This window comes from Macaca nemestrina, unplaced genomic scaffold, assembly GCF_043159975.1.
Source record: "Macaca nemestrina isolate mMacNem1 unplaced genomic scaffold, mMacNem.hap1 Scaffold_44, whole genome shotgun sequence".
NCBI classification, from domain to species: Eukaryota; Metazoa; Chordata; class Mammalia; order Primates; family Cercopithecidae; genus Macaca; species Macaca nemestrina.
Window position 1 is genome coordinate 846382 of NW_027257673.1, and position 60948 is coordinate 907329.

Sequence of the window (60948 nt, forward strand, 5' to 3'; positions counted from 1 at the left end):
ATGAAGCAAAAATATTACAAGAAACAAAACAATTATGATTCTAGCATGAGTGGCAGGCAAATAAAGACAGAATTTGCATGGGGAGATTCTGAATCATGAGCCATAATATTTTACAAAAATAAGTTCAATACAAATCAGAGAATACAGATTTGTTTTCAGAATCTGTGAAGTTGCTAGTTGTACTAGTCCACTTTTACATTGCTATAAAATACTACCTGAAACTGAGTAATTTATAAAGAAAAGAGGTTTAATTGACTCATAGTTCCGCAGGCTGTACAGAACACATGGCTGGGGAGGCCTCAGGAAACTTACAATCATGGCAGACGGCAAACGGGAAGGAGGCACAACTTACATGGCCAGAGGAGGAAAAAGAGAAAGACAAGGTGAGAGTGCCACACTCTTTTTAAAAAGATCTCATGAGAACTCACTCACTATCATGAGAACAGCAAGGTGAATGTAGGTCCCCATGATTCAATCACCTCCCTCCAGGTCTCTCCTCCAACACTTGGGATTACAATTCGACATGAGGTTTCGGTGGGGACACATGGCCAAATCACACTATTAGTTTTCTAGTAAATTACCAACCCTACAAAAATTGTTTTCTTTCAATATTCTTTTCTTTTCAAAATAGGTACACACACACGCACACGAACCCAATTACTTGCCTCATAATTCCCTTACATCTAAAGATTATCTTTAGAGTAAGGGCTTTGTACATTTAACTCTATGTAAATCAAAACTAAAAATCTGTATATGTTATATGTTTGTAGGGAAAAAGGACACATGTTCAAATAAAAATACAGGACAAAATTTTGTTAATAGTCATTCAGGACTCAAAAATATATAGATTTTATTTGAACTCCTACAAGTTTTCATTGTGATCATAATAATCATGTAATCCTTAAAAATTTAGTTGTACATTTTAAAAATAAGAAGTATAATTAGATTATTTGTAACACAAAGGGTACATGCTTGAGATAATAGCTATCTCCTTTACTCTAATGAGATCACTACACATGTAATGACTGTATCAAAATATTCCATATATGCTCATAAACATATACATCTACATACTCACAAAAATTAAACATAACTTTAAATAACTTTAAATAAAAATAAAATACAATCTATGGGAGCAAAGTTCTTTAAGTTATGTGTAAAGTCACTGGCAACAGGGATTACTGGATATGTCATTTCACTATGTTACCAAATAATATATTGTTACCATATTTTATATCCTTGAGTAAGAGGACAATTTAATGTTGGTGGCAAGATAACACTTCATTACATGCATTATAGTCTTAATACATTAAACACAATTTGAATTTAAAACAAATTAGGCTCACACATAATCTCAAAAAAAAGTGTTACAACACTAACTTCATTTTATTACATAAAACTGCAATTGGTAAAACTGTTTACTACAAACATTTAAAATGTTTCCTTTTCATTAAAATGCAGATGAATATTACTCTAAACATCCACCTCATGCATCTCTTACCAGGCTTAACTCAACCAAAAAGAACTTCTCCATTTATATTTTCATCAGAGATCTTGCATTTCACTGTCCTCACTCATCCATGGAATAATTTATGAATGATGCCCATCTAATACAAAAAAAAAAAAAAAACCCTCATAGCTCTGATGCAGCAACAGTTGTTGACTCAGTGCTATTACATGAACAACAGGTATCAAGGAAAAGCATGAAGGTATTTAAAATTTGAATTGGATCAAGATTTGCTTTTCAAAAAGTCTAAAATTCAATGGAGAATTCTACAGTTCGATGGAAAAAGGTACACTTTGAATGTAAATACACCTCTTCAACATTAATCTCCTTTTAAAATTACATAAAAACAATTTATGTAATAATTTTAGCTTTGTTTTCTTTTCTATATTCAACACTGATTCTGTCAAATGCCTAAATGCAGACATTTTGTCTGTCTGATTTCATCTAAGCTGTGGTTTTTAAACAAATGTGTTTCCACTAACAAACACTTTCTACCTCTGTTTCAGATTTTAGAAACACTTATTTTTAAACCAAATTTTAATTTTTGTGTCCAAAATAAGTTTTAAGGGCATCTGTTCTTTCATACGAAATAGGTTAGGCTGCCTATTTCTTACTCAGCTCACAGAATGGTTCTGCTTATGAAATTCTGCATGCTGCCTTTTAGTGAGTGAAGAGAGTTTGGGGTTGAACTTGTAAAGTCATCTTTCCCTCAAAGAAATGAAATAAAGCAAAGCAAATTCAGTGAAAGACAGTCTATATAGTTTCAGGAGTAAATCTATATGTGGCCTTGTCCAGCACTTAGATGGATATAAATGCATCAACTTCTTTTTAAAAAATGCACAATTTGCTTCCCCAAAACGTTGTTATTTGCCTTTTCAAGTTATTGACAAACATACATTTGATATGCTCTTATATGTTATAGTTATGTAACATATGAACTCAAGACTTTTTATTCTTTGTAATTAAATTCTGTTTTAAAACATCACAAAACAGGAAACAGCATTCAAATTAGATTTACTATATAAAGATACGGTTCAAATAGGACTACTGAGTTCGTTGAACACTAAAACTATGAAACAATTACTTTTTATATTAAAAAGACCATGGATATAACTTATGAAAATTCAAATGCAGGATAGTAATTTTTCTTTACTTTTTTAACCTAGCTGAATTTATGAAAGACTATTGCAGGTGTTTAACAAGAAAGAAAAGCTGTTTTATCTAATACTGTAAGTAGTTGTCATATTCTGGAAAATTTAATAATTTTAGAGTTAATATATCTCCACTCCTTGGTTAGGCAATAAAACAGCCTTTCACCATTGTGGAATGATGCCCTGGCTTAAAGTTTTAAAGTCTAAAGTTTAGCTCCACATCATGCTGCTTTTGAGAATTCTATGTGGAATTTGGTATTACAGAAACTGATTAGTTTGTCAGTTTGCAGATAGATTTAGCACAGTACTCTGGATAGACTGAGATGTTCTTTCACAATAGATGATCTGTAATACTGTAAGATGCTGATCTTTAGAATTGTTTAATCAGTTTTATTTTTGTACAGTATTAGTGACCTAAGTTATTTTGCTGTCCCGTTTTTATAAATCAAATGAAGTTATAAAAGAGGATTCCGACAGTAGGTATTTTGTACATATGTATATATGTTGTCCCAACAAAAATAATAAATGACAAAGAAAAAAATGTTCTTCCACATTCAATATATTTATAGTGTTTCTCTTGAATACAAGTTTTCTGATGTTTAATAAAGTTTTCGAAGCGTCTTCAGGGTTTTCCTCTGGCATAAAATATGTGTACAAAAATATCTGTGATCAAAGTGAGGTGATTACACCGTCTTTACAGTTTTAATATTTATCTTCAGAATCAACACTCTTGTTCACTTTAAAGGCTTATGTTTTCTAAAAAGTCTTAATTACATGTATAATGCTTTAATTAAGTATGAAGTATTTAAAGTTGAGTAGAATTTATACAGAAATGTTTTGCCATATTCTTTGTGTTTTTACAGTATTTCTGAACTATAATTGCTTTCAGATAGTATAAGCTGTGAGCACTGACTAAATATAATACCCCTTTCTTTGTATTGGTAGGGGCACTCTCCAGTATCAATGCTCCTATGTACAATGTACAGTAATATGTGACAAACATTTAAAGGCTTTGTAACATTCTTCACATTTTTAGGGTTTCTCTCCATTATGATTTATATTTAGAAGCGTTTGAGTTCTGGATAAAACTCTGTCACATTTTTCAGGTTTCTAGACTTTCTCTCAAGTATGAAGTATCTTATGATTAGAAAGGCTTGAACAAGATGTAAAGGCTTTGCCACATTCTTCACATTTGTAAGATATCCTTCCAGTATGAATTCTCTTATGCTTTAGAAGGCTGGAGGCCCAGTTAAAGATTTTGTCACATTCTTTACATTTGTAGGGTCTCTCTCCAGTATGAATTCTCTTATGATCAGTAACAGATGAGTGACACTTAAAGGCTTTCCCACATTCTTCACATTTGTAGGGTTTCTCTACAGTATGAACTTTCTTATGTCCATTAAGGACTGAGGCCTGTTTAAAGGCTTTGCCACACCCTTTACAAATGTAAAGTTTCTCTCCAGTATGAATTCTCTTATGTCTAGTAAGGATTGAGAACCGTTTAAAGGCTTTGCCACAATCCTCACATTTGTAGGGTTTCTCTCCAGTATGAATTATCTTATGTTTTGTCAGGTCTGAGGTGGACTTAAATGCTTTGCTACATTCATCACATTTGTAGGGTTTCCCTCCACAATGAATTCTCTTATGTTTACTAAGGGTTGAGCGATACTTAAAGGCTTTCCCACATTCTCCACATTTGTAGGCTTTCTCTCCAGTATGAGTTTTCTTATGTGCATTAAGGTTTGAGGAGTATTTAAAGGCTTTGCCACATTCATCACAATTATAGGGTTTCTCTCCAGTATGAGTCCTCATATGTCTAGTAAGGCATGAGACCCACATAAAGGCTTTGCCACATTCTTCACATTTGTAGGGTTTCTCTCCAGTATGAATTTTCTTATGTCCACTAAGGTATGAGACCTCTTTAAAGGCTTTGCCACATTCTTTACAAATGTAAGGTTTCTCTCCAGTATGAATTCTCTTATGGCGACTAAAAGTTGAGAACCATTTAAAGGCTTTGCCACAATCCTCACATTTGTAGGGCTTCTCTCCAGTATGAATTCTCTTATGTTTTGTCAGGACTGAGATGCACTTAAAGGCTTTGTCACACTCGTCACATTTGTAGGGTGACTCTCCAGTATGAATTCTCTTGTGTATAATAAGGTTTGCAGACTGTAAAAAGCCTTTGCCACATTCATCACATTTGTGGGGTTTCTCTCCAGTATGAATTCTCTCATGTTTAACAAGGTTTGAGGGCCAGTTAAAGGCTTTGCCATATTCTTCACATTTGTAGGGACTCTCTCTAGTGTGGATTCTCTGATGTTGAGTTAGGAGTGAGAACATGTGAAAAAATTTGCCACATGCTTTACATCTGAAAGGTTTCTCTCCAGTATGTCTTATCTTATGTCTATTTAAATCTGACAATTTACTAAAGACTTTCACACATTTATTACATTGAAATATTTTACTATGTGTAGTTGACAAAGATTGGTTAAGTCTGTTATAACATCCTTTCTGCACCTTACTTACACTTCTACAGCCTTTCCTACATTGTAAATTCCCATGTCCACATATTCTGTATCTTCTCAGTAGTGCTTCTCGCAATGAATATTTTGGGCCTTTCTCTGGCCAAAGCTCTTCGGTGTATTGAGAATACATAGCTGCAAAACATAAAAATAATAAATTACCCCAAAACTAGACTTTGATAAATATACTATATAACTCTAACATATAAAATTGTATCAAGTACGTTAGCAAGATGGCAAAACAAAATACCATAGGCCCTAATAGCTTCATAGACATATATATGTAACAACAACATACTGACTAAAATGCCTATTTGGGAACTCTATAAATGAGTTAAGTGTTTCCAGGCCCCCAGCTGAGGACAATGCAAAAAGCCACATAAAAGGGGAAGGAGTTTGTTACATTTACCCAAGGCACCCTTTCCTCCTTTGCAATACAGCATGGTGCCTTTAGGAGTAAACTGCCAACTCCTGGCCACTTCCTCAAAAGAGAAAGATGATTTTCACAAACGTATGCTTACTTCTGGCTTAGATGTTTCAAAAGATGGGTTTTGGTCTCCTGTGAAACAGGCTACTGAAAAGAATGGTGGGATAAACCTGAAAGACAGCTTGGGTATGCTGTGATCAGTGGTAAATGATTGTTACAGCAACAGAGAGACTGCACTACTACAGACGGTTCAAATGTGTAGGAAATGATTACAGCCTTTTAAGAAGAAACACGGAATTTAACTGAAAAATAATCACACCATTCCAGACATATCCTAACCACAGATTTGAGAGGCTCTCAGAATGTCTAGCACAGACAATAGGTTTCAGACTGTCAGGATGAAACCACATTATAAAGATTGTGACATGTAGCTTTTTTTTTATTGTTAAAAAAAAAAATCAACCAAGGAATACAATGTGTACAAAATATCAGGATAACGTGGTCCAATAAAAAAATTAAAAATTACAGAAAGCAACCATAAAACATGGAGATGTATAAAATAATTTTAAAAATTCAAAATAAACTGAATAATGCTCAAAAATCAGGGAAATGAGATTATCAACAAAAGTTAAAATAGCAAAGAAACAAATTGTGGAGGTGAAAATTACAAGAAGAAATAATGACTGGGAAATTCTCAAATTTAAGAAAAAGGGATGTAAAAAAATCAAGCTCAACAAACTCCAACTAGAGTACACACAAAGAAATTCATAACAAGACACATATACAAGAGAAGATTTTAAAAGTCAGACAAGCTGAGACTATTGAGAGCAAGTGAAAAGTGATGTGTCATTTGTAAGTGTGCTCCTATGACCATTGAATTTATCCATGAAAACCTTGCAGACCAGAAGGGAATTGTGACATATGGTCAAACTGCTGACAAAAAAGCTTTCAAGCAATGCTAACATAACTTTCAAAACTTTTCTACCAAATGAAAAATATAATAACCTTCCTATAAAACCAAATGCTGCAAAGTATATCAGCGCTATACTTGCCTCATAAGAACTAATGAAAGGAATCACTTTCATTTAAAAAAATGATGCTAGAAAACAACACATAATTACATAAAAACATATAATTATCTAGAAAATACGTGCACGTACACAAAAATAAAATTCTGTAGCATTAGCATAATGATGTTGTAAACCGTTTTAATCTCTAAAATTTTAAAGATAAAAGCATAAAAATAATCATAAATATCTGTCAGTGTGTATTTAACATAAGATAAAATTGATATCTGTAACATAAAGTTGAGGACAAATATAATAAGGAAAAAATTTTGCACACAACTCAAGTTATGTTTTTACCAGATTAAAATATTGTTGTATCTTTGAGTTTTATATAATCACCAAGGGGTCCACAGAGAAAATGCCTATATAAATACACAAAAGAAAATAATAAAGCAGTGAAAGCATATCAACATGAATATCAAAAAGACAAAAAGGAAAACAGAAAGAGAGAAGAAAAAGCTAAAGAAACCAAAACAATAAAATGGCAATAGTAAGTACTTCCTTTTCATAAATCTGTTGAAATAGTAATTAAATAAAGTTCCAAATCAAAAGGCATACACCAAATGAAAAGGTTTATGAAAATTATTTAGAGGCCTGGCATGATGGCTCACATCTATAAACCCAGCACTTTGGGAAGCTGAGGCAGGCGGATCACGAGGTCAAGAGATTGATCCCATCCTGGCCAACATGGTGAAACCCCATCTCTATGAAAAATACAAAAATTAGCTGCGTGTGGTGGTGCGTGTCCTAGTCCCAGCTATTAGGGAGGCTGAGGCAGAAAAATTGCTTGAATCCGGAAGGCAGAACTTGCAGTGAGCCAACATCGTGCCACTGTACTCCAGCTTGGTGACAGAGTGAGACTCCATCTCAAAATAATAATAATAATAATAATAATAATAATTCAGAAGCCAAAACCAATTTTGTTTGTCTACAAGAGTCACTTTATATCTAATGGTGAAAAGTGACTAAAACTGGCAGGATGGAAGTAGTTATCCTCTGTAAATATTGACCAAATGAGATCAGGAGAGGTCAAGATTATATTACATGAAATATACCTTAAGTCAAAAATTATCATATTTTATAAAATATACTTTAGGTTAAAAGTCACAAGAGACAAAAAAGGACATTAAACAATAAGAAAGGGGTTCATTCACTGGGAACCTATGACAAATGTATGTATACATGTATTCGTGTACAGGGGGTTGGGTGTGTGTCTGTCTCACATGGTTACATATAAAGCAAATATTAACAGAATTGAAGCAATAGATAGGTAAAAGAATATTTCAATATCTCACTTTCAGTAATGAATAATAAAATATGAATAAAAATTGATAGGAGGGCAGAGGACTCCAGAGCAGATGAAGAAAAGTATGCCTTACGGAGTAGAGAAATCATACCTCAATGACATCAGGTTACATGCCCTTCTCAACAGCTCATAAAAATTATCTTGAACAGAGCACTTGTTAGGCCACAAAAGAAGTCAAAAGTTTTTTTTTTAATTGAAATTTTACAGATGTATAACCAAAATGGACTGAAAGTGTAAGTCAATAACTGGAAGAAAAGTGAAAAATTCACAAATACACGGAAACACTCGCTTAAGCATTCTCTTCTTCAAAAGTTGGTATAATTAATATTGTGAAAATGCCCACACTGCCCAATGTGATCTACAGGTTCAATGCAATTCCTTCTAAAATTCTAATTTCATTTTTGCAGAAATAGAGACAGCAACCAAAAAGTCATATAGAATTTCAAGGCACAGTGAAGTGACCAACCATCTTTAAAAGCAGGAACTGTGTTGGCGGTATCACAGTTCTTGATTTCAAAAGACATTATAAAGCTATAGTAATTAAAACAGTTTAGTATGGGCATAAAGGTGAATGAATAACTAGACCAATAAAATATAATACAGCACAAATATAAACTGTCACATATACAGTCACATGAAGTGTTATTAATGAATGCCAATAGATGAGAGCAACCCAAAGTTCCCTCAGCAAATGAATAGATAAATATAATATAGAATATAAAAATAATGGGATATTACTCAGTTTTCAAAAAGTAGAAAATATTCTAACAGCTATAACAAAGATACATCTTGACAGCATTATGCAAAAGGAAATAAGACCACCACAAATAGACAGAGACTGTATTAATTCATTTATATGAGGTATCTAAAGGACTTAAACACAGAGAAAGCAGTAGTATTTGTAGAGGACCAGGCAGTGGGGGAAATTGGTAGCACTTTAACGTGTATTGCGATTTAGTTTTGCAAGACGAAAACATTCTAGAGATATGTTGCATAACAATATGAATATACTTGGCATGATTAACTGAATGCTTAAAAATATTTCAGATTGTAAATTTCAAGTTATGTGTTTTTGATAATTAAAAATAAATAATAATACCTAAAGGAGATACAGAGCTATGATGCTTTTTAAAAATTATCTTCAAATCACAGGTGTTTCTCCCACACAAAAATAATGTAAGTTGACCAATAGATATTGAAATTAAGATAATTTCTATGATTACTCATCTGAGCAGCATAAAACAACCACTGAAAACCAAACAACAGAATATAAAAGTCATAGACACTACAGGGGGAATATTTACACAAGCAAATAAACACAGAGATAATTATATTGGGAACAGACATATGGCTGACTCATATTTGACTTTTGCCCCACACTGTCTTAAAAGTGTAGAGCTGAATATTGCCTTACAAAATGACAATATAAAATGGCCGGACACAATGGCTCATGCCTATAATCCCAGCACTTTGGGAGGCCTAGATGGGAGGATCCCCTGAGGTCAGAAGTTCAAGACCAGCCTGGCCAAAGTGGTGAAACGCCATCTCTACTAAAAATATAAAAATTGGCCAGGTGTCGTGACTCATGCCTGTAATCCTAGCACTTTGGGAGGCCAAGGCAGGCTGATCATCTGAAGTCATGTGTTCGAGACCAACCTGACCAACCCTGTCTCTACAAAAAATACAAAATTAGCCAGGTGTGGTGGCAGGTGCCTGTAATCCCAGCTACACAGGAGGCTGAGGCAGGAGAATCACTTAAATCCGGGAGGCGGAGGTTGTGGTGAGCTGAGATCACACCATTGCATGCTAGACGGGGCAACAAGAGTGAAACTCCTTCTCAAAAAGAAAAAAAAAAAAAATTAGCCGGGCACAGTGGTGCACACCTGAAATACCAGCTCCTTGGGAAAATGAGGCAGGAGAATCACTTGAACCCAGGAGGCAGATTTTGCAGTGAGCTGAGATCACATCAAAGCACTGCAGCCTGGGTGACAGAGTGAGACTCCATCTCAAAAAAAATTATAAAATAAAAACTAAAAGAATTACCTGATGTCAAGAAGCATACTGTAAAACACAAAACACAGAAATACAAAATTTCAAAACAAAATTAAAACATGAAATTTGAAACTTATCAGATACCAGCAAGTAGAAAAATACATTCATGAAAAAACTCCTAGAAGGGTAACATAGGAAAAAAAAAAATACAAAGGTTATTTGAAGAAGAAAGGGGCCAAGAGTTTCTCGTATTTGAATGTGATGAAAATAAAAACACTATCAACCAAGAATACTTGATCTAGAAAGTTACTTCAAAAATAAGGGAAAAATAAAGACTTTCCAAAATAAACAAAATGTAAGGGTGTTCATCACTGCTAGTACACTCCCACAAGAAATGCAAAACTGCGCCACAACTAGCAGCTCATGCCTATAATCCCAGAAATTTGGAAGGACAATATAGGAGGATTGCTTGAGGCCAGGAGTTCATGACCAGTCTGGGCAACATAATGAGACCTTGCCTTTAAAAAATGCGAGAAAGAATCCACTATGTTGAAAATCAAAGTAATGCCACACAATATCATAAATCCATATTCAAAATATAAAGCTCTTCATTAAATGTAAATATATAAACAGATATAGAATTGTTTACTATCGTAATGATGGTGCATAAAACTAAAATTCTGCTATAGAGTTTGAAAAAATATATAAATTTGTATAAATCTGTTACTAGATATACAATAAAAAATAACTTGTGAATTTAATAACAAACTAAAGGATGTAAAGAGCTACAGTTTTCATATTTGATTGAAGTTGTTATGAGATCAAAATACATTGTTATAACATTAAGATGTTTTATGTAATCTCCATTATTCAAGGTGCTTGCAAAGAAAATATTCATAGAAAGTATGCAAAATAAAATGAGAAAATAATCAAAACATGTCACTAAAAAACAACAGAACAAAAATGAAGGCAGTCAAACAGGAGATGAGGGAAAACCTATCTACAAGAAAAAGAGAAAACAGTAAGAACCAAAATAGTAGTAGTACATTCATTTCTTTAAGAAATTGTTTCAATGAAAACAGTGTAAACTACTTAAAGAAATACAATGGCTAAACAAACAATATTATAAAATACACAATCTACAAGAGACTCACTTTAAACAGTCAAACAGGCTGGAAGCAGAATTTTAAAAATCCATGCAAATAGTAACCATGAATGGGTCATGTGGTCATAATTATATTAGAGAAAACACACTTTAAGTCAAAAACCAGAACGAGAGGCAAAGACTGATATTATATAATGGTAAAATAAGTCTACTTACTAGGAATTTGTAACTGTTATAACTATCTATATGTATATGTAACTATAAAATCAGGCTCCCAAATATATGAAGCAAATATTGACAGATATGAAGAAAGAAATGTACAACAACATAGTAACTGCAGACACCAAGATCCCATTTTCAGTAATGAATAGAAAAACCAGAATAGAAAGTATAAAACTAAACACACTGTACAACATACTCTTGCTCAAGGGTCAAATAATTTAATTTTGTTAACATGTCAGTATAACCCACAGTGGTGAACAAATTCAAAATAATCTCTATCAAAATCCCAATGTTACATTGTTTTGTAGAAATTTATTTTAAAATTTATTTTAAAATTTGATCAGAAAATATAACTAAAGGAGAGAAATGCTGATCAGGTAGAAGATAAACAAAAGCATTCTCTTTTCAGTACATTTCTTCCATATTCCATTTCTTTGTCTGATAGGAAAGCCTATTTCTTTACCTCTCAAAATACCCTGTCTTTGTGTGTGAAAAGCCTATGTTTCAAGTAATGTCACCAAGGAGATAGTTTTATCAGGGAATAAAATAAACACCTTTTAGTGGTACTTCCCAAAACTTGACTTCTAATCTTGTATTGTCCACTCTGTATTCTTTATGACATAAATGTGTCTTCATTTTCTCTACTTTTCTGACTCTTCCTATAAGTGATTCTGAACATCAAAGGTATTTTTCTAAGTTCCTTCTTAAATTCTCTGAAAGTTTAAAATCCATTCATTATTTTCTTACGTTTGAGTATTTCAATGATTGTTTTGCTAACATAAATTACTATGTTTCTTAAGTTTTATTTGCCCTTGTTAAACATAATTTAAATCTATAAAAACAAAAAGGAAAAGTAATAGTCCTCACCAGTTCGTACTGCCTCACTCTTGGCCTAGTTTTGTCATTTATATTAGCCACGTCTGAAAAGATTTGTGTTTGCAACACTTTATAGATTTAAGTCCCAGGTCTGCCACTTGTTTTCTGTGATGATAGTGCCCATCACATATGGTTGCCTTATACATTAAAGTGATAAAACATGGCAAGAACAGAGTAGGCATTTACTACAATAGACTACTCTACTGTGTGAGGTTACTCCAATCATAGACAATAGTTTTAATTGAAGAGTCTCAACTTGTAAGGTAAATAAATAAATGAGAAATAAAAAAAAAGAAGATAAACAAAAGAAAACCTGGATAACATTACAGATTCTATTAGTCCATTTTACATTACTATGAATGAATACTTGAGATGGAGTAATTTATAAAGAGGTTTATTTGACTCATGGTTCTGCAGTCTATAAAAGAAGCATGGTGACAGCATCTGCTTTTGGTGAGGGTCTCAGTAACCTTAGAATCATGACAGAAGGCAAAGGAGGACCAAACATTTCACATGGTGAAAGAGGGAGCATGTGCAAGGCAGATGTGCCGAACGCCCTTAAACAACTAGCTCTCGTGGGAACTAAAAGAGTGAGAACTCACTCATCACCAAGGGGATGGTGCCAGTTCATTCATGAGGGATTCTCTCCCATGACCCGAACACCTCACACCAGACCCCACCTCTAACACTGGGGATCACATTTCAACCAAGATATGGAGAGGACAAACATCCAAACCTTACCATAGACCAATTAGACGTAACAGACATGTACGGAACTCTCCAGTCAAAAACAACAGAATACACCATATTCTTCATTCTGGTAAGACACATAACAAGTCTTATTAAACTTAGGAAGACCAAAATCATACAATGTATGTCTTCTGACCAAAATGGAATGAAACTACAAGAATGAAGCTACAAGAAGAAAAGCAATGTGCTACTGAAACAAAGACAGATAAATGATGCTGAAAACTGAATATCTACACTGAAAAACTTAAGTTGGATTCTTTCCTTGTACCATATACAAAAGAAGTTTTTAACAAAATAGCTAAACTTCAAAATATATAAATAATATAACTCTTAGAAGAAAAAACAGGGGTAAGATATGACATTGGTCTTGGTACTGATTTCTTGGATATGACATCAAATTCATGAGCAACACAGAACAGAAAAATTGAATTACATTATACTTCAAAATTTCTGCACATCGAAGGAAACATTTGGTGGAGTAACAATGTCACTTAAGAAATGGGTGAAAATATTTGCAAACCACATGTGATGGGAGTTAATATGTAGCATAAATAATTCTTAAAAATCAACAAAAGTTGAATAACTTGATTTAAAAATAGACAAAAGACTGAACTGACATTTCTCCAAAAATACATAAAAATGGCAAAAAGCATTTGAAAGGACGCTTAAAATTACTAATTTGTAGATAAATGCAACAAAATCACCTCACAACCATTAGACTGGCCATTACAACTTTAAAAAGAAATATCAAGTTTGTTGAGGATGTGAAGAAATTAAAACCCATGTGAAAAAAATGTAGCTAAAAAATATTATGAATACTCCTCAAAATATTAAAAAGGAAAGCATCCTATAATCCAGCAATCCCACTTCTGAATCTACATCCAAAATATTCAACACCTGACCTGGAAAACATTTGAATATCCATGTTTGTTGTATCATTATTCACAAAAACCAAAAGGCAGAAACAATCTTTATGTCCCTGGACAAACACATTTTTAAAAGTGCTGTATACACACAAGGGAATATTATTAAAGGATATCTTGTCACATTTCAAAATAAACTTTGAAAATATTCTGTCAACTGAAATAAGCCAGTAACAGAGTCATTATACTATCTGATTTCACTTATATGAGATATCTTTAGTAGTCAAACTCAGAAACAGAAAGTGGAAGGGTGTTTGTCCAGGGCTGGAGAGAGGGTAAAATGGGCAGCTGTTACTTAACGTGTATTGAGTTTTAGTTTTGCAAGATGTAAAAGTTCTAGAGGCCTTTTGCATAACAATATAGTTATCATGACTGAAATTTACACTTTTTAAAGACTGGGTCTCAATCTGTTGCCTGGGTTAGAGTGCAGTGATGTGACCACAGCTTACTGCCATCTCCAACTCTCAGGCTCAAGTGATCCTCCCACCTCAGCCTCCCAGGTATCTGAAATTAGAAGCACATGCCACCATACCCAGCTAAGTTTTCTAATTTGTTGTAGATATCGGGTCTCCATATGTTGCTCAGGCTGGTCTCACACTCGTGGGTTCAAGCAATGCTCCTTCCTCAGCCTCCCAAAGTGCTAGGATTACAGGCATGAGCCACCATACCTGGCCATAAAGTGTACACTTAAAAACAATTAAAATGGTAAATTTTATGTTTTGTATTTTCATGACAATTAAACTTTTTTCAAAGGATAACTAAAAAGTCATACAGAAATAAAACTTTCCAAAAATTACCTTCAAATCACAAAAGTGTTTCTCTTGTACAAAAAAAAATATTCATTAAACACATGGTGAAAATAAGTGAAAAATAATTTAAATGACTACCAGTCACCTGGACAGGATAAGTCAACCAAGAAAACAAATATAGTAGATAAGCCATAACAAAACTAGAGTCATATTTATAGGTAAAATCACATACATATAACTTAACTATGATAGACATATGGCTGATTCATCTTTTAATTAAACCCCATACTGACATAAAATGTACATTCGAAGTTGCACATTGTCTAAAATTGTAACACATAAATGAAACAAAAAAACAGTAAACTGATGTCAAAATTCTATACAAAAAATGAAATTTCAAAATTTAGTAAGATAAATATTTACCCATAAAATGTGAAATGCAACATTGATGTACCATTTAAAAAGTATTTGTCCAAATAACTAAAATTATCAACCATGTGCACTCATGGAAAGCAGGTATTTTAAATCATTGATATGGAGTGTATGGCAGTAAAATTTCATAGAAACTGCACTATACCATAAATAAAAGGTTCTAATAAAAATATTTTAATGAGTAAGCATTTAAAAGACATGAAAGGTAATTTTTAGTATGTTTTAATATATTGATGCTATTCTTACACAAAATAATACTGTTGTAATTTAACCTTTAGAAGCATATAATAGTGTTACATTTCTAAATAGAAAAAACTATATATGTTTTGTAAAATAAAGTGAGAGTCACTGATATATAAAATAAGTATTTGGAAATAAATCATATTATCATTTAGATGTAGACTGAAGAAAGTGGGTGGAAATCCTATGATTCCTTTTTGCCTGCAGTAAAAATTTTACAAGTGACTGGTAAATATGAGGTGCCTACTGATTATCTGATATGCTTCAGACATCACATGTAAATTCTGGCATATTGTTCTGAATGTCTGAATATAAAATTACAACTCTGAAATAGAAAATAGAAACAAAGCATACAAGAAACTTACATCAGTACACTGTTAGAATAGATGGTGCCTGGCTTCTGTATGATCCCATAGCCACAAAAAAAGTGTAGGTTATCCCTGATAAAAGTGTCTTTATGAGAGAGTGAGCATGGCTCACACCTGTAATCACAACTAAATGATACAGGAAGGTTGCTTCAGGCCAGAAGTTCCACATCAGCCTGGAAATATAGCAAGGTCCCATGTCAAAAAGCGTACCTTTAAGAAACATTTGGGATCCAGGGTGGAAGTTGTGAAACCCTGCTAAAGCTCGAGATTGAGAAGCATCCATTGTAGAAGGCAGGCCTTCATTCAGGTGGCAAACTAGACGACTCCTGGTTTTGGCTACACAGCAAGAAATGGTCTACCCAACTCGATCCCACTGAGAATACTGAACAGACTCTATAACCATTTGAAACTCAGGCACAGTCTGGGAATCGTCCTGTCTGTCCAGAGACCTTGGAAGAGACACCCAAGGCCTGCAGACCTTGGCCTTTACTGTGGTCCCTGAAACAGTTCAGTGACTCAGTTCTAGCTTCCTTTGTCACAGCTCATGGCCAGTCCTGTCCATTTAGCAAGCCACACAGTGACCTGGAAAAACCCGCCCAGGTGCTCACTGGGAGCCACACACTCATCCACACCCTGATAATAAGACCCACCATATATAGACTTAACTACAGACATCTGTCCTTGTTTCTGCCCTATGGACCCAAGTTCTGAAGGAAATCCAGTCTGCCCAGGAATAAGACAGGGATCACAATCACCCAAGACCCTGGTAACAAGACAACCGAAGGCAGACCCAGCAGCCTTGTGACCCAGCTACAACTCCTATTCACTACAAACCCTGAGGGCATCCCATCCCCTGGGGGAACCAACAAGAGAAGATCTTTACCTCTTGGAACCAGATTATAAAAACTTGAAAAGGTGTTTACTTCTTCAGATTCACAGGCACCAATGCAAGGCCACATTGTACCCACCATCAATGCTTTTATTTTAACATAGCACTGAAAGTATGTGACAAAATTTGTCAAGTAAAATTATTTGAAAAGTTATTCAAGTTGAAGACAAGAAAAAATGTTGCTGTTTGTAGATGACATGATGCTATATACAGAAAACTATAAACAGTAAGCCAAAATCTGTCTAAGCTAATAAATGCACTCCATATATTAGTAAAATATAAAATTAACATACAAATATCAGTTATGGTTTCATGCACGAACATCAAACTACCTGATTTAAAAAAGCAGAAAACAATCTCATTTAAAATAACATTAAAGTGATAAATTTCTAAGGAACAAATCTAACCAAGGAGGTAAAAGATCTTTATACTGAAAGATCTAGGTATTGATGAAAGAAACTGAAGAAGATACAAGAAACGTAAATTTATCCCACATTTATAGATTGGAAGAATAAATATTGTTAAAGTACCATATTATCCAAAGTCATCTATAGATTCAGTGAAGTCCCTATCACAATTCCAGTGGCTTTTTGCACAGTAATACAAAATACAATCCTAAAATGTATATGAAAGTACAATAGATCTGAATAGCCAGAGTAATCTTGAGGAAAAAATACAAAGCAAAGAGACATCATACTTTATGATTTCAAACTATATTTAAAGACTACACTAAGAAAAATGGGATGATAAGCATGGAAAAAAATGGACACAAAAACCAACAGAACAGAATAGAGAGCCCGGAAATAAACCCATGCATATAAGGTCAACCCTAAACAAGTGCACCAAAAACACACAGTGAAAAATGTATAGTGTCTTCAGTACTCAGATCTGGGGAAACTGGATACCCACAAGCAAAACATTAAAATTAGATTCTTTTTCTTACACCATATGAAAAATTACCTTGATTGAAGACTTAAATACAAGACATGAATCCTGAAAACTCCTAAAAAATAGGAAGAAATCTTGATAGTCCTAGCAATATATTCTTTTTGCCTCAACACCAAAAGTACAGCAGCAAAAAGAGATATAAACAAGCTGAATTGCATCAAACTATAAAGCTTTTGCACAGAAAATAGAATAAAATAAATTTATGAAATGGGAGAAAATACTTGCAAACTATACATGTAAGAGAATAATATATGAAAAATAAGGAACTAAGCAAATCCAAAGCCAAAACAATAATAAAAATAACCCAATTGAAAAATAGGCAAAAGGCTGAATTCATATTTTAAAATGAAGACACAAATGGCCAACAAATATATGAAAAGTTACAAAACATCACCAATCATCAGGCAACTGCAAATCAAAACCATGATGAGCTATCACCTCACATCTGTTAGGATGGAATAGAGTTGTATAGATATATCCATCTCTATATGAGCTATATACATATACACACATACACACACATCTTTACATATATATGTAAATAAATATAACGATTATTGATAAGAATGTGAAAAAAAAATTCTATACACTCCTGGAGAGTTTTAAATTGGTAGAGTCAATATAAAAACCAATATGAATGTTATCTGAAAAACAGAAGTGTCAGGCAATCTAGCAATCCCACTTTTGGGTATATAATCAAAAGAAACAAAGCAAATATTTCCAAGAAACATTTGCACTCCCAAGTTCACTGCATTATTCACAATTTCAAATATATAAAAAACCCTACATGTTTGTGAATGCCAAATGGATAAAGTAATTATGGACCAAATAGACAATAGAATATTATTCAGCCATAAAACATAATGGAATCTTGCCATTTCAACAACATGGATGAACCTGAAGGACATTGTACTACATGAAATAAGAAATGCACATTAAGAGAAATACTGCTTGTTTTCACTTATACAAGAAATATGAAAAGGCTGAACTTATAAACTCAGAGTCCAGTGTTAGTTGCCAGGGACTGGAGGTGAGGAAAATGAAGGATACAAACTTTCAGTTATAAGATGAATAAGTTTTAAGGATATAATACATAGCTTCAAGACTACTGTTAACAATGTTTTGTATGCTTAAAATTTGCTAAGGCAGTAAACAGGTGTTCTCACTACAAAAAAAGGTACTAAGAGTAGACATGTCTGTTAATGTGATCGTACTAATTATTTCACAGGGTATACACATAGCAAGTCATTACATTATACACAAAAAATATGTAGTTATACAAAAGTAATTTGTAAAAAATCCGCAATATATATGCACATACATATATACACAGGCACATGAATGACACAGTCCAGGTAAGCTTCATATTAAACAAGATAAAATTATAAAATAATAGTTATTAAAAATAAGGTCACAAATGGGACTTTAATATGTGCTCAGCAACGTTGTAAGCTCCCTAATGGCATAGTATATTTGAGCAATGTACAGAGTAGATAAATTAAACTATCTTACAGTTAAGGAATTAGGGCATGTAGACCTTAAATGACCAACTCAGTTCATACTAAAAAAAGTGAAGTAAAATCATATTAGATTTTTTTTTTAGTTTGGGCATATGCTTAGTATTCTGATGAAATTACCGAGTATGAATTTCTATAGAAACACATTTGAAACCTCATAGGTGAAGAAAATTTTAAAGCAGAAAACTCATAACACCTGTCCCTGGTGTTCCTGGAATTTCTGAAACAAATCCCAATATCACCACTACTCTCACAAATTTCAGCCATGATTCAAAAGGGGAACTTAAAAATGGCTTGCCATGGTTTCTAAAAATATATATTTGTGTGTCCCTAAAGGCAACAGAAAAGCAGTCAGATCATGCAGTCCCTCATATGCCATGAAAAGGACTTTGCCTCTCAATGTAAACGTGAAGGAGGATCACTAAAGGGAAAGTAGAATCCATACAGCATTTAAGGGCATGAGACAGAAGATGCCCCTTTATGAGAGAAAGAGAAAGAAACCCAGGCTTCTCACAAACTATTTCCATTGAAAGGCAGGCCTCCCAAATCACATTTTAAGGTCTGGCTTCCTCATTGACCTTGGACCTCTCATCTGTCATCTGCTGTGCCATCTGCTTCATTCACTCTCACTTACCTGGGTGTTTTGCTACTGTCTCATGTCTCTTCACATTCCAAGGCTCTTTCCTTTCTTCCAGACAGGTGATCAGCTCTGGCTTAGAGACAGCAATACCTGTTTTATTTTAAAAAGTAATTGTTGCTGTGATTTTCCAATTATCAACCTAGTACTATCTTTAGTAGGGAAAAGAAGACATAATAGAAGTCTAGAAAATCCCCAAATACTGTTTCATGACAGAACCTCCAGAATATTTAGGACACATTTTAAATTTCTGGGTCTTTAGCTCCACTACCCATTATTACTGAATCAAAAATTAGTGGGGGCAATAGGATTTTCAGGTGTGGGCAACAATATTTTAAGCCACCAAACTTCTGGAATTACCACTTATCTATAATTAAAAACACAGATCAGCTCAGGAAAGGGGAAAGTTCAGGTAAAAATAGAACATCTTCAAGAATTTCTTTTCTACAACAACGAATCTCCAAGATGGTCCTGAAAGAAGGAATCTAAAATATATTCATGGAAAGCAGAAACTACAAAAAACATTCTACAAAGGACGGAAATGAAACCCTTGTGGTATATTAGGAAAAATTTATTGAAATTATCCTCAGCCAGGGAGACCAGGTTTCTGTAGTTCTCTAACATCACATTCCTATACAAATCCTGCTGAGCAGTGTCCAGACATTGCCACTCCTCCACAGAGAATTCTATGGCCACATCCCTGAATGTCAACAGTCTCTGAAAAAAACAAACACAAAAAAATGTACACAAACACATGTTGATCAAGTGGCCATAGGCATAATTCTTAATTTGACTCAAGATGAAAAGAGTGAAGAGGACTGATTGCGACTTGTATGATTGCCTAGAGTCACCTAATAAAATACTTTTCAACACAGAAATATTATCTCCTGGAGGAAAGAGGATGGAATAAGATCTCTAACACCAGTGTATCAGCGTATGCTTTTCCGTATAATAAAATATAACATTAAGAGCATGAACACAGACATACATTTTTGAGGACTATATTTACATCGTACAGAGTAAGTTGTATGTATTTTTCAGATGAAAAAGTCATGGCTAAATAGAGGGTACTGCTCAAATTTTAATATGCACAACAATAAACTGAAGATCTGATTATGCAGATTTTGTTTCAGGAGATCTGGGATAAAGCCTGAGTTTCTGAATTTCTAACAAGCTCACCAGTGATGCTAACGTTTCTGGCCTACAAAGAATGTTGTGTTAAACACCCAGTCAGTGGCAGAGCCTGGGCTTATCCCAGTTTTTCTGACAGGTAAACAATGAGATCCTTCATTTTTCAAAGAAAGATACTTGTAAAGAGAATCAAAGAAGACAGGGGAGCTTCCAAATTAAATGTGATGGTTTATGCACATCAGCTGGTAAGTGCCCCCAAGGTACTAAATAATAAAGGGAAAGGCAATTAATTCTATAGCAGAAAAATCTGTCAGAGATCTCTTTCTCCAAGTGAATGAAATTAACACCAACTATAACAGGACAAGTTTTTATTGTGTGCTGAGGCAGAGGACACATCACCACTGCTGTGATACTGACCCCCCCCAAAAGGTAAGCTATAATCTCAATCTAATCATCAAAAGACGTCGAGTATATGAAAAGTCCAAGCAACAGATAGCTCCCGTGTTCTGTAATCTCTAATAGTGTATTTAAATAGTCTTTACTTAGCATCCTAGAGAGCAAGTATCTCCAACTTATTTTTCTTAGAACTTTCTGAATTAATCTGGGCAATAAATGCCATTCTGTTCAAATGTGTATTTTCTTAATCCTCTTCTGCACAGAGCTGATGAGAAACACAGATGGAACCTAAACAGTACATGTTCTCCTTCTTCACTAATATACAAGGACTCCAGCACTTCCCCAATAGGAATCTTGATTATCCACACCTTCTCATGTTCAACAGCCATAAAGGGAACATTTTAAATATTACAGGTCATAAATTCATGGTGAGAATTCTGCATGGCTTGTAAGAAGGCGAGATAAAGAGAATGTGGAGAAGGCTCTGGTATATAGCAAAGAAACTTTCCAGAAGCCCCTGACTATTAGAAGAAAAGAGAAAAAAAATAGATGAAACAAATTCATTAAGGAGGAACAGCACAAATAGAGGAGTAAAGGTTTGCTAGTTCTAAACACATGGAATTCCAGGAAGCAGAGTGGACGCAGCTCAATCTAAGACACATTCACCAGAGAACAAGCCATTTCTTCTTCTTCTTCTTCCTCTGGGATTCTCTCACAGGTTTCTTCGGAAAACTCACACCTGAATCTTGAGACTATGACTTTAAAAGCATCAGCACAATCCACTCACCTGCTGTCACCACAACAGGCAGAAGGACCTAGATGTTCAGAAAAAGCCCACCCCTTCTGTCTTTTATAACACATGAGATTTGAGAACAACGAGGTCCTCCTCAAATATCAAAATGTCAGTTTCTCTTTTCTTGCCCTCAGGTGTCTTCACCTAGCACAGATGCCAGAAATTTCTGCTGCAGCAATGGGAATATGTGCTGCACTGACTTGACCCTACCAAACCCAAGGAGAGCAGGCCCTGTGACCTCTTTCTGGAGCAAAACTTGAAATCAACTCTCATGATGTATCTTGAAACCCTTGTGCTTGACCCTGGCCTCACCTCACAATTACATGAGGCATTTAATTAAAACAACATGGATGCTTCCACCCAGACCAAAAGACAGCCTCTGAGGGAGGGCACAAGGCAAGAGGTTTCTTCAAACTGGCCGTGTGATCCTAATTAGAAGCTTGGGCTGAGAACCACTTTGCCAAGCCTTGTCTTTCCAGCTTCACTGTGCATATAAATCATTTGGTAATCTTAGCCCCACCATACGTGATGTGATTCTGCAGGTTTTGAAAGGGTCTATGAACGGTCCCCTGTCAATGCTGATGTTGTTCCCCCTGGACCTATTAGCAACACTCAGCTGAAGAAAGAGTAGGCACAGCACAGAGACCTTTATACCCAGCACTGTTGTCACAAGTACATATGATCCAAATGAAGACAACAAATCTCCATCGTGAAAGATCACATTCTTTGATGGCATTTTAAGGTTCACAGATGGAGGCAAAAACAGCAATGTCTGAGCCAGTCTGCATTTGGAAAATAACACGTACAGATTCACTAATGCAATGTTTATTAAGCAGATGATATGTGCTCAGAAGTATGTTAAGGAGCACTGTTCTGGGAATCTCACATTATGTGACTTAATCCTCATAATAGCCTGGGAGTTAGGTACTAAGTGTTCAATAATTCCCAGGATTTAGATGAAGGAACCAGCATTTTAATTTCTTCTTCTGTTTCTTCATCATTGATTTTGAAAGAAAATATATAGAATGAAAGATAAATATAGACCATAGGAATATAGAAAGGAAGGGTAAAGTGTAGTTCAGAGAGATTTCTCATTGTTATGTTTGTGTTTACTTTCTTGTGACTTGTGGAGCAATTACTGGATCTGCAGAAATAGAACATAGGTTGCTGGGTAGGATGTCTCTACAAGCCCTGGCTTCAATGAAAAAGAAAGAAATTAAGGCTCCAAAATATACAGTAAATTGATTCCATTTATCTACTTTTGAGTTTCAGGAAACTTTGAGCACAAGTTCTGGAGAGGCAGCAGGAGCCACCACCCAAAAGGAGAGATTCCAGAACAAGATGAGGCCCAGAAGAGGGTGAATCTGGACAGGGCTGGGGCAAGGAGAGGGTCCTATGTAGAATTATGTTCTCAAAGCTCCTGGGGTATTTCCAGTTCTCTTTCCTAAGCCTAAGAGTTTGTGTAATTTTAATCTATTTTAGCTACCTCTTTGTCTATTTTATAACATATAATACCAAGAAATTTAACCAAAGCCCTTAGGGTTCTCTAGGACAATTTTATTAAAAGCTAAATATGTGTTCTTAGCAAGGTAAAAACACTAGAAATAGCAACAACAACCATCACAACTCTTCTGTGTATGAATAGCCCTTCAGGTGGTGACATCAGAAGTCACAACAGCATAAGGGATGTGGTGCCAATGAAGCCCAAGTCCCCTGCACACCTCCCTTCATTGTACTGACCACATGGTGCTGAATTCTACCATTTATCTGGTTGCTCCAGACTGAAAGTTCCTAGATGGTAGGGACCATAACTGCTTCACCTATTTTTCTCATGGCATATGAGGTGGAGGCAATTGGTTTATCAGTTTGAGTCTCCAGACCTCCTCCTTGTTTTTCACCCAAATACCAAGAAACTGGAGAAACTCTCCTCCGGATACCAACCAAGGAGCTTCCTTCCATGAGGAGAGAAACAAACACTGGGTGCCTCATTTATCTTACTCTGGGATGGAACCAGAATTAGACACTCTTGTCAGCCTGGTCCGAGTCTGCACAGAACATCCTCAAATGTCTCACAGACACACAGGTCATTGTGAGACGGTTCCTAGTGACCCTGGGATTACGGCCACATGGTGATTCAGACAAGAGAGACTTAACCTGACTCTAAATAGAAAATCGAATTGTCCTGGTGGAGCTCCAGAACTTGGATCCAGATGTGGTATCACCCATCCTAATTGGCTAGTTCTTAGGAAAGAGGAAGGACAAGAATACTGTACTCTAGTATCACATTTTACAGGTAGATGTAGTTGTGGTCATAGCTCTAATTATTATATGGCATTGACCTCTTACTGCTAAGATGTGATGGAAAAAAAGAGTCAAACTCTGGAAAACATTTGAATAGATTTACTCTGAGCAAAATTAGAGTGACCATGGCCCACGACACAGCCCTCAGGAGACCTGGAGAACATGTGCCCAAGGTTGTCTTGGTGAAGCTTGGTTTTGCATATTTTGGAGAGACATGAGACATTAATCAAATACATATAAGCTATACATTGGGCCAGCCCATAAGCACAGGAGAACTCAAAACTGGAGCTTTCATGTTACAGGTAGATTTAACAGTTTTCTGATTGGCAATTGGTTGAAAGAGTTATTATCAATATAAAGGAATGTCTGGGTTGTGATAAGGGGTTGTGCAGACCACAGATTTATAATGCAGATGAAGCCTCCAGGTCACAGGCTTCAAAACTAATAGAGTATAAATGTTTCTTATCAGACTAAAGGTCTGTGTTGATGTTAACTTTGGTTGGCTTTTCCCAAATTCCAAAGGGAAGGGGTCATAACGAAGCATGTCTAACCCCCAATTCCTGTCATAGCCTGAGCTAATCTTTCACGTTCACTTTGGAATGCCCTGGCCAAGAGGAAGGGTCCATTCAGATGGTTGGGAAGGCCTCAGAATTTTAATTTTGGTTTAACGATGCTTGTTTATACTGACAGATTCTGCCATCAGATTCTATATACATGAGAAGCCCCTCGCTTATCTGCAGCAAGTCACTGGACAAGATCTGGAAAGCTCAAAGGGACACATTCTGAAAGGGGGACTTTAAGATGTCAATGTTGACCTCACTATGAAGAAAATGTCTCCTGTGGGTTTTCTGTACATTCTCAATCTTTAGTCTAGCCCTGTTTTGTAAATCCCAGATGGTGGCCAGTTCTTACGTGCAGGTTCTAGGTGGGATCCACCTGTCTCTGCATTCTTGGGTGTTACAGCAAGCAGAGTAAAACCAAAGGAGAGATCCACTCAAAGAGACTGCACCCTCTAAATAGTATGTTGACTGAAAAGGAAAAAAGCAGCCAGGCGTGGTGGCTCACACCTATAATCCTAGCACTTTGGGAGGCAGAGGCAGGCAGATCATGAGGTCAGGAGATCGAGACCATCCTGACTAACACGGTGAAACCCCATCTCTACTAAAAATACAAAAAATTAACCAGGCATGGTGGCACACGCCTGTAGTCCCAGCTACTCAGGAGGCTGAGGCAAGAGAATCACTTGAACCTGGGAGGCAGAGGTTGCAGTGAGCCAAGATGGTGCCACTGCACTCCAGCCTGGGCATCAGAGCAAAACTCCACCTCAAAAAGAAAAAAAAAGGAGAGAGAGAGAGAGAGAGAGAGAGAGAGAGAGAGAGAGAGAGAGAGAGAGAAAGGAAGGAAGGAAGGAAGAAAGGAGGAAAGGAAAAAAGGAGGAAAGAAGAAAAGGAGGAAAGGAGGAAAGGAAGAAAGGAAGAAAGAAAAGAAGAAAAAACTGAGGCAACATTCATAGAAGTAGAGTTTTGGGTCAAGCTTGAGGATTGCAACCTGGGAGCATAGATTCAAGCTGCCCTCAATACACACTTCAATTAGCAGCAGTTACAAGTGGATTTGTAAAGGCAAAACTAAAGGACAAGTAGTGGGCTGATACAGAGTTGTTTGTGAGGAATTCTTACTGATTTACAGAAATAACATTACTGATTGGCTATATATTGTTAAGCTATCGGGTGTGGGGTGTAGTGTCCAGTGTGGGATTATTAGGTTAATGTACAGCTAGGTGTGGCAATAGCAACCAGTTTCAAGAGATGAATGCATAGCTCAAGGCTGTACGACATGATTGTGGCCTCATCTTAGCATCTCTCTGGGCCTAAAATTTGAATTCCTCAAATAAAAGTTTTTCTCTTTTCTCAAATCTCAAGGTCTGGAATCAGAATTCAGAGCATAGTTTTAGGTCTTGGGTAGAAAAGCAGCAGGTGTTACTTGCACATGTGTGGACATTTGGACAAGAAGAGGAAGGAGAAAGTTGAGATTTTTCTCATATCTACTCAATGCACATGGGTTATCCTGACTGTTTCTGGGCCCTGTGGTCTCTGGATCAGTTTCAGGTCTGATGATACTGGGGTCACTGAAAGAGGTGGAATGGTTGATCACTGCCCTGTGGAGTTTGTAGAAATATGGTCTAAAAACTCTCTAGAAGTGACTTTAGAGGACTATAGATCCCAAATAGGCAGAGACACCATTCTGCCTGCGTACTGTGGGGGCAGCATGCACTTTGTAGCACAGTTGTGGATTGGCTGGAAGCCTGACAGGGAAAGGCCCCTCCAGGGAGAAGTATGGTGGGAACTTTATATGTTTATATCATGTCTGGCTATTCTGGACAGTGTTTGGAGAATATAATTAAAAGCAAAATTGGGGAAACCCCAGAAAATCTCCACAATAATAGAACAGAAAAAAAGCTATTGTATCACACAGTTAAACTGGAATGTGACCGGCTCATTGCCAGGCAATCTGCTTAGGAGAGTGCAAAAATAGAAACAAGGTCACCATCATTAGTCCACAAGTGGAGGACCTGACAGCACCATTTGTCATACATAGTTCACCCTAAATTTACCTGGTAATGGGGGGTGGGTATCTGTGTATGCTAGTTGGCCATATTCAAAAAATAATAAACTTCATCATTATGACAGGAAGTAGTTTTGCAACTTGTAGCCTGATGCCTGCAGAAGGTAGCCTCCCACTCTGCTACAGGTGCTATTGAACAGTTTGCTATCTTCTTGGCTATTTACACATCAAAGCAATGGGTCCCTACTCTGTGAGCGCTGGCCTGCAGTACTCCTGCTTGCCCGCTCCTGGCAGCCTGTGTCCTCTCTTGACCTCTATTATCTGCCACTGAGGCACAGCCCACAGCCCACAGCAGGCAGCCCATATCCCATGTGAACCCCATCTGTCACAGCTGCACCCCAGTGCTACATCATATAGTGGGGTCCCTGAGCTGCAGGAGAAGAGGCTGAAGGGCTGCTGGGCAGAATTATATTTTCTCAATAATGGAAACAGAAGAGTTTCAGCCTCGGTTTCTGTTTATACGGCTGACAAAGGAAAAAACTGCTGGATTCCCAGCATGAGTCTGGATAGAGCAGCTCCAAGGGTTGTCACTGTGACAGTCCACCTCTTAAAGGCACCAAGAGACACTAAGAGGTCTTCTGAAAAAGATACCCAAAGGATTGGAGAGAAAAACAGCTCTCAGTCTGAGGAAGATTGTATTGAGAAAAGAAAGAAGTTGAAAGCATCTTAAAAAAAAACTTAGGTTAGATATGAGATTAGTCACGTTGGCCAGAAAATATTCCCTGAAGCAGTTCCCCTTTAAACACCCCAAGTGCACAGCTGCTCTCAGCATGAGAAACTAGTGTTATGAACAAAGGGAAATTATTCTCAGCAGAATGTCTTAAAGTTTTTCTTCCATCTATGCTGATCTCTCATCTGCTGGCCATTGGATTGGGCATCTACATTGAAACACATCTGACAACCCCCACCAGCACTTTCTGATGAAGAACTGGAAGCCGACTTTGTTCATCTAGATGAGTAGATCTGAGCTTGCAACAATGCCAGCTGACGAGCTGTTATGATCCGTGGGTGGCTGCATCACCTGTGTCTATTTGTTCTGTAATAGCTGCATTCCTACTTTAGTAAAATAGAAGAATAGACTCCAAAATCTTGCTGACATATAATTATACCTATGGGATCAATTAAGCAGTATGTCAGACTAATATCTACTGTAACAATGAGGTAGTGAATTTTCTTTAGACAATAGATATAAATAACTATAAATATTTAACAGACTAGTCTTAATCTATGCTGTATTTTCTAAAATTATCTGTAACCTTAAGTTAAAATGCTTTATATTTCAAAACAATAAGCAATAATGATATTAAAATTACTATAATTTTAATATCAGGGGTTTGTCCAAAATAAATATTGTGACCTTATATTCACACTATTGTATGAAATACTATTTAATTTACATGGGTGCAGTTGTCTACTAAAGACTACACAAAACTGTGCAAACTGATCTTCTGTAATAAACAGAAACAAAGGTACAGCTATGCATTCCACTGTTCGATTCATACACTAAACTCTTCTTGCTTTTGCAATGTAAGTACTACAGTCTCCAAATACTAAGTCATCACCTTAGATGATCAGTTTTCTGTCAAAGGAAAGATACTCAGTGGCTTTTACTCTTCATCACTCTGTATTGCTGAATTTAATCCTATTCTTTGTGCTCAAGTTTTGTGTGCTTTTAAAATGAGTTTATCCTAAACAAATCCATGTCTACTTTAAAAGATAGAAAATAGAAAAATAAAAATAAAATGAGCTTTGCCAAATCAGAAATAGAACAAAGCCATGGTTCTCAGGTCCTAAAGAAAATCCTGAGTCAAAAAAGAATGACAAAAGGTTGATTTAGCTGTTAAAATAATTTTCATATATTTAAAAAAGCAGAAAAAATACATATAAATGCTCTAAGAAAAGGAAAAAGAACAAAATCTCTTCCCTTACTTTCAAAGATTAATCCTCTTATTTCTGACTCGCATTTTCACCTTCAGTGGCCAGGTCTAGGGACATGGCTCCTGGATATCTGAAATTTGGTAGGCACTGGATTCAGGTATATAAGGGGTGGTCCTGGGTACACAGTATACGCATGAAAGATGGTTTGTGAGAGGGGAAGCAGAAGAGAGAAAGATGCTATCAGAAATCCACAGGTTGCGGAGAGTGCAAGGAAGGTGGAAAGACTGGTTTGTGCTATACACAGTGGCCCACGTGGGACTATATTCTGATTTACTCCTGTGTCCATGTGGTGGATGACATTATAATTGGGTTGTCCAGAACTCCAGTTTGGCAGAGCTAATCAGTTGCTGCTACAAATTTGGTGTCAGGGTGGAGATGTACCGGGAGTCCTCTAAGTACTTTTGTGGGTTTCTGGCAAGAAACTTAAGGAGCAAAAGTGCCATAGTACAATTCCTGAGGATGGGGCCTAGGCCTGGGAGAAGTGTGGCCACAGGAATGCGTAGTGGGTATGTTCCCTAGTGGGTGGGAATCATGCGACTGCAGCTGTGAGAGGAGAGGGCTTGTTATCAGCACTCCTTTCCTCTAAGTTCTCAGTCCCCTCTCTCCCTGGTAAGAGACCCACAAACACAGGGTAATGTGCAGTGTGAAAGGCTGTGTGCAGGAGAGCAGAGCTGACCTTCCCTGGACACCTGGAGTCTCAAACCCAGGCCCCTGTGATGCTCCTCTAACACCAAATCTATGGAGTTTGCTGAACACTAAGCAATTCCCCAACACCAGCTGGGTGCCAAAATTTCAATTCTGACAATATCTAGAGTCAGCACAGGCCCCACAAGTTCAGGGCTCAGTTCCACACCATCGCCCTTACTGTAGATGCCAGTCACAAGCCCCGGGGCCCTGTCTATACATCTGAGCTACTGCCTCTAAACTGACAACTCCCATAATCCCCTTTCAAGTTCAGTAATTTGACAGAACTTCTCACAGAACTCAGAAAAACACTGCCCTTAATATTTACCAGTTTATGTTAACAGATTCGACTCGGGAAGAGATAAATGGAAGAGATGTATAGGACAAAGAAAAGTGGTGGGGAAAGACTCGACTCCTAGGTAATCCTGGTTAATAACTATGATTAATGACATTCCCATCCTTTGTGTCCTCCAGGAACAGCTTAATAAAAAGAAACACAACACTCTTCCAGTTATGACTTAGATGATGCTCCCTTTTTGCCTATCATATAGCCACACACACGCACTCTGAAAATTTCCATCTTTCTCTCATGAAGAATAGGCTGAACAATTTTGTCTTCAGTGGTCAAAACAAAATACTTCTTCTTCTTCTTTTTTTTTTTTTTGAGATGGAGTCTCACTCTGTCATCCCGCCTGAGTACAGTGGAACAATGTCAGCTCACTGCAACCTCCATCTCCAGGTTTCAAGCAATTCTCCTGCCTCAGCCTCCTGAATAGCTGGGATTAGAGGCATGTGCCACTCCACCTGGCTAATTTTTGTACTTTTAGTAGAGACGGGGTTTCACCATGTTGGCCATGCTGGTCTCAAACTCCTGACCTCAGGTGATCCATCCCTCAGACTCCGAAAGTGTTGGGATTATAGGCGTAACCATTGCACCTGGCCCAAAACAAAATACTTCTTATATAAACATTGCTTAAGTTCCTCTCCCTCTCCCAGGTCCCTGAACTTTGTCCTGTCCTTAGTCTGAGTCAACATACAACCTCGGTGTATGTACCTCCAAAGAACACCCTGACTTTAGGGTGAAACATTCTCTGATCTGGAATCTGTTTTGTCATCCTCCGTTCTGACCTCCTCCAATCTTCATTCTAATCTTGTCTGTTCCTCCCTATGAAAGAAAGCCCTTGTCTGCCTAACTTTTGGGATCTGCAAAGATCTTATACTTGGCACTTCCCCCTGTTGCAATACTCCTTTGAAACTAACTTCTTCCCTAAATCCGACTTTGTTTTGTTTGGCAAACTCTAGAAACAGCCCTAGGAAAATAACAATTCCATCCTCAGAACGACCCTTTCAATCCCCTTCCACTCTAAACCCAACTGCATCTGCCTGTGGATACCTACTTTTCCAGAGCTCTGTAGCTTCTCTCAGTTTAAAACCTTCTTCCATGGTTGGAGTGACCAGACTGGGACACCTGCAGGGGCGACTCCCCAGGAGGAATTAACTGGGCCTCCAGTGAACTCCTTTTGCAGACTCAATATTGGCCTTAGCTTGGGATCACTGGGCTCAGGCTTCAACTTCCCAGTTAGGGTTACTCACTTAGTTTTAAATGAGAAAACACCAGTCTTTGAAAAATTCAGCAATATTTCTCAAACACAGTGTTTATATGTAAGGGAAGGACATTTTAATGTGCTTACATTTCATACCTCAACAAGAAAAGCAGAAGCACTTATCCCTTTCAGACAATAAACACACAATTTTTCCACAACAACTCATTTAGTAAACAATTTGTTACACAAGAACACTTTTAGGGGGTGTCAAGTCCATCTCATAAAATTCAGCATTAAACTCAGAAATCAAGATAACAGACATGGGACAGAGCTATCTACTGTCACAAATTCACCCTGCAAAAAGAGGAACTGATGTTTTCATGAATCTATGCAATTCACCAATTAACCTACCACATTTTCTTATGGAAAGGTATTCAAGTCATACAGTCTTAGTGGAAGACATTTTCACTATTCTTTTCCTTGATACCGTTCCCACAGCTAAGCCCTGGGATTCTATTTGAAATCACCGCCTAAACAAGAACAGACTGAGAAACTTCCTACACTCTCTCTGGAAAAGAAAAAAGGTAAATGCAATATTTTTAACAATTGGAATTCCTGACTAGATATCTAATTTTTTCTCAAATCCACCTCTTTCATGCCCTTTGTAAATGTTGTCTTATCTTTCTAGTTCTACCGATAAAACAAATTTACAGTTTAAAAACTGAAGTTTAAATAAGTGAGCAAATTCTTTCAAGGTGGCAACACCAGGTAGTGGCAGTGTTGAGTGCAACACAGACATGTGTGACTCATATGAGGTCAAGCCATCCAGTAACAGAGATCCTCCCATCCTGCTCACTAAAATGCTCAGTGACCACCCTCCCAGGGCACGCGGCACTGTGCACCAGTGGGTGAATGACTCAGGTGCATTTTACTTTGCAGGTTCTTGCACCATCTCTTTCGGATGGGTTTTCCTTGTCCTTTGAGATACTTTTTTTTTTTTCCTTTCAGAAATCTGAGAGAATCCAGAGGGCAGGAATCATTTTTCTCTTTTCTCCTCAAAATCAGCATCTGATTGGCTGACCAACAAAATATGTCTCAAGAAACGGAAGCTGGGTAAAGTGAAGACAAACTAAATGTCCCAAGGGGTTAGCTTTTTAGAGGCACCATATATATGCCAGGAGACTCCTCTCAGTTCCAGGGCCTCCACTTGCTCCCTGGAGAGACTGCACTCCATACCTCTCAGGTTGTTCTCTGTGAGGAAATAACCCCGGGGCTGATACGCATTACGCACTCCGGCAGACACAGCCATGATGAGTATCTTAGGCCATCTCCAGATAGTACTGAAGCCCAGAATCAGGAAAAGACAGGAGGTGGCTAAGGACACATCAACTTGTAAAGTTTCTAAAGAGAAACCTCAAGCCAAAGACATTCTGAGAAGAAGTCTGTGCTTATGGAAAATAAAAGGAAGAGAGGCACAGAGATTTTTTCAGAGCAGTATCAGGGAATTGTTCTCTGCTTTCCTATGAAAAGTTTACAGAGAACAAATATCTTATAAAGTGCCATCCAATGCTTTGTGAAAAAATAATTACAATATTGTGTCTGAGATGTACAATAAAGGACAAATAGTTGATAATCTTATGAATTATGGAGGGAAAATTAGCATTTGGGCATGTCAGAAGGAACTGGAAATTTAGGTGTTTTTGTTTTTTTTTCCTTTTTTTCCTTTTTCCTTTTTTTTCTTTTTTTGAGACACAGTTTCACACTGTCGCCCTGGCTGGGTGCAGTGGCGTGATCTCAGGTCACTGCAACCTCCGCCTTCCAGGTTCAAGCGATTTTCCTGCCTCAGCCTCCCGAGTAGCTGGGATTACATGTGCCCGCCACCACACCCGGCTATTTTTTTTTGTATTTGTAGTAGAGACGGGGGTTTCACTATGTTGGCCACGCTGGTATCCAATGCCTGACCTCGTGATCCACCCGCCTCAGCTTCCCAAAAGTGCTGGAATTACAGGTATGAGCCACTGCACCCGACCGGAAATTTAGTATTTTACTGCAATCCAGAGTTAGACTGGGGGAACAGGGGGTTGGACTTGATACCCTGCTTGAGACACAGCCTGTGTGGTGGTGTGGCTTCTTTTCTCACAGAGGAGCCCTGAAAAGATACAAGCCTCTTCTGTGATGGGGGCCTCCTGCTCTCCTGCAGGAGGATGAGCTCCCTGCGGCTTTTGTCCGCGGCTGCAGTGTGTTTGTCTTGATCAATGAAAAGAGGCCGCACCGGATAGGGATGAGATTTCAACTGCTCCGGGAGTCACGCATCTCCTCACGTGGTCCAGGCCTTCACAAACCCAAAGTGGAACCGCCGCGAAAACGCTTGACGAGCGGACACATGACCCAGGCACAGACGCGGAGGGAGGCTCACCAAAGACAGGCGACAGGCAAGAAATCGCTTTTGTGCGCACAGGGCACTTTCCTCCAAACACACAATCACACACACACACACACACACACACACACACACACACACACCAGCCGACAGAGAGAGGGCAAGGAACTCACAGAGCGTGAGAGACAGGCAGAGAAGCGAAAATGGGAGACACACAAACACATACACACACAGAGAGAGCCCTACAGCAGTGGCGCGGAAACAAACACCCCCAGGCAGCCGCTGACGGTAGGGGGTTCGGCTCTCGACCAGAACGACCTTCGGTTGAGAGAGCAGCCCACGGGCCTGCAGGCCGAGCCGTCCTCGAGATCACGGGGGCACGACTTCTGGGGAGACTCACCCGAACAGCGTCCGGGCGGGCCTGAGGCGGGGATGCGGCGCTGCTTCCCCCGGACCCCGCCTGTGCTTTCAACGTCCTGGTCAGCCCTTTGCCACGACTCCTGGCATCCGGAGAACGTCCTGTCCACCCCGTGGAGAGGTCAGGCTGGAGCCCCGGAGCCCCGCCAGCCAAGCACTGCCACGGAGGGCTCCTGTTTGCCAGGCCTCAGGGAGCGGTTTCTCTGACAACCGTGGGAACCACTGTGACGCGGGCACCCGCTCGCCACTCGCGCATGCGCATTGGCTGGGCCGCCCCGCGCTCCGCTGCCGGCAGTCAGGCTGCGTCCCCTTTAAAGGACGGTGACCGCTGGGCTCCAGGGGCTCTCCTGCTGCCGCCTTGCCAGCGGCTGCATCCGGGGTTCAGTAGGGGGCCGCGTGGGAGAGGCGGCCGCGGGCGGCCTCCCAGGATCAAACCCCCAGGGGTCCCGTCTTCAGGACCTCCTTGAGCCGATTTCCACCGGGGGAGCGGCAGCTTCAGGGCGCCTGCAGGGGTCATCTCTTGACCCCCCATCAGATCCCATTCTGGACCCCTCCGAGTGAGAATGGATGGGCTGAGCACATCGACTGAGGCAGGCAGGGCCTGGCTGCAGCCCACAATCATCCCATGGGCCTCAAGGCGTGGAGTCAGCTGCAAGTTCACTGACCCGTGAGCCCTCTGCCTCCCTCCTTTCAAAGAGCGGTGACCTGCCGTGATTCTCAAGGGCCTGGGGCTCCTTCAGGCTGATCCCGCTTCCCAGGACACGTGTCAACAGGTCCGGGGGCCAATCCGAGGTGGAGCCAACGCGTGGCACCGGCGTAGCCTAGAGCAGATGGTGTGTCACGGAGGGCCCACGGGGCGATGCCGAAGGAGACAATGGTGTCCAGGCGTTTGCCCGGTGGAAGGGGGGCACAGGTGACCTTTCCATGAATGCCAGGGAAAATCAAAGAACGCCTGGGATCTAGCAGCGGGCCAAAAGTTTCCGGGGGCCAGTCCACCCGGGAGCAGAGGGGAGTCTCCTTCTCAGGAATGAGACTGGGTGTGCAGAGGAAATGCGACAGCACCTGTCCCAGAAGACAAGGACCTGTCTTTCAAAGGAGGAGGGAGGCAGAGGGCTCAGATGCGGCCGTGAACTTTCAGTGGACAGCAGGCCTTCAGGCCTGTGGGATGATTGTGGGCTGCAGCGAGACCCTGCCTGCCTCAGGAGATGTGCTCAGCCCATGCTTTCTCACCCGGAGTGTCCATTATCGGATCCCAAGCGGAGTCCTGAGTCCCCAGCAGGGGCCCTGAAGCTCCCCCTCCCCCGCTGGAAATCGGGGCAAACCCAAGCAGGTTTGCAGAGAGAAACAATCATGACAGGGATCTCCAGGACGTGTCTCCCTGATTGACTGGGAAGTGATCCTTCTGGAAGACATCCAGCCAGACCAGGAAGCACGTAAGCCCCGGAGAAACAGGGGATACACAGCCAGAGGGAGGACGGAGCAGAGGCCAGAGCCCAGGCCGGGTACAGCACCGTGCCACTGCCACGGGCTGAAGGAGAGGGGTGCCAAACGGGTGGCTTGTCCAGTGAGGCCAGCGTTCCAGTGACTGGGATTGTGGCCATCTCCCATTCCTGGCTTCCTCTTTCAGCCTGTGTCGTGGTGGGGCTTCTTTTCTCACAGAGGAGCCCTGAAAAGATACAAGCCTCTTCTGTGATGGGGGCCTCCTGCTCTCCTGCAGGAGGATGAGCTCCCTGCGGCTTTTGTCCGCGGCTGCAGTGCGTTTGTCTTGATCAATGAAAAGAGGCCGCACCGGATGGGGATGAGATTTCAACTGCTCCGGGAGTCACGCATCTCCTCACGTGGTCCAGGCCTTCACAAACCCAAAGTGGAACCGCCGCGAAAACGCTTGACAAGCGGACACATGACCCAGGCACAGAAGCGGAGGGAGGCTCACCAAAGACAGGCGACAGGCAAGAAATCGCTTTTGTGCGCACAGGGCACTTTCCTCCAAACACACAATCTCACACACACACACACACACACACACACACACACCCCAGCGGACAGAGAGAGGGCAAGAAACTCACAGAGCGTGAGAGACAGGCAGAGAAGCGAAAATGGGAGACACACAAACACATACACACACAGAGAGAGCCCTACAGCAGTGGCGCGGAAACAAACACCCCCAGGCAGCCGCTGACGGTAGGGGGCTCGGCTCTCGACCAGAACGACCTTCGGTTGAGAGAGCAGCCCACGGGCCTGCAGGCCGAGCCGTCCTCGAGATCACGGGGGCACGACTTCTGGGGAGACTCACCCGAACAGCGTCCGGGCGGGCCTGAGGCTGGGATGGGGCGCTGCTTCCCCCGGACCCCGCCTGTGCTTTCAACGTCCTGGTCAGCCCTTTGCCACGACTCCTGGCATCCGGAGAACGTCCTGTCCACCCCGTGGAGAGGTCAGGCTGGAGCCCCGGAGCCCCGCCAGCCAAGCACTGCCACGGAGGGCTCCTGTTTGCCAGGCCTCAGGGAGCGGTTTCTCTGACAACCGTGGGAACCACTGTGACGCGGGCACCCGCTCGCCACTCGCGCATGCGCATTGGCTGGGCCGCCCCGCGCTCCGCTGCCGGCAGTCAGGCTGCGTCCCCTTTAAAGGACGGTGACCGCTGGGTTCCAGGGGCTCTCCTGCTGCCGCCTTGCCAGCGGCTGCATCCGGGGTTCAGTAGGGGGCCGCGTGGGAGAGGCGGCCGCGGGCGGCCTCCCAGGATCAAACCCCCAGGGATCCGGTCTTCAGACCCCCTTGAGCCGATTTCCACCGGGGGAGCGGCAGCTTCAGGGCGCCTGCAGGGGTCATCTCTTGACCCCCCATCAGATCCCATTCTGGACCCCTCCGAGTGAGAATGGATGGGCTGAGCACATCGACTGAGGCAGGCAGGGCCTGGCTGCAGCCCACAATCATCCCATGGGCCTCAAGGCGTGGAGTCAGCTGCAAGTTCACTGACCCGTGAGCCCTCTGCCTCCCTCCTTTCAAAGAGCGGTGACCTGCCGTGATTCTCATGGGCCTGGGGCTCCTTCAGGCTGATCCCGCTTCCCAGGACACGTGTCAACAGGTCCGGGGGCCAGTCCGAGGTGGAGCCAACGCGTGGCACCGGCGTAGCCTAGAGCAGATGGTGTGAACGTGTGTCACGGAGGGCCCACGGGGCGATGCCGAAGGAGACAATGGTGTCCAGGCGTTTGCCCGGTGGAAGGGGGGCACAGGTGACCTTTCCATGAATGCCAAGGAAAATCAAAGAACGCCTGGGATCTAGCAGCGGGCCAAAAGCTTCAGGGGGCCAGTCCACCCAGGAGCAGAGGGGAGTCTCCTTCTCAGGAATGAGACTGGGTGTGCAGAGGAAATGCGACAGCACCTGTCCCAGAAGACAAGGACCTGTCTTTCAAAGGAGGAGGGAGGCAGAGGGCTCAGATGCGGCCGTGAACTTTCAGTGGACAGCAGGCCTTGAGGCCTGTGGGATGATTGTGGGCTGCAGCGAGACCCTGCCTGCCTCAGGAGATGTGCTCAGCCCATGCTTTCTCACCCGGAGTGTCCATTATCGGATCCGAAGCGGAGTCCTGAGTCCCCAGCAGGGGCCCTGAAGCTCCCCCTCCCCCGCTGGAAATCGGGACAAACCCAAGCAGGTTTGCAGAGAGAAACAATCATGACAGGGATCATCTCCAGGACGTGTCTCCCTGATGGACTGGGAAGTGATCCTTCTGGAAGACATCCAGCCAGACCAGGAAGCACGTAAGCCCCGGAGAAACAGGGGATACACAGCCAGAGGGAGGACGGAGCAGAGGCCAGGGCTCAGGCCGGTTACAGCCCCGTGCCACTGCCACGGGCTGAAGGAGAGGGGTGCCAAACGGGTGGCTTGTCCAGTGAGGCCAGCGTTCCAGTGACTGGGATTGTGGCCATCTCCCATTCCTGGCTTCCTCTTTCAGCCTGTGTCGTGGTGGGGCTTCTTTTCTCACAGAGGAGCCCTGAAAAGATACAAGCCTCTTCTGTGATGGGGGCCTCCTGCTCTCCTGCAGGAGGATGAGCTCCCTGCGGCTTTTGTCCGCGGCTGCAGTGTGTTTGTCTTGATCAATGAAAAGAGGCCGCACCGGATGGGGATGAGATTTCAACTGCTCCGGGGGTCACACATCTCCTCACGTGGTCCAGGTCTTCAGAAACCCAAAGTGGATCCGCAGGGAAAACGCTTGACAAGCGGACACATGACCCAGGCATAGACGCGGAGGGAGGCTTACCAAAGACAGGCGACAGGCAAGAAATCGCTTTTGGGCGCACAGGGCACTTTCCTCCAAACACACAATCTCACACACACACACACACACACACACACACACACACACACACACACAAACACCAGCCGACAGAGAGAGGGCAAGAAACTCACAGAGTGAGAGACAGAGAGAGAAGCGAAACACACCCAAACACATACACACACAGAGAGAGTCATACAGCAGTGGCGCGGAAACAAACAGCCCCAGGCAGCCGCTGAAGCTACGGGGTTCGGCTCTGGAGCAGAACGACCTTCGGTTGAGAGAGCAGCCCACGGGCCTGCAGGCCGAGCCGTCCTCGAGATCACGGGGGCACGACTTCTGGGGAGACTCACCCGAACAGCGTCCGGGCGGGCCTGAGGCGGGGATGCCGCGCTGCTTCCCCCGGACCCCGCCTGTGCTTTCAACGTCCTGGTCAGCCCTTTGCCACGACTCCTGGCATCCGGAGAACGTCCTGTCCACCCCGTGGAGAGGTTAGGCTGGAGTCTCGGAGCCCCTCCACCCAAGCACTGCCACGGAGGGCTCCTGTTTGCCAGGCCTCCGGGAGCGGTTTCTCTGACAACCGTGGGAACCACTGTGAGGCGGGCACCTGTTCACCATTCGCGCATGCCCATTGGTTGCCCCCCCACCCCCCGCGCTCTGCTGCAGGCAGTCTGGCTGCCACTCGTGTAAACGACCTTGAGCCCTGGTCGCAAGGGGCTGTCCTGCTGTCGCCTTGCCAGCGGCTGCATCCTGGGTTCAGTAGGGGGCCGCGTGGAGAGTTGGCTGCGGACGGCCTCCGAGGATCAAACCCCCAGGGGTCCTGACTTCAGGATGTCCTTGAGCCGATTTCCACCTTGGGAGCTGTAGCTTCAACGCGCCTGCTGTGGTCATCTTATGACACCCCATCAGATCCGATTCTGGAACCCTCCGAATGAGAATGGATGATCTGAGCACATCTACTGGGGCAGTCTTGGCCTTGTTGCAGTCTAGAATAATCACATGAGTTCCAAGGGTTGTTGTCAGCTGAAAGTTCACTGACCTGTGAGCCTTCTGGCTCCCTCCTTTGAAAGAGCAGTGGGCTGTCGCGATTATAGAGGGCCTGGGGCTCCTGTAAACTCTTCCAGCTTTCCACACATGTGTAAAGAGGTCCAGGGGCGATTCCGAAGTGGCGCCAATGTGACCACATGTGACACTGGCTTCCCCTGGAGCTGATGGAAACCATTGAAGAACTCCTGGAAACATTGCCTAAGGCATATGTGGAGGGGTGCAAATCAGGTGACTTGTCCTGAGAGGCTTGTGTGCCTTTGACAGGCACCTTTTCGATTCCCGTTCTCAGCTTTTTCTTCAAGATTGTTGCATGGTGTGTCTTCATTTCTCTGAGAAGAGACTCGAGGGGATAGAACCATCTCCTTTCACCTGGGTCTCCTCCCCTCCTGCAGGACAATGTGCTCTTTGAGGCTTTTCTTTTTTTGGCTGGTGTGTAGTCATCTTCATCATGGAAAAGAGGCTGCTCAGGATCGGGATGAAATTTCAATTTCCCTGAGACGGACGCATCTGCTCACATTATCGAGGCCTTCACAAAGCCAGAGTGGAACTGCCACGGAAATGATTGACAACCGGCACATGACCCAGCCTGGGACACAGAAAGAGGCTCACCAAAGACCGGCCTTCCTGCAAGAAGTTGCTTTGTAGCGCACTGCACACATTCATCTCAACACACAGGCACACACACACAGAGACAAAGAAAGCGAGAGAAACAGACAGTGAGAGGCAGAGAGAGAGGAGAGGAGACACACGCACACAGACATACAGCAGTGGCAGAGAAACACTCACCCCCAGACAATCCCTGAGGCTGAGGGTTCTGCTCTTGGGGAGCACGACCCTTAGGTGAGAGAGCAGCCCACGGGCACACAGGCAGACCTGTCTCGAGATCACAGGGGCACGGCTTTTGGGGGGCTCACCTGAACACCGTCCGGGAGGCCTGAGGCTGGGATTCCGCTCTGCTTTCCCTGTACTCTGCCTGCTGTTTCGGCATCCTGGTCAGCCCTCGGTGTAGCGTGGTGTCCTGAAACTGTTTTTTCGACCCCCTGGATTGGTCAGGCTGGTGCCTCGACACTGAGGCACTGCCTCGGAGGGGTCCTGCTTTGTTAAGGCTCACGGAGTTGTCCTCAGGCAACCGCTGGAGTCACTGTGACAGGAGAACAGGGTAGCGCCACGCGCATGCGCATTGCCCAGGCCGACTCCTTTGCTCTTCCAGTTCCCGCTGCGGCCCCTTTAAACAGGTTCATTGACGCCTGGGCAAGGGCTTCTGTGGCAGTCCTGTTGGCGGCTGGAGCGCGGATATGGTAGGGGTTGTTGTGAGAGTGGGGGCTTCGGGGCCTCCAGGAGCAGACCCCCGGGACTCTTGTTCTCAGGACCTACTTGAGCCGACATCTACCAGTGGAGGGGGAGTTTCGGGGCACCAGCTGGGGTCTCCTGACTCACAGGCTGGTGTGCATTGTGATCATAGCTCACTGCAGCCTCAATCTCCCAGGCTTAAGCGATTTTCTTGCCTCAGCCTCCCAGGTACCTGGAAGTACAGGCATGTGCCCCCACTCTCAACTACTTTTCTTCAAAAACATTTTTGTGCGAATGGGGACTTACTATGTTGCCTGGGTCATGTCAAACTCCTGGGCTCAAGCCGTCCTCTCCCGTTGGCCTCCCCAAGTGCTGAGATTACAGGTGTGAGCTTCCACATGCAGGTAAATTCTTACATCTTAAATCCCTACCTCCTGCAATAAGCTGATGTTAGGCCCACTTATTTTATAACCTTTTGCTATTGATGTCCCTTTTTTTCCCTGGACACAGGGATTAGCAACCTACTCTCCACCAAATTTCAAATCATTAGGAGCATTATGCTGTGTCCCAGGAGAGGCTGAGGCTTCAAGGACATGCTGCTGTAACCTAGGCCTGCTGAGGAGTACAATTCATCTTGTTTTTCTGTGTCCTTTAACAACCTTCCTGAGCTCCTCAAAGTCAGTCCATCCTGCCACAACTGGGAAGAATCAAGAAACTCTCCAAGAAAATGTTTATCAACCTGCCTGCTGTCAAGTAGAAGACAGGTCTACTGACTATATCTGGCATCGCCGCTCATGACAGTGAGCGCCCCCACCGTGTTTGCTGTTCCCTGCCTGTTCCACCTGAACTTTCCCAACTGCTCAGTGAGTTTTTATTGTTTATTTTATTTTTATTTTTTTTGAGACAGAGTCTCACTCTGTCACCCAGGATGGAGTGCAGTGGTGCAATCTCACCTCACTGCAATCTCCGCCTCCCGGGTTCACGCCATTCTCCTGCCTCAGCCTCCTGAGTAGCTGGGACTAGAGGCACCCGCCACCATGCCCGGCTAATGTTTTGTATTTTTAGTAGAGACCGGGTTTCACCTTGTTACCCAGGATGGTCTTGATCTCCTGACCTCGTGATCCGCCTGCCTTGGCCTCCCAAAGTGCTGGGATTACAGGTATGAGCCACAGCGCCTGGCCTGCTCAGTGAGTCTTGACAGTGGGGTAAAGGGGACTCACTCTCAAAGGCCAAGGCTGACCCTCCTTGAATACAATGCCATGACCTAGTTATTGTCACTGTGGTTTTGTCTTCAGGGCCAAAAAACACAATAAGAATTTGTTCCTTTAATTTTCCTATTGATACACAAAATACTTAAATGCTTCTACATAGATCTGCTCTTGTGCGCCACAGAGCACTAAGGGAAAGTCCCCATAATAAAAGTGCCTTTCAGCTGAGCTACTACGCGTAACAGTTAAGCAGCTAATTAACCAGCTATTAACCTGGGTGTGATACCTGGTCCAACTTCACAGTCTGTACCTTCCCCTTGTAACAGTATGGATAAATACAGATATAACTGGCAATCGACACAGTTGTGTGCCAAGCAATCAATGAATCTGCATGATTAAAAACCAGCATTGAACCACACCCTGGGTACCTTAAAAATCAACCCTGCACTCATAGACTGTAATTCCACTTTGCTTCTGGATGGCAGTTACAATTGGATAGGAAATACCTAGTTTGCAGGAGGCATTAATACTTACGTTGTTGCAGAAACTAAACCCTTAAAATAATGTATCCTGGACTTTCTGACCTGGATACTAACAAATAGTGAAAAACATGTATCTAAGAATACACTTGGAACAGAAATGTGAAAAACCAAAAGTAAGAGATATTATGAAGCATCAAATATAAAGTGACCCAGTGTAAAGAGACAACAAAGAAAATTGTAGAAGAAAATGACAAGAGGCATTATGCCTTAATGAGTTTGTGTTATTATATAAGAAAATACAAAAGGCTGGGTAATTTCTGAAGAACAAAAATGTATTTCTCACAGTTCCATAGGCTGGAAGTCCAACATCAAGGTACCAGTAGGATTGGTATCTGGTGAGGGCCTGGTCTCTACATCCAAGATGGCACCTTGTGCACTGTATCTTCAGGAGGGGATGCAATGTGCCCTCACATGGCAGAAGGCAGAAGGCCAAAACAGAGGAAGCCCACTTCCTCCAGTCCTTGTGTAAGGACCCTAAACCCATTTATGGAGACTCTTCCTTCATGCCTGAATCACTACCTAAAGGCCCTATTCCTAATCCTGTGACATTGGTGATTAATTTTAGGGGGACACATTCAGAACATAGCACCCTATATTCAATTTCTTAAAAATTATTTTGCTGTTTTGCTTTTCTGTTTTTCAAATGGCTTAAAGTGCATAAAATTTGATTAATCACAATCCTTGGCTCATAGCATAGCTTGGCTCCTATTTAATCCTTGTCTGTGCCTAGACATCTATGTAAATGTATTTGAATATATTTGAATTATATGGTAATCACTTGTGAACTCACAACACAACCAAGAACTAAGGTCCTGATCCTAACATCTGTTCCTCCTCTGTCCTTTTTCCTGATTTACACCCTTCAGCCCCAGGGTAACTACAACCCTGAATTTATGTTTAAGATTCCCTTCCTTTAAAAAACTATTGTTTTATTGCATATATATGATTGCCCTAAATGACATATTATTTAGTTTTTTAAGAGTATAATTTATTTACTCATTCTCCCATTAATTTATCCATTTTCTTATTAATGAGCATTTGGCTTATTTCCAGATTGTTGCTATTATGGATGGTATTACATGAGCATTTCTTTTCTTTTCTTTTTTTTTTTTTTACTACTTCTGTTACATGTGCAGGAGAGTTTCTCCAGGGCCTATGGTAGAAGAATTACTTTGCCATAACATATGAGTGTGCTCATCTTTATAAAATAATCTAAATTGTTTTCCAAGGTGGTTGTTCTAATTTAAACTCTCACCTTCTGTATAAGTTCGAGACGATCTTGTTGATCCACAGTGTCTCCATATTTGGTGATATGGTTTGGCTGTGTCCCCACCCAAATCTCAGCTTGAATTCTATCTCTCAGAATTCCCACATGTTGTGGGAGGGACCCAGGGTGAGGTAATTGAATCACGGAGGCCAGTCTTTCCTGTAGTATTCTTGTGATAGTGAGTAAGTCTTATGAGGTCTGATGGGTTTATCAGGGGTTTCTACTTTGGCTTCCTCCTCATTTTCTCTTGCTGCTGCCATGTAAGAAGTGCCTTTCACATCCTGCCATGACCGAGGCCTCCCCCACCATGTAGGACTGTAAATCCAATTACAGTTATTTTTCTTAACACCTCTTTTTGTTCTCAGACTGAGGTATGTCTTTATCAGCAGTGTGAAAGCAGACTAATACAGTAAATTGGTACCAGTGGAGTGGAGTGCTGCTGAAAAGTTGCCCCAAAATGTGGAAGCGACTTTGAAACTTGGTAACAGGCAGAGGTTGCAACAGTTTGGAGGGCTCAGAAGAAGACTGGAAAATGTGGGAAAATTTGGAATCTCCTAGAGACTTGTTGAATGGCTTTGACAAAATTACTGATAGTGTTATGAACAATAAGGTCCTGGTTAAGGTGGTCTCAGATGGAGATGAGGAACTTCTTGGGAACTGGAGCAAAGGTGACTCTTGTTATGTTTTAGCAAAGAGAGTGGCAGCACTTTGCCCCTGCCCTAGAGATTTGTGAAACTTTGAACTTAAGAGAGATGGATTACAGTATCTGCTGGAAGAAATTTCTAAGCAGTAAAGCATTCAAGAGGTGACTAGGGTGATGTTAAAGGCCTTCAGTTTTATAAAGGAAGCAGAGCATACAGGTTTGGAAAATTTGCAGCCTGACAATGTGATAGAGAAGAAAATCCCATTTTCTGAGGATAAATTCAAGCTGTCTGCAGAAATTTGCATGAGTAACGAGAAGCTGAATGTTAATCCCCAAGACAATGGGGAAAATGTCTATAGGACATTTCACAGGTCGTCAATAGCAGTCCCGCCCATTATGAGTCTGGAGGCCTAGGAGGAAAAAATTGTTATCTGGGCTGGGCCCAAGTTGATTCTGCTGTATGTAGCCTAGGGCCTTAGTGCGGTGCATTTCAGCCTCTCCAGGCCTGGCTGAAAGGGGCCAACATAGAACTCAGGCCATGGCTTTGAGAGTACAAGCACCAAGTCTTGGCAGCTTCCACATGGTGTTGAGCCTGCATGTGCACAGAAGTCAAGAATTGATGTTTGGAAACTGCCACCTAGATTTCAGAGGATGTATGAAAACTCCTGGATGTCCAAGGTGAAGTTTGCTGCAGGGGTGCGGCTGTGATGGAGAACCTCTGCTAGGGCTGTGCAGAAGGGAAATGTGGGGTCGGAGCCACTACACAGAGTCCCTACTGGGGCACTTCCTAGTGGAGCTCTCAGAAGAGGGTCACTGTCCTCCAGACCCCAGAATGGTAGATTCACTGACAGCTTGCACCGTGAGACTGAAGAAGCTGCAGACACTCACCATCAGCCCATAAAAACAGCCAGGAGGTGGGATATACCCTGCCAAGCCACAGGGGCAGAACAACCCAAGACCGTAGGAGCCCACCTCTTTCATCAGCATGACCTTGATGTGAAACATAGAGTGAAAGGAGATCATTTTGGATCTTTAAAATTTGACTACCTTGCTGGATTTCTGACTTGTATGGGGCTTGTAACCCCTTTGTTTTGGCCAATTACTCCCATTTGGAACAGCTGTATGTACTCAATTACCTGTACCCTCATTGTATCCAGGAAGTAACTAGCTTGCTTTGGATTTTACAGGCTCACAGGCAGAAGAGATTGCCTTGTCTCAGATGAGACTTTGGACAGCAGACATTTGGGTTAAGGCTGAAATGAGTTAAGACTTTGGGGCACTGTTGGGAAGGCATGATAGGTTTTGAAATATGAGGACATGAGATTTGGAGGGGCCAGGAGCAGAATAATATAGTTTGCCCATGTCCCTACCCACATCTCAACTTGAGTTGTATCACTCAGAATTCCCACGTGTTGGAGGAGGGACCCAGGGGAAGGTAGTTGAATCCCTGGGGCCAGAGATTCCCATGCTATTCTTGTGATAGTGAATAAGTCTCACAAGGTCTGATGGGTTTTTCAAGGGTTCTGTCTTTTGCTTCTTTTGCTTCCTTCTCATATTCTCTTGCCACTGCCATGTAAGAAGTGCTGTTCATCCACCACCATAACTCTGAGACCTCCTCAGCCACATGGAACCCGTAATCCAATTAAGCCTCTTTTTCTTCCCCATCTCATGTATGTCTTTATCAGCAGTGTGAATGGGGACTAGTACATTTGGTATTTTCAAACTTCTTAATATTGTTGGAGACAATAGATATGTAGTATCTTGTGCATTTTCCTGATTACTAATGAGGGTGAGAAAATTTTTATGTTTTGGGGACTTTCTCTTTTGTGAAATCCCTATTAATGTCTTTTCTCAATTTTCTGTTGGGTTGCTATTTTCAAAATTAATTCATAGGAGCTCCTTATACTTCATCAATATGATATTTATCTTTCATAGGTTTTAGGTACTGCAAATATCTTTCTCTAGTTTATAGTTTATCTTTTCAATTTTTAACTTTAATTTTTTAATTTTTTTTGAGACAGAGTCTCGTTCTGTCATTCAGGCTGGAGTGCAGTGGCTCACTGCAACCTAGACCTCCCAGATTCGGATGATTCTCATGCCTCAGCTTCCCAAGTAGCTGGGATTACAGGTGTCTGCCACCAATGTCCCGCTAATTTCTTGTATTTTTAGTAGAGACTGGGTTTCACCATGTTGGCCAGCCTGGTCTCAAACTCCTGACCTCAAGTGTTTGGGATTACAGGCTTGAGATACCATGTCCAGCCCATCTTTCCACTTTTTGATGTGAAAAGTTCTTAATTTTGTGATAGTCAAAATGTCTATTCTTTTTTAATGGTTAAGTGGCTTTTTGTGTCTCATTCACTTACATTTTCTACTAGAAGTTTTAAAGTTTTGTTTCTGACTTGTAAGTCTGGTCCATCTGGAATTTAATGTTTGTATATAGAGCAAAGTAGAAATATAATTTCATTTTGTTTCCTATATCAATAACCCTATTTTTCTATTCTATTTATTGAAAAGTCCTTTCTTTTCTTGCTGATCTGCCATGTGATCTACATCACATATCAAAGATAAAATTTGTGGAGATTTATTTGGGAGCGCTCTATTCTCTTTCATTAGTCAGTTAATCAGTGAAGACCACATTGTCTTAATTGCTGTAGCTTTATAAAAGTTCTGATATTTGGCAGGACAAGTATTTCTTTTTCTTCAATAATGTCTTTGATAATTTGGCCCCGTCCCTTTTCCATGGTATATATATGTGTATTTTATATATTTATGTAATATATATTTATATATTTATTTATAAATATATATTTCTTTATCTATATATTTATTTATAAATATGTTTATTTATTTATAAACATATATTTGTTTATAAATATGTTTATTTATAAATATATATTTGTTTATAAATATATGTTTATTTATAAATATATATTTGTTTATAAATATGTTTGTTTATTTATAAATATATATTTGTTTATAAATATATGTTTGTTTATTTATAAATATATGTTTAATAAATATTAATAAATATATATTTATATGTATTTATCAGTAAATATAAAATTAATAAATTTATAATAAAATTAATAAATATATATTTATATGTATTTATCAGTAAATATTTATTTATGTGTATTTATTTATAAATATATATTTACTTACATATTTATTTATAAATATATATTTACTTACATATTTATTTATAAATATATATATTTATTTATATATTTATTTATAAATATATATATTTATATATATTTATTTATATACTTATATATATATGGAGAGAGACAGGGTCTCACTTTGTTGCCCAGGCTTGAGGACAGTGGTGCAATCGTAGCTCACTGCAGACTTGAACTCCTGGCCTCAAGAGCTCCTCCTACCTCAGTCTCCCAAGAAACTAGGACTCTAAGGCATGCACCGCTACATCCAGCTAATTTTAAAAACATATATTATTTTTTTGTAACGATGGGGATCTTGCATTGCTGCCCAGGCTGGTCTCAAAACTTTTGACCTCAAACAATCCTCCCACCTCAGGCTCCCAAATTGCTGGGATCACAAGAGTGAGCCACCACACCTGGCTCCATTTTGCATATTTTAAGACCATTTTTAAAAAGCTGCTCAAGCCTGCTTTTTTCTCTTGGTGCTACTTGCAACTCCCTTACTTAGCCTTGGAAATACTGTTAGTGAAGAAAATCCAAAGAGTTGAAATATAAAATATTCTTTCTTTTCTTCTAATTGCAAAAGAACAGATACCCTCCTGAATCATAAAGCTACTTTTGATAAATTGGTGAACTGAGAGCATACACCGTATTCTTAATTCTATTCTAATTTCAGAGACCCTAGGGATTCAACTACCTCTCCCTGGGTCCCTCCCCTAACACGTGGGAATTCTGAGCTATACAATTCAAGTTGAGATGTGGGTACGGACATAGCCAAACCATATTATTCTGCTCCTGGCCCCTTCAAATCTCATGTCCTCACATTTCAAAACCTATCATGCCTTCCCAACAGTCCCCCAAAGTCTTAACTCATTTCAGCATTAAACCAAATGTCCGCTGTCCAAAGTCTCATCTGAGACAAGGCAAGTCTCTTCTGTCTAGGAGCCTCTTCTGATTTCTGCTTCACTGTAGAGTCTCTTCACATAGTCTTAAAAGATTATTGCTATGAAATTTTCTTATACATGTAACCCATAACCTCTACAACTCTGCAGTTTTAATTGGTTGTCTTACCAATAATGAGTTGCTTTGCTTCAAAATATTTAAAATTTCCAGAAGTCATAAATATGTATAGTATAGTTTTTTAGTTAAGCCAGAAGAAAGTTGACTTTATTTACTAACATAACTTATATGTAAAGGTTTAATAAATTTCCCTTCTTTTCTTTTGCATCATAACAACCACTGAATATAATATTTCTATAGCAATGGGAATAAATGGACAAAGACTTTTGTGGCTACAGGTGAATTGCCGAGGGTTTCCAGCACTCCAGGTCCCACTGAGCCTACCACACAGCTGAGGGCATCGATATTTCCACACACCTATAGTGCACAGTGCCCCAGAACAGAGATGAGATGTTCTCCTTTATTCAAATGGGGAGTTGCGAGTATTGTCATTGTAATTAAATTAATAAATACATATTTATACACTGTTAAAATCTGGTTGGATTTGTGTCTCTTCACAAAACAAATTGCTTAAATGAAACCATAGAGGTAACATAATTGAGTACATCTGCTTCTATGAGAGTCTCTTTTAAATTGAATTATAATCTAATTTGAAATGTCAGTAAAAAGTTTAAATATTCAACTCAATTATATTAAATTTTGTTTTGTTTTGTTTTGAGACCGAGTTTAGCTGTTGTTACCCAGGCTGGAGTACAATGGCATGATTTCAACTCACTGCAAGCACCTTGTCCTGGGTTCAAGTGATTCTCCTGCCTCAACCTCCCAAGTAGCTGGGATTACTGGAGCCTGCCACCACGCCCGGCTGATGTTTGTATTTTTAGTAGAGATGGGGTTTCGCCATGTTTGCCAGGCTGGTCTCAAACTCCTGACTTCAGGTAATCCACCCATCTCGGCCTCCCAACGTGCTGGGATTACAGACGTGAGCCACCGTGCCTGGCCTTTTTAGATTATTTTACTTTATTTTAGTTACTTATTTTTATGACTTTATTGTTATAAAAATGCTAGTTTTAAAAAAAATCAATCAATATAACAAAGAACAAAGAAGATGATCCACAAGCATTCCCACCTCCAAAAACTAGAAATAAGTGTCATCATTCCAAAAGTTGATACATGGTGGATTCCTTCACACCAGTTTGCAGTACAAAGTAACCCCTTGCTTGTAGAAAACATTATTATTATCATTATTATTTTTGAGACAGAATTTGACTCTTGTGGCCCAAGCTGGAGTGCAATGGCACAATCTCGGCTCACTGTAACCTCTGCCTCATGGGTTCAAATGGTTCTCCTGCCTCAGCCTCCCAAGAAGCTGGGATTACCGGCACATACTACAATGGCTGGCTAATTGTGTGTATTTTCAGTAGAGACAGGGTTTCACCATGTTGGCCAGGCTGGTCTTGAACTCCTGACCTCACATGATCTAGTTGCCTCAACCTCCCAAGGCGCTGGGATTACAGGCATGAGCCACCACACCCAGACTAGAAAACATTATGAAGTAGCAAACAGTAGCAGTATGCTTGGGGGTTTTAGGATTGATTATTTTCAAATCTCTAGAAAAGCTCAATACATTATCTTAGGCTATGATCTCAAGGCAGAGTCTCATCTGATAACTGGGGGCAGGTCTAAGGGTCCTTTCAGCTCTCAGATTAATGGTTTTCCAGTTTGATCTGCTACCTGCCACCCACCCATCCTCGGTTTTGTTTGTGTACTTCTACAGAGACAAGGTCTCACTATGTTGACCAGGGAGGTCTTGAACTCCTGGCCTCAAGCGATCCTCGTGCCTTGGCCTCCCAAAGTGCTGGAGTTACAGATGTGAGCCTCTGTGCTCAGCCCATCCTTAGCTGTTCAAGTGTGGAGGTAAATAGTAAATGCCAAGTTTACATCCAGGTCAGAAGTGGCAGATGCCCCAGGGCAGAATCATAACCCTAATCAGGCCTCCCACTGCAAGAAGACCTTATTTTCTAAAGCTTAAACCTAGACAAGGGTGGCCAGGCACGGAGGCTCATGCCTGTAATCCCAGCACTTTGGGAGGCCAAGGTGGGTGGATCATGAAGTCAGGAGATCGAAACCATCCTGGCTAACTTTGTGAAACCCCATCTCTACTAAAAATACAAAAAATTAGCCGGGCATGGTGGTGGGCACCTGTAGTCCCAGCATTTCAGGAGGCTGAGTCAGCAGAATGGTGTGAACCCAGGAGGTGGAGCTTGCAGTGAGCGGAGATTGTGTTATTGCACACCAGCTAGGGCAGCAGAGTGAGAATCTGTCTAAAAAAACAAACAAGAAAACAAACAAACAAACAAAAAAACACCTGGACAAAGATCTAACCGGTAGCACTGTGTTCATGAATTGATCAGGTCAAAAATTTAAAATTGGGACTATCCAGAAAAACCTGGTAGATGCAGGTGCCGTCCACAGTCCAATGGTCAGCTACAAAAACAGGCTATTTGTACTGTCCTTTTTCATGGAGCCTTTGATGTAAAAATTGATGACACTTTCTTGCTTCTGGTGTGGTTCCCTTTCTTCATTTTCCACAAGTAGCTTCCTCCCTCCTGCCTCCCAACAGGCCACAGTCAATTCAGGATATTTTAGCCATGAAGATGAGTCTCCATAACATGAATTTAGAGGTCAGGCACGGTGGCTGACGTCTGTATTCCCAGCACTTCAGGAGGCCGAGGTGGGCAGATCACCTGAAATCAGGAGTTAAAGACCAGCCTGAGAAACATGGTGAAACTCTGTCTCTACTAAAAATACAAATTAGCCGGGCATGGTAGGAGGCACCTGTAGTCCCGCTACTCAGGAGGCTGAGGCAGCAGAATCACTTGAACCTGGGAGGTGGAGGTTGCAGTGAGCCGAGATCATGCCTGGGCAACAAGAGCAAAACTCCATCTCAAAAAAAAAAAAAAAAAAAGAAGGAATTTAAAAATTAAAATAGAGGAAAGAACAAAGGGGCCAGCCCCTTAAAAATATCCTAAAACTCTTTAACAGGAGTTTGGGTTATAATATAAATGTGTGGAGGATACTTTTTGCCTTTGTTGATGAAGGACTCCAGCGGGATTGTGCTGATGATGTTGCTGTACTGGGGATGGACTGGCCCTTCCATTTCCCAGATTTGTGCCTTTATTCTTTTGAGTGCAGGCATAACTCATGTTATTACACCTGCTGATATTGTGTTTTTCACAAATTGAAGGTTTGGCAACCATGCGTGGAGCGTCTATCTGTGCCACGTTTCTATCATTATGTGCTCACTTTGTGACTCTGTCACATTTTGGTAATTCTTACAATACATTAAACTTTTCCGTTACTATTATCTCTGTTACAGTGATCTGTGATAGGTGATCTTTGATGTAACTGTTGTAAGTATGTTGAACCAAGCCAGGCCCTTATATGATGGCAAAATTAATTGATAAACATTGTGTGTGTTCTGACTGCTCCCCTGACCAGCTGTTTCTCCATCTCTCTCTCTCCTTGGCCCTCCCTATTTCTTGAGACTCAACAATATTAAAATTATGCCAATGAATAATCCTCCAATGGCCTCTCAGGGTTCAAAAAAAAGGAAGATACATGTCTTTCACTTTCAGTCCAAACCAAGAAATGATCAGGTTTAATAGGCCATGTTGAAATCTGAGACAGGCCGAAAGCTATATTTCTTGTGTCAGAGTGAACCAAGTTGTAAATGCAAAGAAATAGTTCTTGAAGGAAATTAGAAATGTTACTCCAGTGAAAACATACATGATAAGAAAACAAATCGCTAATCACTATGGCTAGTGCCTAGGGGAGTACTCCATGCCCTCTGGGCATACAATAGATATTATCTAATGAATTGGAAAAGAGCAAACCAGAAGCATCTTTATTCTCCCCCTTGGACTCCTTTGGACTAATTTTTAAGTCTTGGTTGGAAATCACTGAGTACATTCATAATGTGCATGACAGAAATCAGGCTTATAGTAGTTTATCTTCATTTAGCTCTGGAAGTTTACTTTTGCCTTAGTGTTGGAAGTAAATCTTAGTTTGTAGTTCTCAAGTTCTCATTTGCATTGAACACGTTAAAGACTAGATTTAAAAATTGCCTTCAAGATTGTTCTTACCTATAAGACTTACTCCTACTTCTATATGCTGAAAATTGACCTTGGAGGCCAGGCGCGGTGGCTCACACCTGTAATCCCAGTACTTTAGGATGCCAAGGCGGCTGGATCATGAGGTCAGGAGTTCAAGACCAGCCTGGCCAAGATGGTGAAACCCCATCTCTACTACAAATGCAAAAATTAGCCGGGTGTGTTGGCAGCTGCCTGTAGTCCAAGGTACTCCATAGGCTGGGGCAGAGAATTGCATGAACTGGAGGGCGGAGTTGCAGTGAGCCAAGATCGTGCCACTGTGCTCCAGCCCGGGTGATGGAGGGAGACTCCATCTCAAAAAATAAAAAATAAATAAAGAGGGAAAGAAAATTGACTCTGGAGAGAATACTATAAGATCGTGAGTTAGTGGAAAAGTGATCAGATTAATAAATGTATATTGGTAGTTGAATTTCACAAAGAAATAGAGATAATCATGATTATACCTTTATTTTTACAAGAAGAGATGATGTAACTAGAGTATGTGTCTACAGGAGTAATAATGGTTTCCAAAGAGTATTTTTTTAAAGGAAAAAAACGTAAGCATGCATTACCTCTTAAATATAAGCTCTAAAGTAACATTTGGTTGTGAGTCTAAATGGTACCCTCTAGCACCTTTATGTTTTAAGGGTCTTCCAATGTTTCCAGAAAAAGCCCTTGTTTTCAACGGTTTTTTATAGACATAAAATCTCTTTTCCTGGCAAAAGCTACTCTGACAAGCCTCAACTTGGGAAGTTAAATTTTTCCCTGAATTATAAAATCTACACATTTTGGCCTTTTATTTTGGAGGAGTGCAAAAGTTGGAAGTAAGAAGTTTTATTTTAAGTACTTTCAGTGCTAAAACAATGCAGTCACTATGCTATATAAAATAGTTCATAGGCCGGGCGCGGTGGCTCACGCCTGTAATCCCAGCACTTTGGGAGGCCGAGGCGGGCGGATCACAAGGTCAGGAGATCGAGACCACGGTGAAACCCCGTCTCTACTAAAAATACAAAAAATTAGCCGGGCGTGGTGGCGGGCGCCTGTAGTCCCAGCTACTCAGGAGGCTGAGGCAGGAGAATGGCGTAAACGCAGGAGGCGGAGCTGGCAGTGAGCCGAGATCGCGCCACTGCACTCCAGCCTGGGCGACAGAGCGAGACTCCGTCTCAAAAAAAAAAAAAAAAAAAAAAAAAAAAGAAAAAAAAATAGTTCATAGATTGATCACTCATAATAATTGACTCTAAGGCTTTTATTCAGAAAACAGCAGAAAGATTACATCTTTAATTAAGTCTTATTGGAGAAATGGCTACTGTGCAGATGGAGTTTTAGAGTAATAATGAAATTCTACCTGGAATGCAAAACTGTGTAAATGAATTATATAGCGTGTTGTTGGGATTTTTTCATTTTGCGACACAGTCTCACGCTGTCGTCCAGGCTGGAGTGCAGTGGCATGATCTCATCTCACTGCAACCTCCACCTCCTGGGTTCAAGTGATTCTCCTGCCTCAGAAGAATCCTCAAGTAGCTGGGATTACAGGCCTGAGCCACTATGCCTAGCTAATTTTTCTATTTTTAGTAGAGACAGGGTTTTGCCATGTTGGCCAGGCTGGTCTCGAACTCCTGACCTCAGGTGACCCTCCTGCTTCAGCCTCACAAAGTGCTGGGAGGTATTAGCCATCTCCCACAGCTGGGATTTTTTTTTTTTTTTTTTTTAATGTGCAGAAGATCAAAGCTGCTTGGAAGGAGTGCCTATAATTTTCCAGTAAGCCAAAAATTAAGATGGCATCTTATATACCGGCAGAGTAGCTCTAGCTTCCAGGGGGAGGGTGGGAAGATTGAGGGGCTGTAAGGATTTAGGGGGATCTTGATAGAGAACTTTATAAGCTTCTTTCTCTTTAATAAACACTTGTCTTACATCTTGCTGTCATTAAAGGCAGCTGTTCCTGAAATTTCAAACACTTAAGTACACCCACAAAACAAGAATATGGAGATCTTCATTTCCCTTCAACTGTAATTTGCCCAGTTATACCTCAGTGTTGTAACAGTACTGTGACACCTGGCACAGTGCTTTGATCTTGTGATAACCTCTATATTGACCTGTAGGAGACCTAAGAGTCCTTTCTCTTTTTAGGTTTGAATCATAGGCTTGATGTAGTCTCTTGTTTTATGTACTTGTTCCTAATGTGAAAGTGCTTAACTGCTTCTTGGTTGTATTGGGTAGCATTGGGATAAGGTTTTAACTGGATATTCTTGAATCGCCTTTATAACAAACCAATTCTATAATATTTAAATAAGGAAAACAAAGCCTTATTGCTTGGTATGGAGAAAGTTGAAGTGGCCTGGATAGAAGATCAAGCCAACCACAACTTTCCCTTAAGCCAAAGCCTAACCCTTAGCAAGGCCTTAATTCTCTTCAATTTTATGAAGGCCGAGAGAGGCGAGGAAGCTGCAGAAGAAAAGTCTGAAGTCAGCATAAGTTGGTTCATGAGGTTTAAGGAAGGAAGCCATCTCTATGATATAATAGTGCAAGATGAAGCTGCAAGTTCTGATGTAGAAGCTGGAGTAAGTTATCCAGAAGATCTGGCTAAGATCATTGATGAAGATGGCTGTCATGCACGTCCGTGTGAAGAGACCACCAAACAGGCTTTGTGTGAGCAACATGGCTGTTTATTTCACCTGGGTGCAGGCGGGCTGAGTCCGAAAAGAGAGTTAGCGAAGGGACATAAGGGTGGGGCTGTTTTATAGGATTTGGGTAGGTAAAGGAAAATTACAGTCAAAGGGGAGGTTGTTCTCTGGCGGGCAGGAGTGGGGGTTACAAGGTGCTCAGTGGGGGAGCTTTTTGAGCCAGGATGAGCCAGGAAAAGGAATTTCACAAGATAATATCATCGCTTAAGGCAACGACCGGCCATTTTCACTTCCTTTGTGGTGGAATGTCATCGGTTAAGGTGAGGCAGGACATTTGCACTTCTTTTGTGATTCTTCAGTTACTTCAGGCCATCTGGGCATATACCTGCAAGTCACAGGGGATGCGATGGCTTGGCTTGGGCTCAGAGGCCTGACATTCCTGCCTTCTTATATTAATAAGAAAAATAAAATAAAATAGTGTGAAGTGTTGGGGCGGCGAAAATTTTTGGGGGGTGGTATGGAGAGAGAATGGGCGATGTTTCTCAGGGCTGCTTCAAGCGGGATAAGGGGCAGCGTGGGAAGCTAGAGTGGGAGAGATTAAGCTGAAGGAAGATTTTGTGGTAAGGGGTGATATTGTGGGGTCGTTAGAAGAAACTTTGGTCGTATTGAATGATTGGTGATGACCTGGATGCGGTTTTGCATGAATTAAAAAACTAAACTGAAGACACAAGGTAAGAGAAGGAGAAAAAACCGGTACTGAAGGACTAAGAATTGGGAGGACCTAGAACATCTAATTAGAGAGTGCTTAAGGCGGCTCAGCATAGCCTTGCCAGCAAAGACTATTTATTTACTTTAAGAGGGAGTTTAGAGTGGTGGTTTGGGACAGCACTAGGAGATATCAGCTGTGATGGCTTGGAGAAAGGGTGTAAACTGGCAGTGTAAACACAAGCAGGGCATTTATGAGTAGTTGAGAATGGTGAATAGGAGTATGCCTAGACAGAAGACAGAAGGGATGAAAGATTTTTGGGGTGCAGTCCAAGTTGGTCTGGTGTCTGGAATGAGACTGGGACCTAATAAAAAGGAGTGTCCACACAGGAGCTCAAATGGGCTGTAACCTGTAGCATTCCGAGGACAGGCCTGAATTCTGAGAAAGGAAAAGTGGTAAAAGTATTGTCTAGTCCTTTTTAAGTTGGTGACTGAGCTTGGTGAGGTGTGTTTTTAAAAGACTATTAGTCTGTTCTACCTTTTCTGAAGATTGAGGACGGTAAAGGATATAAAGGTTTCACTGAATACCAGGAGCCTGAGAAACTGCTTGGGTGATTTGACTATTAAAAGCTGGTCCGTTATCAGACTGTAGAGATATAGAAAGGCCAAACCAAGGAATTATGTCTGATAGAAGGGAGGAAATGACTGTGGTGGCCTTCTCAGACCCTGTGGGAAAGGCCTCTACCCAGCCAGTGAAAGTGTCTACCCAGACTAAGAGATATTTTAGTTTTCTGACATGTGAGTAAAGTTAATTTGCCAGTCCTGGCCAGGGGCAAATCCCCGAGCTTGATGTGTAGGAAAGGGAGGGGGCCTGAACAATCCCTGAGGGGTAGTAGAGTAGCAGATGGAACACTGAGAAGTGATCTCCTTGAGGATAGATTTCCATGATGGAAAGGAAATGAGAGGTTCTAAGAGACAGGCTAGCGCCTTGTAACCTACATGGAAGAGGTTATGAAATGATGACAGAATAGAATGGGCCTGTGAGGCTGGAAGGAGATAATTTTCCTTGGTCTAAGAACCATTTGCCTTGTGTGTGAAGAGATTGATAAGTGGAAGTTTCAGAGGGGGAGTAGGTGGGAGTGGCCGATGTGAAGGAGGAAAACTGCCCTGAGGGATAGAAGTTGGAAGCTAGCTCCTTTTTAATCTAACTTATCAGCATAAGCATTGTCCTGAGCGATGGGATCTGATGCTTTTTGATGGCTGCTTTTTTAGCTACCTTCTCAGCATAAGCATTGTCTTGAGCAAAGGTTGGGGGAAGAAAATAGATTTTGGAAGTTATGGGAACTGTAGAGAGTTGAACATAGTTTGTGATTTTTGGGGCCTCTAACAGTATTAAAGCGGTGGCAGCCGCTGCATGCAGACATGAAGGCTAGGCTAAAACAGTAAGGTCGTTTGGACAGAAAGGCTACAGGATGCGGTCCCGGCTCTTGGGTAAGAATTCTGTCTGCACTAACCATGCCTAGGAAGGAAAGGAGTTGTTATTTTGTAGAAGGGGTTTTGGGAGATTAGCCAGACAGGATCAGCAGGGAGAGTAAGTGTATTTATGATAATTATATCGAGATAGATAACAGATGAGGAAGAAATTTGGGCTTGACTGAAGTAATGGGGGCTGTCCATGAGGCCTTGCAGCAGTACAGACTAGGTAATTTGCTGAGCCTGATGGGTGTCAGGGTCAGCCCAAGTGAAAGCGAAGAGAGGCTGGGATGAAGGGTGTAAAGGAATAGTAAAGAAAGTATGCTTGAGATCCAGAACAGAATAATGGGTTGTGGAGGGAGGTATTGAGGATAGAAGAGTATATGGGTTTGGCACCACGGGGTGGATAAGCAAGACAATTTGGTTGATAAGGCACAGATCTTGAACTAATCTGTAAGACTTGTCCGGTTTTTGGACAGGTAAAATGGGGAAACTGTAAGGAGAGTTTATACGTTTTAAAAGCCCATGTTGTAGCAGGCGAGTGATAACAGGTTTTAATCCTTTTAAAGTGTGCCGTGGTATGGGATATTGGCGTTGAGTGGGGTAAGGGTGATTAGGTTTTAATGAGATGGTAAGGGGTGTATGATCAGTCGCCAAGGAGGGAGTAGAGGTATCTTATACTTGTGGGTTAAGGTGGGGGGATACGAGGGGAGGATGTGAAGGAGGCTTTGAACTGGGGGAAAAGGCAGCAATGAGGTGTGGCTGTAGGCTAGGAATAGTCAAGGAAGCAGATAATTTAGTTAAAATGTCTCAGCCTAATAGGGAACTGGGCAGGTGGGGATAACTAAAAAGGAGTGCATAAAAGAATGTTGTCCAAGTTGGCACTGGAGTTGGGGAGTTTTAAGAGGTTTAGAAGCCTGGCCGTCAATACCCACAACATTTATGGAGGCAAGGGAAACAGGCCCTTGAAAAGAAGGTAATGTGGAGTGCGTAGTCTCCGTATTGATTAAGAAGGGGACGGACTTAACCCTCCACTGTAAGAGTTACCCAAAGCATCTGTGATGGTCCAGGAGGCTTCTGAGGTGATGGAGCAGTGTCGATATTCAGCCGCTAAGCCGAGAATATCTGGGAAGGAGTCAGAGAGCCCTGGGCCAGAGCTCCGGGGGCTCTGGGAGTGGCTGCTGGGTGAGTAGGACAGTCCAATTTCCAGTGGGGTCCCATACAGATGGGACACGGCTTAGGAGGAATCCCAGGCTGTGGGCATTCCTTGGCCCAATGGCCAGATTTCTGGCACTTGTAGCAAGCTCCTTGGGGAGGAGGTTCTGGAGGAACCCCTGGCAGCTGTGGTTCAGGCATTTGGACTTGTGTGCTGGAGACGTGGCTGGGGTTTGTCTCACAGTAGAGGCAAAGAATTGCAACTCAGAAATAAGTTGTTACTTGGTTGCCTCTACTCTATTATTGTACACTTTGAAGGTGAGGTTCATTAAGTCCTGTTGTGGGGTTCGATGGCCGGAATTTAATTTTTGGGGTTTTATTTAACATCAGGAGCAGATTGGGTAATAAAATGAAATGCATATTGAGAATAAGACGGCCTTCTGACTTTTCAGGGTCTAGGGCTGAAAAGTGTCTCAGGGTTGCTGCTAAATGGGCCTTGAATTGGGCTGGCTTTTTCATATTTGATGAAAAAGAGCCTAAATGCTAACTGATTTGGAAGAGGTCAGATAAAGAAAAAGGAACATTAACCTTGACTATGCCTTTAGCTCTAGCCACTTTTTTTTTTTTTTTTTTTTTTTTTTTTGAGACGGAGTCTCACTGTGTCGCCCAGGCTGGAGTGCAGTGGCCGGATCTCAGCTCACTGCAAGCTCTGCCTCCCGGGTTTTTACGCCATTCTCCTGCCTCAGCCTCCCGAGTAGCTGGGACTACAGGCACCCGCCACCTCGCCTGGCTAATTTTTTGTATTTTTTAGTAGAGACGGGGTTTCACCGTGTTAGCCAGGATGGTCTCGATCTCCTGACCTCGTGATCCGCCCGTCTCGGCCTCCCAAAGTGCTGGGATTACAGGCTTGAGCTACCGCGCCCGGCCTCTAGCCACTTTTTTAAGAGAAAATTTCTGGGCAGGTGGGAGAAGGCTAGTCTCCAAAGGAAACTGTAAGCCAGACCAGGTGTGAGGAGGGGAGGTGATAAAAGGATTACAGGGTAGTGGAGCGAAGGTAACTTGGCCTGGCGAGGAGGGAAGAGGTCAGATCGGTCTGTAGAAAAGGAAGATTAGAAAGACTCAGCAACGCTTGGGGTTGGGACTGAGGGGACAGGTGGGAGGGAAAGAAGGAAGATTTGGGAGGAGTTGCATTGGGAACAGAGACTAGGGAGGGACTGGATGTGTAAAAGAATGCCTGGATGTCAGGCACCTCAGACTATTTGCCCATTTTATGACGCAAATTATTTAGATCTTGTAGGATGGAAAAATCTAAAGTGCCATTTTCTGGCTATTTGGAGCTATTGTCAAGTTTGTATTGGGGCCAAGCGGTGTTGCAGAAGAAGATAAGACGTTTCGGTTTTAGGTCAGGTGTGAGTTAAAGAGGTTTTAAGTTCTTGAGAACACAGGCTAAGGGAGAAGAAGGAGGAATGGAGGAGGGTGGAAGATTGCCCATAGTGGAGGAGGCAAGCCCAGAGAAAAGAGAGAGTAGAGATACGGAGAGAAGGAGTTTGGGGGTTCTTGTCCTCCAGAAAAGCGGGAAAGGGGTTGGGGAGCAGAAATAAAGTATTAGGTGCAAAAATAAGAGATCGGAGCGCAAAAATAAGAGCGGGCACAAAAATAAGAGGTCGGGGTTCTTGCCCCTCCCCCAGAAAAGCAGAGAAGGGGTAGAGACAGGGAGGGTAGGGGTTTGGGTTCTTGCCCCTCCCCCAGAAAAGCGGGACTTGCCGCTTAGGGTGAAGGATCAAGGCAGGCGTCTCCACAGCATGGTCGGACACACCTGAAACGTGGGTGAGTAATCAGAGAGGCGTCCTTGCAATGATTAAATACCAAGGGAAGGCTGCCTTCCCCAGTCCGTGACCAGCGCAGGCTTTTTGGGTTCCACGGATAAAACGTGTCTCCTTTGTCTCTACCAGAAAATGAAAGGAATTGAAATTAAGAGAAGGGAGAGATTGAAGGGTGGTGCCAAGATTGAAAGGAGAAAGAGGTTGAGGGATAGTGAGAGAGGTTGCAGAAGAGAGCAAAAAGAGGCCGCTTACCCGATTTAAAATTGGTGAGATGTTCCTTGGGCTGGTTGGTCTGAGGACTAGGGGTCATAGGTGGATCTTTCTCAGGGAGCAAGGAGCAGGAGGACAGGGGACTGTTTGAGACCAGCCTGGCCAACATGGCGAAACCCTGTCTCTACTAAAAATACAAAAGATTAACTGGGCATAGTGGCATGCACCTGTAGTCCTAGCTACTCTAGAGGCTGAGGCAGGAGAATTGTTTGAACCTGGGAGAGGGAGGTTGAAATGAGCTGAGATCGTGCCACTGCACTTCAGCCTGGGTGACAGAGCAAGACTTTGTCTCTAAATAAAATAAATAAATAAATAAACATTGAAAACTGAATTTTGAGCTCCTGACCATGTCCGTAGATTGTACTCATATATATTTTGATGTCTACTAAGATTTATTCTTAGCGATTTTAAGTTAAAGTATTTTAAGTTAAAGTATTTATTGATCATCTACTGTATATCAGGTGCTGAGATAGGCACCAGCAATGCAGGGAACATATGGCACAGTCTCTCCTCTCAAGTAACTTTCACTCTCA

General features: G+C 41.4%; 1 protein-coding gene and 1 pseudogene across 3 annotated transcripts; one reads left to right on the plus strand and one right to left on the minus strand.

Annotated features, from left to right (window-relative positions):
* Positions 1 to 3479: 3479 nt before the first annotated feature.
* Positions 3480 to 36443, minus strand: LOC139361337 (zinc finger protein 93-like). 3 transcript variants are annotated; one of them, XM_071089968.1, is made up of 4 exons: positions 36128 to 36443; positions 33818 to 34655; positions 19626 to 19721; positions 3480 to 5315 (listed from the first exon to the last, which is right to left on the minus strand). In XM_071089968.1, the coding sequence occupies exon 4, from the start codon at positions 5311 to 5313 to the stop codon at positions 3781 to 3783; it is 1533 nt and encodes a 510-aa protein (XP_070946069.1). In that variant the 5' UTR covers positions 5314 to 5315; positions 19626 to 19721; positions 33818 to 34655; positions 36128 to 36443; the 3' UTR covers positions 3480 to 3780. The 3 variants fall into 3 exon arrangements, with proteins under 3 accessions (XP_070946069.1, XP_070946070.1, XP_070946068.1); XM_071089969.1 differs by lacking the exon at positions 33818 to 34655; XM_071089967.1 differs by lacking the exon at positions 36128 to 36443 and having other exon boundaries at positions 33818 to 34667.
* On the plus strand, positions 24375 to 28213 carry LOC139361357 (BCL2/adenovirus E1B 19 kDa protein-interacting protein 3-like; annotated as a pseudogene).
* Positions 36444 to 60948: the final 24505 nt, after the last annotated feature.

What these genes read in the sequence shown, in the direction of transcription:
- LOC139361337 (XM_071089969.1), bottom strand. Translation starts at nt 5,313, where the DNA reads ATGTATTCTCAATACACCGAAGAGCTTTGGCCAGAGAAAGGCCCAAAA.